The sequence below is a fragment of the Lutra lutra genome, chromosome X (assembly GCF_902655055.1).
Source record: "Lutra lutra chromosome X, mLutLut1.2, whole genome shotgun sequence".
Taxonomy (NCBI): domain Eukaryota; kingdom Metazoa; phylum Chordata; class Mammalia; order Carnivora; family Mustelidae; genus Lutra; species Lutra lutra.
In genome coordinates, this window is record NC_062296.1 from 42895833 (window position 1) to 42967921 (window position 72089).

The 72089-nt window shown below is 36.7% G+C and overlaps 1 protein-coding gene across 1 annotated transcript; it reads left to right on the forward strand.

Annotated features, from left to right (window-relative positions):
- Positions 1-19285: 19285 nt before the first annotated feature.
- On the forward strand, positions 19286-57371 carry ZMAT1 (zinc finger matrin-type 1). Its single transcript, XM_047715589.1, is given in 13 exon segments — positions 19286-19606; positions 35720-35826; positions 42494-42595; positions 42673-42847; positions 44954-45035; positions 45037-45236; positions 53309-53408; positions 54863-54885; positions 54888-54974; positions 54977-55186; positions 55189-55429; positions 55431-55683; positions 55685-57371. Coding segments are annotated over 13 exon segments (2355 nt in total). The 5' UTR covers positions 19286-19326; the 3' UTR covers positions 56180-57371.
- Positions 57372-72089: the final 14718 nt, after the last annotated feature.

The window sequence follows — 72089 nt, forward strand, 5'->3', positions numbered from 1 at the left end:
GTTGAAATTAACAACAGAAAAATCAACAGGTGTTGGTGAGAGTGTGGAGCAAAAGGAACAGTCATGCACTGTTGGTGGAAATATGAATTGGTACAGCCACTCTGGAAAACAGTATGGAGGTTCCTCAAAAAGTTAAAAATAGAAACATCTTATGATCTAGCAATTGCACTCCTGAGTACTTACCCAAAGAATACAAGAATACTAATCCAAAGGGACACATGCTCCCTAATGTCTATAGCACCATTACTTACAATAGCCAATATATGGGAACAGCCCAAGTGTCCTTTGACTGATGAATGGATAAATATGTGGTTTATATATACAATGGAATATTATTCAGCCATAAAAAAGAAGGAAATCTTGCCATTTGCAACATGGATGGAGTTAGAGAGCATAATGCTAAGTGAAATAAGTCAGAGAAAGTCAAATACCATAGAATTTCACTCATATGTGGAATTTAGGAAACAAAACAAACAACAAAAGGGAAAAAATGAGAGAGAGAGAGACAAGCCAAGAAACAGACTCTTAATTATAGAGAACAATCTGATGGTAACCAGAAGAGAGGAGAGAGGGGGATGGGTTAAGTAGGTAATGAGGATTAAGGAGTGCACCAGTCCAGATGAACACTGGGTGTTGTATGGAAGTATTGAATCACTATATTGTACACCCAAAACTAACATAACACTGTATGTTAACTAACAAATTAAAATAAAAACTTAAAAAAAATCATTTGGCTCTTTGTTGAGAAAAAAAAGCATCATCTGGTTATTTCTTGAGACTAGACTGAAAGATGCAAGTATAAAAGACGGGAAGTTATAAAGCTATCAGAATAATATAGACAAAAGACTCAGGTCTCTCATGTCAGCATGGTAGCATTAGAGGCCATGATAAATGAATGAATGCTGAGCAACCTAGCATTTAAACAGATTTAAATCATACCAAGAGCATTCTCTGACCACAATGTAATGAAATTAGAAATCAGTAACCAAAAGATATCTGAAAACTCTCTAAATATTTGGAAACTCAGTGACAAATTTAAAAATAACCCATAGATTGAAGAAGAAATTTAGAAAAGTGAAACTATAAAGCTTTTAGAATAGAATTAGAATAAAAACAGAATATACCAAACATGTGGCATGCAGCTAAAGCTAAAGGGGGGGAAAAGAAGGAAAACAGAAACAAACTCATAAATACAGACAAGAAACTGATGGTAGTTGGAAGGGAAAGAAATAGAAGGATGAGAAAACTAGAAGAATAGCATTAAGAGGAAACAACTTCCAGTTATAAAATAAGTAAGTGTCAAGGATGAAAATTGTAGCACAGGGAATACAGTTAATGATATTATAATATTGCTTATCATGACAAATGTTAATTACACTTATCATGGTTAACACTGAGTAATGAACTGTCTAATCACTAATCTTCTACACCTAAAGCTAACACTGTACATCAACTATAATTCAATAATAAAACTTTAAATATATATAGCAATAGGTGCTTATATTAAAGAAAAAGAATGACCTCAGGAGATGGGTGAATAAGTGGAGATTAAGAAAAAAAATGGATATCTTTCAGGACTACCTCTGAAAGAGACTTATTGAAGCAGCATTACATTTTCAACTTACACATACCATCCATGAATCCATGAATCAGGGTCAGGCATTTCTTTCTCAATCAGCTACTCATAAAGGATCTCTCATGGCCATAAATGTGAGTTGAGACCTGAGGCTGTGATGTAAAAGTTCTCTTTTTTCTTTCTTGAGGATTTTATTTATTTATTTGTCAGAGAGAAAGGAAGGGAGAGTGAAAGAGAGTGCATGTGGGTGCACAAGCTGGAGGAGCTGCAGGCAGAGGGAGAAGCAGGCTCCCCACTGAGCAAGGAGCCTGATATGGGACTCCATCCCAGGACCCTGGGATCATGACATAAGCCCAAGGCAGATGCTTAATCACCTGAGCCACCCAGGGTCACTTAAAATTTAATAATTGAGCACTACCCACTCCAGTAGTTTAATTATGTTCTCTGGATATGCCCATGCCAAAACTCAGCCATGTTGTTTGTTTATTTATTTATTTATTTATTTATTTATTTATTTATTATGTTCTTCTAATTTACAATGAATTGTTGCTGGGTCCAATCAAACTCAAGATTTGTTGGGTCTGACAGTATCCAGCTCATGATGGGAAACTCTGGCTATATGTTCACTTGGTGTTGCAGGATCAGGTGTTCTGTCTCTATCATGGCCCAATAACATGCCACAGGCTCTTTTTTGAATGGTGTCTAATTTCCGTTGTCAATGGTATGGTCTTCATCCAGAACACCATAGAGTATGTTGTAAATCTCCTATTGATGCTTGCTATTTTAATTCTATCTGTAATCTATTCTTCTACATATACCTCTGATACCATAAGCTCTGTTCAGTCATAAGGCCCAAGCAGAGGTTTGCTTATACCCCAACTGGACCTGCTACAGGGCATTTTCCTACTAGACTCCTAAAAATTTCACTGGTATGAATTTGTGATGGTTTTATCTCCCACTCTCTGGTCCATAAATGTTTTACTAAAGACTCAAATGTATCTTTGAGTTCTATCTCATCTAATCCAATTAACATGATGTAATCTATATAGCAAACCAAAAGGACGTTCTGCAGAATGTCCACGTGTTCCACATCTCTTGAGACTATATCATAACAGAATTTTAGTATTAACATATCCCTGAGACAAAGCCATAAATTAGTAAGTTGTTTAAATCATGTGAATGTAAACTGCACTTGAACATTCTTCATGGTTAGGATGAAAAAGAACATATTTGTTAGATTAGTGGCCACATAGCTGTACTTGAAGCCATGTTAATCTGCTCTAGCAAAGATACCACATTCAACACAGGAGATGGAACTGGAGCTAATACTTGTTTGAGTTTGTGATAGTTTACCCTCTTCTTTCATAATCTTCTGGTCCAGACTGATGAATTAAATGAGAAAATGATGGCATCATTATTTAAGTCCTGCATCCTTTTAGTATTTAAGGGTCTCAACAAATTTCTGCCACTCCCCATAGGATTGTGTATTTTTTGTGTGTGTCTTGACTGAAGTGTAAAGCTTTGGAGGATTCCACTTGGATTTCCCCAGAATGATAACTTTTTCCTCACAGGCTAAGGAACCAGTGTGGATGTTCTGTCGCCTATCATGTATATCCATTCTAATCATATTATTTGTGGATCAGGGAGATGACAAGCAGATTATTTCATAGACTCATTAGAACAACAATGAACCAGACATTGACAGACTCATTAGAATCACAGTGAGTCAGCCTGGGCTAATTCATATGCTCCCTCACCAACAAAAGACCACAAATATGCTTCATGTCTTCAAACATCAATATCAACTAGAGTCCTACATCCAAAAGCTAAAAATGCCCTCAGTGTACAATTAGCTAAGGTTATGGATGGTCCCTTTGGAAAAAGACTAAGAACCATTAACATATACATTAATATATAAACTTGGTATACAATTGCAACATCCTTCTTTCTGTGTACCTGATATCTGTGTTATCTCTTTAGGCTGACAAGACAATATACTCTGGGGAATAGGTCTGTTGGATTAAGTGCTAAAGTGTCAGTCAGCAAATATGTGTCCCATAATCTGACGCATCAGTCTTTATAGCATATGAGGTAGAGCCCATCCTCTCACCATGTTCAGTGACCAATAAATGCCAGCTCTTATTTAATAATGAACTAAATGTCTTGTGGTGCTTTTGAGTAATTTTAGAATATTAAGGCCCTACAAAAACATTCAGACTTCATCCAAACATTCTAGAATGGAGTTTTTTATTTTATTTTTTACAAAAATGTTTCTTTTAATGTTAATTCCAGTATAGTTAACATACAGTATATTAGTTTCAGATGTACAGTACAATGGTTCAACAATTCCATACATGACCCAGTGCTGATCACAAGGTAATCCCCATCACCTATTTCACCCATCCCTCCATGCACTTCCCCTCCAGTAAACATCAGTTTATTCTCCATAGTCAAGAGTACATTTCTTGGTTTGTCTTTTTTTTCCTTTGTTCATTTGTTTTGTGTCTTAAATTCCACATATGAACAAAATTATGTGGTTTTTGTCTTTCTCTGACTGAGTTATTTCACTTAGCATTATACTCTATAGTTCCATGTATGTTGTTGCAAATGGCTAGATTTCATTCTTTTTATGGCTTGAAAATTTTCCATTATATAGATATAGATGATATGGAGATATAGATGAGATATAGATAGATATAGATATAGATATATCTATCACCTTTTCTTTACCCATTCATCTATCAATAGACACATGAGCTGTTTCTGTAATTTAGCTATTATATGTAATGCTGCTATGAACATCTGGATTCATATATCCCATTGAATTACTATTTTTGTATTCTTTGCATAAATATCTACTAGTGTAATTGCTGGATCATAGGGTAGTTCTATTTTTAAACTTTGAGGAACCCCTAGACCGTTTTCCACAGTGGCTGCACCAGCTTGCATTCCCACCAACAGTGCATGAGGCTTTCTTTTCCTCCATATCCTTGACGACACTTACTGTTTCTTGTGTTTTTGATTTTAGCCATTCTCAGGTGTAAGGTAGTATCTCATTGTAGCTTTGGTTTGCGTTTCCCTGATGCTGAGGGATGTCAAGCACCTTTAATGTGTCTGTTGAACATCTGGATGTCTCCTTTTGAGAAATGCCCATTCAAGCCTTCTACCCACTTTTAACTAGATTATTTGTTTTTTGGGTGTTGAGTTGTATACGGTTTTTTTAAATATTTTGAATACTAACCCTTTATTGGATATGTCATTTGCAAATATATTCACCCATTCTGTAGGTTGCTTTTTAGTTTTGTTGATTGTTTCCTTTGCTCTGCAGAAGCTTTTTATTTTGATGTAGTCCAGAGGTTTATTTTTGCTTTTTATTCCCCTTGCCTCAAGAGACATATGCAGAAAAATGAAGCTACAGCCGATATAAGAGACATTACTGCCTGTGCTCTCTTCTAGGATTTTTATGGTTTCAAGTCTCACATTTAGGTCTTTCTTCCATTTTGAATTTATTTTTATGTATGGTGTAAGAAACTGATCTGGTTTCATTCTTTTGCATGTAGCTGACCAGTTTCCCTAATGCCATTTTTAAAAGAGACTGGCTTTTTCCTATTGGATATTCTTTCCTGCTTTGTCAAAAATTAATTGGCCATGTAATTGTGAGTTTATTTTTGAGTTTTTATTTTGTTCCATTGATCTGTGTGTCTATTTTAATGCCAGTACCATACTGTTTTGATTACTATAACTTTGAAATGTAACTTGAAGTCTGGAATTGTAATAACTCCAACTTTGTTTTTCTTTTTCAACATTGCCTTGTGTATTCAGGGTCTTTTGTGTTTTCATTTAAATTTGAGATTGTTTGCTTTAGATGTGTGAAAAATCCTATTGTTATTTTGATAGAATTGCATTGAATGTGTAGATTGCTTTGGGCGATACAGGCATTTTAATATTTGTTCTTCTAATCCATGAGCATGGAATGCCTTTTCATTTCTTTGTGTCATTTTCGATCTCTTTGATAATCATTCTATATTTTCACTGTACAGATCATTCACCTCTTTGGTTAAGTTAGTTCTTAGGTACCCTATTATTTTTGATGCAATTACAAATGGGATTGTTTTCTTAATTTCTCTTTCTACTGTCTCACTTTTAGTGTATAGGAATGCAACAGATTTCTGAACATTTATTTTGTATCCTATGACTTTACTGAATTCATTTATCAGTTCCAGTAGTCTTTTGGTGGAATAGCTCAGGTTTTCTGTATATAGTATCATGTCATCTGCAAATAGTGAGAGTTTGATTCCTTCCTTATCATTTGGGATGCCTTTTCTTCCTTTTTGGTTTTTTTTTTTTTGAATTGTATATTATGTTTTATTATTCATTTTCCAGGTTTATCAAGATGTAATTGCCAAATAACATGGCATAAGTTTAAGGTGTACTATGTATTGATTGGATACACTTATATATTATGAAATGATGATTGCCTTAGCATTAGCTAACACCTCTATCACCTCATGTAAATACTCTGTTTTTTTTGTGGTGAGAACATTTAAGATCTACTCTCCTAGCAACTTTCAAGTATATAATACAGTATTGGGTTTTTTTGTGTTTTTTTTTAATTTAATTTTTTTTCTGTGTTCCAAAAATTATTCTTTTTTGTTGTCTGATTGCTGTAGGTAGGACTTCTGGTACCATGTTGAATAAAAGTGGTGAGAGTGGACAACCTTGTGTTTTTCTGACCTTAGAAGTAAAGGTCTCAATTTTTCCCCATTGAATATGACATTCACTGTTGATTTTTCATATATGGCCTTTATTATGTTGAGGTATGTTCCCTCTAAACCTACTTTCTTAAGGATTTTTATCATGAATGGATGTTGTACTTTTTCAAATACATTTTCTGCATCTATTGAAATGATTATATCTTTTTTGTCCTTTCTCTTATTGATGTGATGTATCATGTTGATTGATTTGTGAATATTGAACCACCCTTGCATAGTGGGAGTAAATGCTGCTTGAGCACGGTGAATGCTTTTTTTAAAGTAATGTTTAATTCAGTTCACTAGTATTCTGTTGAGACTTTTTTTTATTAATTTTTTATTTTTTCAGCATAACAGTATTCATTATTTTTGCACCACACCCAGTGCTCCATGCAATCCGTGCCCTCTACAATACCCACCACCTGGTGCCCCCAACCTCCCACCCCCCACCCCTTCAAAATTCTCAGATCGTTTTTCAGAGTCCATAGTCTCTCATGGTTCACCTCCCCTTCCAATTTCCCTCAACTCCCTTCTCCTCTCCATCTCCCCTTGTCTCCATGCTATTTGTTATGCTCCACAAATAAGTGAAACCATATGATAATTGACTCTCTCTGCTTGACTTATTTCACTCAGCATAATCTCTTCCAGTCCCGTCCATGTTGCTACAAAACTTGGGTATTCATCCTTTCTTTTTTCTTTTTCTTTTTTTTTTTTTTTTACAGCTTTATAAACATATATTCTGTTGAGACTTTTTGCATCTACATTCATCAGAGATACTGGCCTATAGTTCTCTTTTCTTGTGGCATCTTTAACTGCTTTTGGTATCAGGTTAATTAATACCAGCCTCATAGAATGAATCTGAAAGTTTTCCTTATTCTTCTATTTTTTTGAATAGTTTGAGAAGATTAGCTATTAACTCTCCTTGAAGTGTTTGGTAGAATTCCCCTGTGCAACTGACTGGTCCTGGGCCTTTGCTTATTGGAATTTTTTTTTTATTACTGATTCAATCTCCTTGCTGATAATCAATCTGTTCAAATTTTCTATTTCTTCCTGTTTCAGTTTTGGTAGGATGTATCTTTCTAGAAATTTATTCACTTCTTCTAGGTTATCTAATTTGTTGGCATAGTTTTTCATATTCTCTTACAATTGTTTGTATTCCTGTGGTGTTAATTACTATTTCTCCTCTTTCATTTGTAATTTTACTATTTGAGTCTTCTCTCTCTCTCTCTGATGATTCTGATTAGAGTTTTATCAATTTTGTTATCTTTTCAAAGAAACTGCTCCTTGTCTCATTGATCTGTTCTACTGCCTTTTAATTTCCTATACCATTTATTTCTGCTCTAATCTTTATTATTTCTTTCCTTCTGCTTGTTTTAGGTTTTTGCTCTTTTCCTAGCTCCTTTAGGTGTACATTTAGGTTATTTATTTGGAATTTTTCTTTCTTCTTGAAGTAGGCCTGTATTGCTATAAACATCTCTCTTAGAACCACTTTTGTCTCCTCCCAAAGGTTTTGGACTGTTGTGTTTTCATATTTGTTTTTGTGTACCTTTTGACTTCTTTGATTTCTTGGCTGGCCAATTCATTGTTTAGTAACATGCTGTTTAACCTCCATGTGTTTATGGCCTTCCCAGATTTTTTTCTTGTGGTTGATTTCTAGTTTCATGGTATTGTAGCCACAAATGATGCATGGTATGACTTTGTTCTTTTTTAATTTGTTGAGATTTGTTTTGTGGTCTCATATGTGAGCTCTTCTGGAGAATGTTCCATATGCACCTGAAAAGAATGTGTTGTCTGCTGTTTTAGAATAGAATGTTCTGAATATATCAGTTAAGTCCATCTTATTCAGTGTGCTGTATAAAGCAACTGTTTCCTCATTGATTTTCTGTGTGCACGATCTGTCCATTAACGTAAGTGGGGTGTTAATGTCCCCTAGTAGTCTTGTATTACTATTGATTAATTTCTTTTTCTTTGTTATTAACGGTTTTACATATTTGGGTGCTCCTATTTTAGGTGCATAAATATTTACAGTTGTTATATCTTCTTGTTGGATGTCCCTTTAATTATCATATAGTGTCTTTCTTTGTGTCTTTTTACAGTCTTTGTTTTAAAGTCTATTTTGGCTGATATAAACATTACTACTCTGGCTTTATTTTGACATACATTTGCATTATAAATATTTCTCCATCCCCTCACTTTCAATCTGCAGGTGTCTTTAGGACCATAATGCATCTATTGTGGGCTGCATATAGGTGGGTCTTTTTTTTTTAAAGATTTATTTATTTGAGAGAGAGAGAGCATGAGTGAGGGAAGGAGCAGAAGGAGAGGATCTTCAAACAGACTCCCCACTGAGTGCAGAGCCCAAGAGTCAGACCCTTAACTGACTGAGCTATGTAGGCACCCCTGGGTCTTGCTTTTTTTACCCACTCTTTCACCTTATGTGTTTTGATTGGAGCATTTAATGTATTTACATTCAAAGTAATTATTGATAGATATGTATTTATTGCCATTTTGTTACTTGTTTTGTTTTTTTTGTAGTTTTTCTCTGATTCTTTATTCTCTTTCTCCCATGATTGTTGGTTTTCTTTAGTGATATATTTGTTTTCCTTTTTCGTTATTCTTTGCATATCTACTAATGGTTTTTTTATAGTTACCATTGTTTGTGTATAACATCTTCTGCGTATATCAGTCTATATTAAGTTGATGATTGCTTAAGTTCAAATCCATCCTTTACTCCTCTCCACCACCCACATTTTAGTTAGTTATATGGTTTCATATTTCACAATCTTTTATTTTGTGAATCTATTGAGTTGTTTTTACAGGAATACTTATTTTTACTACTTTTGACTTTCTACTGTTCACACTCTCACTTATGGTTTTTCCTCTCCCCTCAAAGTGTCCCCTTTAATATTTCTTGTAGGGGTGGTTTAGTGGTTATGATCTCTATTTGTTGTTTGAGAAATTCTTATCTCCCTTTCTATTCTGGATGATAGCCTTGTTGGATATAGTATTCTTGGCTGCCCATTTTTTTTTTCCTTTCAGCACTTCAAATATACTATTCCACTCCCTTCTTGCCTGCAAAGTTTCTGCTGTATTATCAGCAGAAAGACTTATGGGGTTTTCCTTGTATGTAGCTGTCATCTTTTCTCTTGCTGCTTTTAAAATTGTCTCTTTATCACTAAATTTTAACCACTTTATTATTATGTGTCTTTGTATGGACCTTCTGGGGTTGGTTTTCTTGGGGGATCTCTGTGCCTCCGGGATCTGGATATCTGCACCAGGGCAGCTCAGTCATTTAAGCATCCAACTCTTGGTTTCAGCTTGAGTCATGATCTCAGGGTCATGAGATCAAGGCCCATGTCAGGCTCTGTGCTCAGCAGGGACTCTGCTTGTGATTCTTTCTCCCTCTCTCCCTGACCCTCCCCATGCTCTCTTTCTCTCTCTCTTTCTCTCTCAAATATATAACTTAATTAAAAATTCATTTTCACTTTTGTTTCCTTTGCCTTTGGAGACCTATCTTGAAAGAAGTTGCTGTGGCTGATATCGAAGAGGTTACTGCCTATGTTCTCCTCAATGATTCTGATGGATTCCTGTCTCACATTGAGGTCTTTTACCCATTTCGAGTTTATCTTTGTGTATGGTATAAGAGAATGGTCGAGTTTCATTCTTCTACACATAGCTATCCAATTTTCCCAGCACTACTTATTGAAGAGACACTGTCTTTTTTTCACTGGATATTTTTTCCTGCTTTCTCGAAGATTAGTTGACCATAGAGTTGAGGGTCCATATCTGGGCTCTCTACTCTGTTCCACTGGTCTATGTGTCTGTTTTTATGCCAGTACCATGCTGTCTTGGTGATCACAGCTTTGTAGGAAAGCTTGAAATCAGGTAACGTGATGGCCCCAGTTTTATTTTTGTTTTTCAACATTTCCTTAGTGATTCGGGGTCTCTTCTGATTCCATACAAATTTTAGGATTATTTGTTCCAGCTCTTTGAAAAATACCGGTGGAATTTTGATCAGAATGGCATTAAAAGTATAGATTGCTCTAGGCAGTATAGACATTTTAACAATGTTTATTCTTCCGATCCAAGAGCATGGAATGGTCTTCCATCTTTTTGTGTCTTCTTCAATTTCTTTCATGAGTGTTCTGTAGTTCCTCGAGTACAGATCCTTTACCTCTTTGGTTAGGTTTATTCCCATGTATCTTATGGTTCTTGGTGCTATAGTAAATGGAATCGATTCTCTAATTTCCCTTTCTGTATGTTCATTGTTACTGTATAAGAAAGCCACTGATTTCTGTACATTGACTTTGTATCCTGCCACATTACTGAATTCCTGTATGAGTCTTTTGGGTTTTCCGTATAAAGTATCATGTCATCTGCAAAGAGAGAGAATTTGACTTCTTCATTGCCAATTTGAATACCTTTTATTTCTCTTTGTTGTCTGATTGCTGTTGCTAGGACTTCTAATACTATGTTGAACAAGAGTGGTGAGAATGGGCATCCTTGTCGTGTTCCTGATCTCAAAGAGAAGGCTGTGAGCTTTTTCCCATTGAGGATGATATTTGCTGTGGGTTTTTCATAGATAGATTTTATGAAGTTGAGGAATATTCCCTCTATCCCTATACTTTGAAGCATTTTAATCAGGAACGGATGCTGGATTTTGTCCAATGCTTTTTCTGCATCAATTGAGAGGACCATCTTGTTCTTCTCTCTTCTCTTATTGATTTGTTCTATCACATTGATTGATTTGCAAATGTTGAACCATCCTTGAAACTCAGGGATGAATCCCACCTGGTCATGGTGGATAATCTTTTTAATGTACTGTTGGATCCTATTAGCTAGGATCTTGTTCAGAATCTTAGCATCCACATTCATTGGGGATATTGGTCTGAAATTCTCCTTTTTGGTGGGTTCCTTGTCTGATTTGGGGATCAGGGTAATGCTGGCTTCATAAAAAGAGTCTGGAAGTTTTCCTTCTGCTTCAGTTTTTTGAAACAGCTTCAGTAGAAGATGCTTCTTCTTTGAAAGTTTGGTAGAATTCCCCAGGAAATCCATCAGACCCTGGGCTCTTGTTTTTTGGGAGGTTTTTGATCACTGCTTCAATCTCGTTACTAGATATCGGTCTATTCAGGTTGTCAATTTCTTCCTGGTTCAGTTTTGGAAGTTTATAGTTTTCCGGGAATGCATCCATTTCATCAAGGTTGCTTAACTTATTGGCATATAACTGTTGATAATAATTTCTGGTGATTGTTTCTATTTCCTTGGTGTTAGTCGTGATCTCTCCCTTTTCATTCATAATTTTATTAATTTGCACCTTCTCTCTTTTCTTTTGGATTAGTTTAGCCAGTGGTTTATCGACCTTATTGATTCTTTCAAAACACCAGTTTCTAGTTTCATTGATGTGTTCTACTGTATCTCCAGTTTCTATCTCATTGATATCTGCTCTAATCTTGATTATTTCCCTTCTTGTGTGTGGAGTTGGCTTAATTTTGGGACTTCATCAAGATCAAAAGCTTCTGCACAGCAAAGGAAACGGTCAACAAAACAAAGAGGCAACCCACGGAATGGGAGAAGATACTTGCAAATGACAATATAGATAAAGGGCTGATATCCAGGATCTATAAAGAACCCCTCAAACTCAACACACACATAACAGATAATCATGTGAAAAAATGGACAGAAGATATAAACAGACACTTCTCCAATGAAGACATACAAATGGCTAACAGACACATGAAAAAATGCTCATCATCACTAGCCATCAGGGAGATTCAAATCAAAACCACATTGAGATACCACCTTATACCAGTTAGAATGGCCAAAATTAGCAAGACAGGAAACAGTGTGTGTTGGAGAGGATGTGGAAAAAGGGGAACCCTCTTAGACTGTTGGCGGGAATGCAAGTTGGTACAGCCACTTTGGAAAACAGTGTGGAGGTTCCTTAAGAAATTAAAAATGGAGCTTCCCTATGACCCTGCAATTGCACTACTGGGTATAACTGTTGATATACTGCAAATGCAATACAGATGTAGTGAAAAGAAGGGCCATCTGTACCCCAATGTTCATAGCAGCAATGGCCACAGTCACCAAACTGTGGAAAAAACAATGACGCCCTTCAACAGATGAATGGATAAGGAAGATGTGGTCCATATACACTATGGAGTTTTATGCCTCCATCGGAAAGAATGAATACCCAACTTTTGTAGCAACATGGACGGGACTGGATGAGATTATGCTGAGAGAAATAAGTCAAGCAGGAAGAGTCAATTATCATATGGTTTCACTTATTTGTGGAGCATAAGAAATAACACAGAGGACATAGGGAGATGGAGAGGAGAAGGGAGTTGGGGGAAATTGGAGGGGGAGATGAACCATGAGAGACTTTGGACTCTGACAAACAATCTGAGGGTTTTGGAGGGGCTGGTGGTGGGAGGTTGGGTGAGTCTGGTGGTGGGTATTATGGAGAGCATGTATTGCATGGAGCACTGGGTGTGGTGCATAAACAATGAATTCTGGAACACTGAAAAGAAATTTAAAAAAATAAATAAAAATGTTAAAAAACTTAAATTTCTTTTAAAAACACACACACTCAGTACACACACACATACACACACATCCATGCACATATACACCCCAGATATTGAAATAAATTCTCAGACCCTTCTTGTAGCAAAAAAATCTTGTGTTCTGTGATCATGCTAAGTTTTTTTAAATGCTCATGTGAAGTAATACTCTTTAGTGGGTAAAAAAAAATTGGCTAAAGTGCCATTTACTCTCACATTCCTTACATCCAGAAAATAATTATTAGCTGGGTGGTAAAATTAGTTCTAAAACTTGAAAATCTTCTAATGGACACTGTTACTTTTGCAATACATGTATTTAACTTCATTGTCACTTAAATGCACAGAACAGTCTCTAGCTGAAAGAACAAATCTAGACAAGACCTAAGCTGGTGTTTCCTAAAGCAAGACCTGCATGGTGGTGTAAAGAGAATGGACAGCACAGCATATAAAAATCAGGGTCAGCAGAGAAGATGAAACAAGACAGAATGAGGGGCTGAAACCGTTGCATGACTCTAAACTCCATTGAGTGTTTAAATAACAAATACCTAAACATATTCTTCACTTAACCAATCATAGAAAATAAACGTATTATGGAAAACTCTTCCCTATAGTTCTCAAGCAATAAGAACTTTCTGGAACTTTCTAGTATTTATGTAGCATAGGAATCATTAAAGTGATTTTGGTAGAAGTCTAGATGCTAAATCACATCTAGGATGTTCCCTTCAGACTTTCTCTAGACTAACAAGAAAGTTATTTGTGTGTTTGCAATGGAGGTGGGGAGCAGAGAATGTGAAAGAGAATATATGAAAATGTATACAGAGATAAATACATTAGTCATACACAGATATATTTTCTGTAAAAGCTCTACATACTCTCCTTTTCACATATATGTATGTTATGTCAATAAATATATTCTTATTGACAACCTTTCATGTCAATAAAGATATACTTCCGTAACATCGATTACCAATCAGATACACCCTATGCTATCTTAGTTTTATCTATAACTATTTCTACTTAAATAATGGAGAAATATGTAAATTATTTTGTATTTTCCTCATAACCCTGATTTGCCATGTGCTCTCTATTCTTAGTATTTTTATATATTCTCCAGATATATTTTATGTATATTTGTATATAACTCAAATGCTATATATTCATTCATAAATATGTTTATTTAAAACCAGGTAACATTAGGGGGACGCGGGTGGCTCAGTTGGTTAAGCATGCAACTCTTCGTTTTTTTTTTTGCTCAGGTCATGATCTCAGGGTCATGAGCTTGAGCCCTGTGTCAGGCTCCAGACTCAGTGAGGAATCTGCTTCTGTTTCTCTTTCTCTCCCTCTCCCTCTGCCCTGCCCACCACTTGTGCATCCTCTCTAAATCTTTTTTAAAAAATAAATAAAACTAAATAACATTATATGTACGATTTTATGCATTTCTTATTTGTGTGTCTCAATCTGTGTATTTGCTTTTCTTTAATTTCATTGTTGTTGAACAACTGTGGATGTTTGCCATTGTTTTTCACCTTTGATTTGTTTGTTAATAAAATTGTTAATAAAACATCACTGTTTTACTTAGATTTGTTTTTATGTCAGTTATATTATTTATATGCCACTAAATTATGTTTTGATTATTTCTTTCATTTTCTTTTTCTAAGATTTTATTTATTTGACAGACAGAGATTACAAGTAGACAGAGAGGCAGACAGAGAGGAAGGGAAGCAGGCTCTCTGCTGAGCAGAGAGCTAGATCCCAGGACCCTGGGATCATGACCCAAGTTTTGTTTTTTTTTTTTTTTTACTGGTTTCTCAAATATGCAGATATATTCCTTCATTTATTTTGGTATCTCTGACTTCCACCTTAAACCTTTTACACATGCCTCCACCTGCCTTTTCTTTCTATGATATGGGGAGTTGGTAGTTAAATCTTAGTTGAGGCAATACAGTGTCCTCCCTGTAGCCCAGTGATGTAAACAAACCATTTCAATCACTAAATTAAAAACCACAGAATAGTTAATTACATTAACAAGGTTCAGTTCACATTCCTTAAGTGGGATTAATGAGCCCAATATAACATCACTGCTATAAGAAGACAAAATTATGGAAAACGTCTAGCCCATGGCAGGGTTTTGTCAATTTTTACATTCTGCAACATCCCACTTCCTCTCTCTCCTGTTAAAGAAATTAATTTGGCATTCACTTAGTAGCATTACTGTCAGAGAGAGCAGTGATAAGTGTAAAAGGAAGAAAGGAAAGTAAATGCTCATTGTCATAATGTATGACTGATATTTGGCGGCATTTTTTTGTATTATGACACATCACCAAATGGAACTAGGGAATGCGGAGAAAATTAACTAACTACTTTGTTTTATTTCATGCATTATACTCTCCCCCCTTTTTACTGTTTGATTGAACAGCAGGCACATAATTTTCTATGGAGCTTAAGAGGGCATTATTAATTCCATAATTTAATAAATATTTGTTGGTGCACTATTGTGGAGGGGAATGCAAACTGGTGCATACACTGTGGAAAACAGTATGGAGTTTCCCCAGAAAGTTAAAAATGGAGCTACCTTATGATCCAGCAGTAGCACTACTGGATATTTACCCAAAGAATATAAGACTACTAATTTAAAGGGATACATGCACCCCTATGTTTATAGCACCATTATTCACTATAACCAAATATGGAAGGACCCCCAAGCTTCCATTGATGGAATGGATAAAGAGCATGTAATATATATACAGTATATTTTTTATCATAAAAATAATGAAATCTTGCCATTTGCAATGACATGGATAGAGCTAAAGAGTATAATGCTAAGCAAAATAAGTCCTTCAGAGAAAGACAAATACCATATGAATTCACTCATATGTGGAATTTAAGACACAAAACAAAATAAATGAAGAGAAAAAATAAGAAAGACAGAGAGAGGAAAATCAAGAAAAAGACTCTTAACTATAGAGAAGAAACTGATGATTACCAAAGGGGAGGTGGGGAGGAGATGGATTAAATAGGTGATGGGGATTAAGGAGTAGACTTGTGATGAGCACAGGAAGTGTTGAATCACCATATTGCACACCTAAAACTAATATAACACTATATGATAACTAACTAGGATAACAATAGAAACTTAATAAGTATTTATTGAAAGCTATAGTCCAAAGATAGGAAATTATAACTACCACACAGAGGTCAGAGGACTGCAGAAAACTATTGTTAATTTTACATGTCCTCCAGAGACTTTGGGTGCAAGAGTTGTGTAAGAATGCTAAAGCCACCACAAAAATTCATGTTTTATATCTTTCGGAATCCATATAAAGAACGACTTTCATCCCCATTCCATTTTAAAATGTCATACAAATGTGTATCATCGGTAAGACTTAAACCATATTCAGAATCCTGCCGGCCAAGAAATCTGAGAAATATAATTTATAGGCTTCCAATTTTTGCAACACATGGGAGTGCATAGAAAGAGGTAGAAAGGCTTCCCAGTGTTACATGACAATATCAAAAAGGTCCTCTGAGTTTTATTCCTCTAACACTTCTAATGATTTTTTAACATACTAGATTTCCTATATTAAATCTTTTCTGTTTAAAAAACCTAGTACAGGGCACCTGGGTGACTCAGTGGGTTAAACCTCTGCCTTCAGCTCAGGTCGTGATCTCAAGGTCCTGGGATCAAGCCCCGAGTTGGGCTCTCTGCTCAGCGGGGAGCCTGCTTCCTCCTCTCTCTCTGACTGCCTCTCTGCCTACTTGTGATCTCTGTCTGTCAAATAAATAAATAAAAATATTATTTAAAAACCTTATAAAATACCTAGTGCAGTTTCTCTTTTGCTGACTAAGTCCTGAGTGATATATACTCCCCAAAGATTTTGATTGGATAGTTTTTATACAAGTGGATGGTGATTGATATTTTGAGAAGCAATATTTTTAAGGGCCCATTCAATATTTTATTTAATATAAAACACATACATTATGTATACATATATTATGCATATCATATATAACTTGGAATACTATCTAATGAACATGAACCTTGAATAAATCAGATTCCCATCTCCTTCTCTCTTTAGCCTTGTCCACCTCTTCTTCTTTAATGAAAAAGATGAAAATCATCATGGATTTTTTAAAATTCCAGGATAAAGTCTAAAGTGGTAGTTTTGGGGCTCCATATAGTGGGTTCAAGGAAAGTGCTGATGAGAGTGAGGGCAGGACAGCCAGCAAGGACATGAATGGAACTAAAGGGTATTATGCTAAGCAAAATAAGTCAATCAGAGAAAGACAATTCTCATATGATCTCTCTGATATGAGGAATTTGAGAGATAGGGCAGGGGGTCGTGGGGGGAAGGGAGGGAAAAAAATGAAACAAGATGGGACCGGGGAGGGAGACAAACTATGAAGACTCTTAATCTCAGGAAACAAACTGAGGGTTGCTGGCGGGGGGGGGGGGGGGGGGGGGGGAGGGATAGGGTGGCTAGGTTATGGACATTGGGGACGGTATGTGTTATGGTGAGTGCTGTGAATTGTGTAAGACTGATGATTCACAGACCTGTACCCGAGAAGCAATGTTTGTGAGGGATTTCCTCCACCTACGCACAATATTGGAAGGGATAAAATTGCATTCCCTCTCTAGGCTTTCCTTGTCCTATTGGCTATTTCAGTGGAATATTTCTTGTGTGTGATCTATCCAGTAGATCTATCATTGCTTTGATGAGTAAACATTGCACTAACTTCCAGAAAGACAGGATAGAAAGTTAGAGAAACCATTCAGTACCTCAGATAATCGTGGGTAAATTACTGAACCACAAAACAACAAAGACATGTTCCTGAGAGCCCAGTATTCCAAGTCTTCAGATTTGCTAATCAGAAATGCACAGTCAATACTGCCAAATTTTCAAATGCTTTTAGGAAACTTTTTCTTGGCATGAAATGACCATTTCAAATATTGACAAGGAAGTAATAAACAACTTTACAGTTAAACAAAACATTTCTGTGGGACAGACCTAGGGATTTAGTGACATAGCCTTAGGAACCACTGGTTCAAGACCTTGACTCTAGGACTCTACTGTGCTGGAGCACAAGTATTCAAAAATAAAACAAACTGTCTTTTGTATCAGAATGTTCCCAGGCTATGGAGAAAGAAGGAGCACAATACAAATATTCATGGGATATAGGGGCAGCACAGAAGAGGGTGGAATTAAGTCTAAGTAGGACAGAACAGGTTACTGGAGGAATGTATTATCTGGGTTTCAAGGGATATATAAGGGCTCATGAGACATGTGCTTAATGTGGGGAAAGTGCATTTCAGGAAGAAGGAACAATATATACAACATTGCATAATGAAATGACAGTCTTCATAGTAATCTGTAATTAATATTGCAGAATCATAAAGTAAGAGTGGTGAGGTGGGAGCGAATGGATAAAGAACATGTAATATATATACAGCATGAAGGAATTGAAGGAATTGAAATCAGAGGAAAGGAGACCAGTAAGACAGAAGCCATAGTTCTGACAAGAGATGGTGACTTGAAATAGGGTAATGGAAATAAGACTGGAAGGGAGAATACCCAAGATAAACTTTTGCACACAAGCAGCAGGACACATATCCATCAATAGGGAAATGAATGGGATATTATACAGCATTAAAAGTGAATGAGCTACAGCTACATGAGTGAATCTTAGAAACAAAATGTTTAGCAAAAGAAAAACGTCCCAAAATGCTACTTAGAAAAAGATACAAATAGATCTGAATTTGAAAAGTAAAAAACATTGTTTAGGCATATATGTATGTAATAAGAATATACGTAGCAAGAGCATGGAAATAGTAAATGTAAACCAAGATACTGGTTTCTTTAGGATGGCAGTTGGCAGAAAATGTTGAGAAGTTTTAAATTATCAGTAATATTCCAGCTTTTTGGTTGGGTACCAGATTCACAGGTTTTTACCATAATTTAAAAGGGTAGATGGATCGATAATAGTCATTTACGGCCCCAAGACGAAAATGTCATGACCAAATATTCTGTTTATTTCTGTTCTCTGTACTGAGGGCTACAAGAAAGACATATTTTGGAGGTGAAATCGGTTGGTTTCCAGACGTTTTTTAAACCTTAAATTGGTTTTAGATCAGCTCCTCCAAAGGAAGAGGCCTCACTGTGTGAGGCCCACGTGCTTTTACATCCCGCGCTTTTTGCCCTTTGCCCTTGGCCATCATCGCTTCCCCTCCAAAGGGAAACGGGTGACGCCAAGCGGTGGGGAAGGGGGAGGGGCAGCCCGCCGGTCTAAAGAGTTCCTATTGGTGGGGAGAAGGAGCGAGAACGAGGCTCGAGCTGAAGCGTGGAAAAGAGGGGTGAAGGGGGAGGGGCTAAACGGAAGGCGGGGCTAAAAGAGCTTAACGGGAGTGAGGCGCAAGTGCAATTGTCCGCGCGTCGCTGCGATGGCGGCGGCGCCGAGCACAGTCACACCGCTGGCGGCAGAGTCTTCCCCTCAGGAAGCTACCGTCTCTGCCGCCTCCTCCTCCTCCTCCACCGCCTGCGCGGCGGCGGCGGTGGCGGCGGCAGTGATTGTGCCTGCCTCCTCCGCCACCTCCACCCCTGCCAGCCCGCCTGCCGGTGGCTGTGGCGACGGCGGCGGCGGCTTTGGCGGCTCCACTATGGCGGCGGCGGGGAGGGGGGGCAGTAGTTTTAAAGTAGACACCCGCCCTTGCCTCAGAGAAGGTGAGTTCCCGTCCTGGGCTGTGGGAGCGGCCCCATCTCCTTCGCTGCCTCTCTTCAGCCTGTCCGAGATCGGACTGGGCGCGGTTAGCCATCGCCCCACCCCCCACCTGCTGTGGCGCAGTAAAGGCCAAGCTCGCCCCGCCCCGCCATAGTAGCCCCGAGTGTGCAAGACGGACCGAAGCAGAGAGGGGCTTCCCTACTTCGCCCCCACAAAGGATGGAGGGGATCCCCAGGAAAAGGAACTGCAGGTATTAACAAGGCAGGAGTTTGAAGGGAAGAGAAATACCACATAGTTTTTCTCCCAGCGAGGGTACCTCAGTATGGTCTACGAAGCTGAGGTGCGATTTGGTTAAAAAAAAAAAAAAAAAAAAAAGAGAGAGAGGAGGCAAGGTAGAAGTGCTGTGGAACTGGACGGTCAGGAAAAGGGAAGGAGGACTGATGGAGAAAGGGGGCAGAGATTTTTTTAAAAGGCTGAAGAAATAAGTAAGAGGGAGGAAAGCCCATGTGGTGAAATTCATCCTGCAGTGTAGAAACTTGGAGTAGGGTATTTAAAGAGAAAGGAGGTTAGGAATCTGGGAAGGTTAGAGTGTGTATACTTGAGCTTTAAAGTAGGAGCTATTAGATTTTAGGATCATAGGGTCTGGTGGAGGGCGTTGTACTAAGAAAAGATAAAGGAATAGTGTGGTAGAAGCACAGGTTTCAGAAATCACTTTGGAGAGTTTTCTTTGGCTATTTGAGAGTGTTACCTTGTAGAGCAAGGTTTAGGGGCCCATCTTTGAGATGATTTTGATTTTAAGAAGTGCTGTTTTACGTACCAACACATACTACTCCTAACATAAAAAGATATTTCTTGGCGATTTCAGTAATAAGTGGTTTCTAGTTCACACAAAATACTATATACTAGTAAACAGTCTACTAATAGCAAACTGTAAATTTTGCCATTGAAATGTGTTTTAAAGCAGTGCTTGAAAATGCTTCTTAGATTATTGAGACCGATTCCACTACAGAAGAGCTCAGTAAAGCATTTAGCCATCGTCAATTTCGTAATTAATTTCCAGTATTTGTGTGTTACCTTATGTTGCTAACTGGCCTCCAAAGTGAAAGATGTGGACAACAAAATGAAATAGAATAATTTAAGTTCCTTTTTCTTTGGACACCCCATTAAAATTACCCCATAAAAATTATTTTCTCTTCACATTTTTAAATGTTACATCCCTCTGTGCTATTTCATAACCTTTCACACCTTTCACTTTGGAGGAATGGCAAAGCAGTAAAAGAAAATCCTTTATAATATTGGTCATAGGCACATTACATAAATGCCACTTACTTAATATGGAAGTCAGAAATACACTGTGATAATGGTGATGTCTTTTTATTTATTAACTCTTTTATTGAAGGCAACTGTTGAAAGACTGTAGTGTCTTTAGTCAGCCTGGATTTGTACAGTTGTTTCAGGATGAAAATAGGAAATCTGGATTTTTTTTTTTGTTTTTATACCAAACTATGTATAACTAGAAAGAAGGAAAGAACAATTTTTAGAGGTGGTTGAGATCACAATTCAATCTGGCTGTCATGGCCTTTCCACAGTATCTCCAGTATATCCAGTGGATATCTCAAGGAGCAAATGGCTTTTTGCCTGCCTCTGTGACTGGCTTGATTATAGTATCTTTGTATTTATGTAGGTATTGATGGCTTTAAGAGATAGAAATTCATAAAGTAGCAGCAATACCCTGTAAATACTATTACTAGCTGGCAAAATGAAGAGAGCTCTAGCATAGGTGTCTGGTGCAGAGAACTTAGATTCTGTTGTTCATATACTAGATTTTGTGACTCTGAACAGATCACAAACTTCCTGAATTTGGGTTTTGAAATTTCTGAAATAGAGGTTTTAGACCAGCCAAACTCCAAGGTTGATTTCAGATCTGAAAATATGAACCATGATTTTGCAGTTCTGCATTGATACTCTCGATGGCATTTCATGGCTGTGCAGTAGGACAGTAATTCATAAGCCCTGAGAAACTTTGGCCATAGTTCCCATTTGACATTCAGTGAGTAATGAAATCTGTGTTGTTAGTGTCGAGACCATTTACTAGGATGTGAAAAACCAAATATAATTGCTACCTAAAAATTATCTCTTACCATTTCATTTTAGGTAAATATCCTTCATTAACGTTTCTCTCCAAACCAAAACTCTCTTACCTTTCCACTTAACAAAAGATAAATATGTGATATAGTACACTATCGAAGACATTGTTAGGTCTCAAAAATATTTTTGTTTAGGTATATATAGAGACTATAAATGGTTGCCAGTAGTACAATAATAGGTAAAGGAGAAGAAAGAAAAATGTTGCTTAATGGTGTATCTTTTGCTTGTTTGTTTTTTGAGCCTTAGTTAGGAAATTGGTCTAAACAGTGACAAAGAATTGTCAAGATTCCAGTTATTATAGGTCCACTCCAGATAGAACCATTAAAAGTGGTTTGATCAGGAGTTTGCTAAACTATTTTCAACTATAGCCAACATCTTTCTTGGGGTTGATAATGAGCAAATGTCTGTGGAGATTAGAAATTGCCAAGCAGAGGAGATGAAAAGCTTTCAATGTTACAAATGGGAAATTCGGTAATAAAAACAAAACAAAAGAAATGCCAAGTAAATGGGCATATGACAAAACACATACCTACCCAGAATTCGTGGTAAGAGGAGTCATGAGATTTTATAGGACACTTCATTTTTCATTCAATTCATTCAATTTCATTTAATTTTGAAAGTGTTAAAAAATATTTTCAAAAATGTTTAATGGCTCAAAAATGAACTTTCACCCAGTGTTGATGTCCCAATGTAATCATAGTAAAAATCAAAATGAAAACAAATCCCTTTTATTTACCTCTTCCTTTTAAGAAAAATAATTTTTTTTAAGTGGGTTGTGTTTTAGATTGGAGGACACGCTGGCTTTTTATTTAGTTAATAATCCGTTTGCATAGCAATTACCCAACAATTACCTTTGTCTCCGTATTATTCAGTAAAGTTTCAAATCCACCATAAGAAAACCTAGTTAATGGCCTTTCCTTCATTTATTCAGGAATCATTTATTTAACACTGTATGTGTGTGTGTGTGCCAGGCACTACACTAAGTGATGAGGATATAGGTGGATTAGACGTGGCTATATTAAAGCGCTCAATAGTAATGCTTGATAGTAAAATTATAAAATGAATAAATAACTGGGAAAAGTACAATTTTAAATAACACTTGTCAAACTCTTAAACTATCAGGACTGCCCCATTGTTTATTATAAATCTGTATTCTGCCTGTGGTGTCTTACATACTACAGGCACACTAAAACACATTATATTATAAATGTAGTATCTAGAAAGGAATAATTAGCAAACTGTTAGAATTAATTTTTAATTCTTTACATTTGGCAGGGTGGGGCTGTCTGGAGCGAGGTTAATGACCACTTATTCGTTTTTGACCCCCTGTCTTTAATTAGGTGTCAATATGTGATAATACTGACTAAGCGTGTCCCCTCCTGTATTCATCACATATCTGTTATGTTATGAACTTTGCTTCTTTTCCACCTGAAACTAGTCTTGGAGATCCATTCACATTTACTAATCTGTTGGAATGAATGGCATGGTACTTTTCTGACACCAAGTAGTTGTCATAGGATCAAGTAAATATACACAGGACTTGAATTCATTTTATAACTTTACAAACAGGCAGGATTCCAGAGCTAATGAGCCACAGAGTGCTTATAATTATGAAGGTCAGGGACTTAGTTTAAATAAAGACAGAGTTAATACTGAACATGTAACTAGTACTCCCAGTTATTTCATTAATTACGTTGTATTTTGTAATTCTTAATATGCTATAGGAAAGCCTTCATTATGTTTTTATTGTAACAATCTATGTAAAATAGCTAAACTTGACAAACTTATAGGTCAAGTACTAATCTTATAAACTGAGAAAGTAAGGATACTAGATAACATTATAACTGAGTGTTCATAATGCTCCCAGGTACAAATCTGCATTTCTGGCACAAATAATCTTTCTGAAGACTCCTTAAATGGGTTGTGACATTTAGTGGGGAAAAGAGTTAAAACACCTTGGCAAGGTTAACATGTTCCATTTTCCACTTTAACTTAGTGTTGAGCTCTGTTTATCTTTCCTTTATATGATGGCATTAAAAAATTGTAAAGGTCAAATCAGCTATTAAAAAATCGTTTTAATCAAAATGTTTGAGGGAGGCTGTCTCAAAAGGTGTAATCATGGAGAAAAAGCACATAAGCTCTTTTCAGAATTAAAATGATGATTTCTCTGGTTTATTAATACCTGACTACATCTGAGACTAATAGTAAAATTTATGTTTATATGATTGCAGACAACTCTTCTGAGCTTTGCTCCATTCTTGTCACTTTATTAAAATAGGATGTGAAGACATTTTTTACAATGCTATTTTTTTTTTGCAAGATTAGTTGGACTGTGAAATTCCCACTTCAACAAAGCATTAAAGCAGTTAATAGCTAGTTATTGCCAAAAACATCTGATGAGTTGTCTTGAGGAAGAAATTTAGTGTTTTGTACAACTAAATCTAATTGTCATGCAACAAATGCAAGTAAGATTCCTTTTTTAATTGTAGCCATTTATATATAGAATCATCTAATTTGAATAAGCTTAAATTTACCAAGATAACCAAAGAACATTTCATTGGAGTGAACAGAGAAAGTTCTTATACTTAAAACTGAAGGATGTTACAATCTGCCTTTCCTCGAAGATCCTGTATGGGTTTTTTTTTTTTATTTGTTTGTTTTTGAGAGAGAGAGAGAGAGAGAGCCTGCAGCCATGGTGCCTGGCACGCGGGGGGTGGGGGTGTTGGTGTAAAAGGGAGAGAGAATCTTAAAGAGGCTCCCCGCCCAGTGCAGAGCCCAACAAAAGGTTCGATCTCAGGACTGTCAGATTACGATCTGAGCCAAAATCAAGAGTCAGACACTTAACTGACAGCCACACAGGCACCCCAGATCCTGTATGGTTTTTAATTTCATTAGTGAGAGTGGACCAAATTGTAGGCATAGATTCATTATTTTTTTCTGACTCATGGCCATAAATATTTTTCTTTTATCACAAAAAATCTATTACGTCCTAAATTATTTGGTGTTGTCTAATAGTATTATAAGAAAATTTCAAATAGAATAATTTGGATTTCACACTTAATTGCATTTTTGGATACAGAAGTTAAGGGTATTTTACTTTAGCATAATAATGCAACTATTTGGAGTAGATACAATCCAACAAAGTTCTCTAAAAATGAGTTTCTGGGAAGTGAATCCTCTGCTTTTTGTATCATCAAAGGCAGATAAACAAGCTGAATTGAGTATTTTTGTATCAACATAAGGGATTCTAATCCACAGGATGTTAATTATTGGTACTTACATTTGTATTTCACTTACTTAAAAACATCCCTCAGCTGTTACTAATGCCTCTCCTCAGACTTCTGAAACTTTTTCATAGTTCAAATCCACTTGAATCTGGAATCATATAATTTGACTTCCCCAATCCTTTGTTTCCTATGACCTCTTTGGGCTTTTTAGCTTCTTTACTTTGAAATGAGAACAGTAGACTAAATCAGTTATAAACTAGAACCAGTTTTGCTGCACAAGGGACATGTGTCAATGTCTGGAGATATTTTTGTTTGTCACAGCTGGGGAGTGCTACCAACTTCTACTTGGTAGAGGCTGGGGATGGATGCTGTTAAATGTCTTACCATGCATAGAATAGCCCCTCACAACAATGAATTATGTGGTCCTAAGTGACAATAGTGCTAAGATTCAGAAATGTTGGGCTAGATGATCTCTAAAATTACTCTGATCTGAAAAAAAGTTATTATAAAGATGTTCTTTATTTATTTCACAGAGAAAGAGACAGAGCGAGAGCAGGAACACAAGCAGGGGGAGTGGGAGAGTGAAAGCAGGCTTCCGGCCAAGCAGGGAGCCCGATGTGGGGCTGGATCCAAACCCTGAGATCAGGACCTGAGCCAAGGGCAGACACTTAAGGACTGAGCCACCCAGGCACCCCTGAAATTAAGTTATTATATATAATGTTAAGTAAAACCTTGAGCTACTGAATTAGTAAACAAGCATACTTTATCAAGTGATTATGTGTGTTAAACATTTTTTTTAAATTTTGTTTCATTTAATAATCACCATGTCCTGGGAGAGACATTGTGTTTCTGTACTTTTTAGATAAAAAAAACTGACTCAGAGTGGTGGGTTAAACAATTTGGTCAAGAATATATAGTTAGAAGTAGAGATAGGATTTGAAACTATTTGACCAACTCAAAAGATTATTTTTCTTCCTACTACCCACTGCTATAGGTCATAGTTTTTTTGCCCATTCCAAATTATTATGAAAATTTTGCTTTCTCAAATCATGTAAACATTCCTGTAGGAAAGAAATAAGGAGACTAAACACTTGGGACACCTGGGTGGCTCAGTCAGTTAAGTGTCTGCCTTCGGTTCAGGTCATGATCCCAGGATCCTCCGATTGAGTCCCACGTTGGGTTTCTTGCTCAGTGGAGAGCCTGCTTCTTCCTCTGCCTGCCAATCCCCCTGCTTGTGCTCTCCCTCTCTCTCTCTGAAAAGTAAGTAAAATTTTAAAAAAGACTAAACACTTTCATGAATAGAAAATTAGTTGATTCTTTCTCTCACCAAAGGCTAACACCATACAAAAATATAATCAAATTGTAGGAGTGCCAAATACTTGAACTTTCTTATCAGATCCCATTTATGGTTTGTCACAAAACCACTCTTTCATTTAAAATAACCCTTATGAAAATTAATTAATTAACTCATAATTGTTATTCAAGAGAGGATCACTTAGCTGATAACAGAAAAACAAAGGTTTATTACTTGCTCATGCATTTTCCTCTGAGTGATAGGTTGACTGCAGGGGAACTGCCTGCCCTTTATGCTGTGGTTGAGGGAGGAGAAGGTGCTTTTGTCTTTTATTTAACCTTTTTCAGTATTTTATTACATTTCTTATTGTGGCCAGATAAACATAATATAAAACTGTCATTTTAAGCATTTTTAAGTGTGCAACTCAGTGGCATTAAATACATCCCTGTTGTTAGGCAACCTTCCCCACTATCCATCTCCAAAAATTTTTCATTGTCCCAAACTGGAACTCTGTACTGGTAGGTCAGAGTTTTGCTATATGACCATATTTCTCCAACCTGAAGAATTTTCTGATGTATCTAATTTCTGGAAAATAAAATATTTAAAAGATATTCTTAGTATGTTAACAGTTGACAACCTGAGGAACTGTACTGTTTATTGTGACCACAGAGGACAGCATTGCAAAGCTGTTTTACTCTCTTAATATTCTGAATTTAAACAGGAGTATACATTAAACATTGGTTTTATTTCATCTGTTCCATATCCTTTAAGCTGTAACTCCATTATCAGCCTTAGGTCTCTTTCCATTTTGAACCTAGTTTTGTTTGTTTGTTTGTATTTAAAGATTTTGTTTATTTATTTGACAGAGATCACAAGTAGGCAGAGAGGCAGGCAGAGAGAGAGGGGAAAGCAGGCTCCCTACTGAGCAGAGAGCCCGATGCGGGACTTGATCCCAGGACCCTGGAATCGACCTGAGCCAAAGGCAGAGGCTTTAACCCACTGAGCCACCCAGGCGCCCCTTGAACCTAGTTTTTGATAGTGCTTTCCTACTTCCTATTGCTTTTTTTTTAATGGTAAAATGCAAAGAAGTGCTATCAGCATGAGAAACTCCTATGTTTCAAAGACCGTATATCCCAGTCTTCATTTGAGAGTGCACCATTATATCACTAAGATCTTGCAATCAAGCTACACAAAGATGGGCTTTGATTCTGAGTATAAAATCTTTCTCCCCTATCCATATCTCTTTTCCAAATTTATTTTTTTTCTTTTCCAAATTTATGAGGGCATATAAAATTCATATATGTCAGAGAATGAAGAACAGTTGAGAAGTACTATTTTAGGAATATTAAAGCAACATTGGGAGATATTTATCTTCCCATGTTCAAAGAACTTTACTTGCTGCAGATGAGGAATGAAGTCACACTTCACAGCATTTATTGTTTTGTCATTTGATATTCTAAAGTGTAATCTACTTACATTTTTAACCCTAGCTCTCCTAACTTCTAACTAAATTAGATTGGAAGATACAGGACCCTCTGCCATGAATTTGATGTATTCATTGTCAGAAAAGAAAACTGATCCACTTATACCTAAATTATACCAAAATAATACCCTAATTTGCTAAAAAAAATTTATTGACACTAACTATAATGACCAAAACATTATATTTAGTAATAGAAGTGCTGTATGTGTTTTTGCAAAGACATGCCTTGGAGAGAATCAATTTTAGGGTTGGGGCATTGATAAGAAAATGCAGATAATAGAGGAATAGGGGAAGAAATATTGGGACCTTTTGAATTTTTAGGCCCTAAAGTCTGTACGACTTTTGCTGCTTAAAATTTCAAATCATCTTTTGTGTTTCCTGATAGACTTATTATTTGGAAGGAGCTAAGATATTTGGATCCTTCTATGAGTGCCCTACCAAAATTTTGCTTCTCTTTGTATTTCTATCTAAAATACAACATTTTCTTATTGATAACTATCAACCCGTATATGGTCAGGTACAAAGAAACTTTACAAATGGGTATCTAGAAGATTGTGTTATGTTCTTAGTCATATAGCTAGTTAATAGGGTAAAGGCTAATGCAGTCTCTCATTCTAGTGCTTTTTACAACTCTTACTGCTTTGGGAACTAAGAATCTCTATAAGCCGTATTTAACAACCAACCAATAAAACTACATTTGTTTCAAATTCTGACCAGTATATAAAGAGAAAAGATGTAAAGAGAGTGTAAAGAAGAAAAGGAAAAAGAGGAAGAAACAAATTGTCAAGTTTCTTCAGCTATTCGTTCCTACCAGAACCAGTTCCAAAGCCCTGGTGAGAACACTTACTTTGTGAGAACACTTATTTTAGTTCGTGGCATATAGTGAGTCCACAACAAACATTAGCTTCTGTTCCAGCCATCTTCCTCACAGCCAACATCATTTATTCACATGACCCCTCACTTAACATCTGTTCCCTGAATTTGGCCTGTCCTTTAGGTCTTCCCCCTGAGACAGGCTGGGAATATCACCAATTTCCTCTCCCACTTTCAGAATTGGCTATATAGGTCATTCATTTCTGGGAGTCTAAAAATCATGTCTCAAATGGTGGGGATGGGGGTATAGCAGGGTCTAAAGGAACATTTTTTAGCATCTCTTGTGAATTGGACATGTATTTCTTATATATGCCAAACCTAGAGAGGAAGTTTCTCATTCAAGACTTTGGCTTTTTTTTTTTTTTTAATTTAATTTAATTTTTTTTTTCAGTGTTCCAAGATTCATTAAGAACTAGCTCTCAGGGAGGCACCTGGGTGACTCAGTGGGTTAATAAGCCTCTGCCTTCAGCTCAGATCATGATCTCAGGGTCCTGGAATCGAGCCACACGTCAGGCTCTCTGCTCAAGGGGGAGTCTGCTTCCCCCTCTCTCTCTCTGCCTGTCCCTCTGCCTACTTGTGATCTCTCTCTCTGTCAAATAAGTAAATAAAATCTTTATTAAAAAACAACTAGCTTTCAGAGAAATCTTGGGCAGAATTAGGCACTTACTATGTAACTTTGGAGAAATTGCTTGACATTTCCAATCTTAAGGTATAACCTTAGAAAGTAGCAATCATTACATTCATGTCAAATTTAGGGGAAATGCAGTTTGAAGAAAATTTGGCAGTGTGGGGTGCCCTCTGAAAAAGCAATACCTCATCATGTATGATTGTTCTCAGCAAAAAGCCAGCTTCTACAAGCTTCCTGTCTAAAAATTCAGGATCTAAAAAGATCTTGAAAGGCCAGAATTATTGGTAGAATCTACCAAAGGAGAACTTAAATGAGACAAATATAAGTGTATTGGGTCTTCTAGGGAGCCATAAAATTTCTTTCCATATAACTATGTCCTGGAGTGCAGACTTTAACTAGCTCAAGGTGAAAGAGAAGGTTGTATTTTAGTCAAAAGTTAGCCTAGCATGAGCCAATAGTATGATATGCCCACCAAAAAAAAAAAAAAAAAAAAAAAAAAAAAAGGCGAAGCTATCTTAGGCTATATTAATAGAAGAGAAATATTCAAAACAAAGGTGAATACACTTAACCCTAAGGAACTGTACACTTAAAAATGGTTAAGGTAGTAAATTTTATATTATGCATTCTCATTACAATAAAAAAATGAGGTGATGATCTCATTTTACTAGTTTGTAGTTATTTTGACCCCATTAGGGTGATTGTGCTTAAGTTACACTTTATGAATGGCTGGTATTTAGGTAAACTAGTAAGAGGACTAGAAATCATGCTTCATGACAGAACTGGGATCAATTCACAAAAAGCTAGGGTGGGCGGGAATAAAGATGTAATGATTCTCTTAAAATATTTGAAGATTGCAATTTTAGGAGAGAGATTATACTTAAAATGACTTTAAGGAATAGAACTAGGACCAGTGGAAGCTCTGAGACAGTATGAGGCTCAACAGTGATGCATGAGCATCACCAAGGAACTTGTTAAAAGAAACAAACAACTGTATGTTCTTGGTCCCCCACCCCAGAACTATGAATAAGAAGTTCCGGGAATGGGACCCAATAATTAATTAATCTTTTAACAAGTTTCCAGGTGATTCTGATGAACGCTAAAGTTTGAGACCTACCTCCCCCCCAAGGAAAACAGATTTTTCAGTTCAACAGATTCAGCAACAGAATCACCTGGAAAGCTTTAAGAAACGGAAAAAAAAAAAGGCCAAGAGACTATGATGGGGAACCACTCTCAGAGATTCTGGTTAATTGGTCTGGATGGAGTCTGGGTATTGGTATATTTTAAAAATAACCTGGAGACTTCAATGTGCAGCCAGGGTTGGAACTACCTTTGTGAAAAGTTGAACTGGCATCACTAGGTAGGCTGTTTAAGAGATTACTTGGGGGACCGTATTTAACAACACAAATTCTTGGGCTTCAACTCCAGAGATTTATATAGATTTGAGGTCGTGCCAAGGAATACTTTTTTTCTTTCCTTTTTGTTCTTTTTTTTTTTTTCAAAAATCATTTCAGGTTAGACTAAAGCACAGTTAGTTTGATAAGTATCATAGATGACAAAACCTGTATATCAATCAGCTTAGTCACCAAATAGATATTGGACAGCTGTTATTTGTAAGGATCTGAGCCTGTCCTGTAGGGCAGTGATTCCCAACATGGTTGATTATCAGAATCACTTGTGGTTGGATTGAACCACCCACAGAGATTTTTAGTTCAGCACGTATGATTTTGGAAAAACTGCATGTGAATTTGATGTGATACCCTGATTGAGAATAATTTTTACATGAAGATGTGTACCTGAAAATTTGAACGTAGATTTAATCATATTTGAATTGATTAGGAAAGCATGCTATTTAAAGAAAATTAGGGTCAGTCCTCCTAAGTACATTTTAATCTGCATCATCACTCCAGTATCTTCTTGTTAAATTACAGATTTTTGTATATTTTAGTTTTTGATTCACTGAAGTCAGAACATCAGCACATTCTTTATATTACAGTCACAAAGAACACCCACTGACAAGTAATTGTAGGTGAATTTATTTGATTTAAGGTCAAAGTTCTGCTTCTTGCATCAGGAACATTTTGTAAGCTTAAATGTGATAGATCTAAAAGCTTATCATATTCATAGCAAGTTCTAAGCTCAGGATTTAATGCCCCTTGGTTTTGATAGTTACGTCTCTTATGTCCATTTCTTCCTCCCTGTGCCTGCTGCCCCTCCTCTGGTTCAAGCGTCAATGACCTCTTGCCTGCTACTGATTCCTAACTCTCATCCGCATTTTGAACTACTTCTTTTCCTTTTTTGAATGCAGAATTCAATCCAAATGCCCTGGTGAAGACAACTATGATTTGGCCTCATTCCAACCTTCCAATTATTGTCCTTTATATATTTGCCTCTCCCCAAATCTGTTTATTCCACTTTTTTATCTGAATTTTACACATCTTTTAAATCTTAGTTCAAAACTCGTTCTCTAGAAAGCTTTTCTCAAACTCCTCATCAGGAACACACTGTACCTTGTGTCCTTTATCACATATGACATTTAATCTTGGGATCATAGTTTTTTCTATATGCTAACTATACACTTACTAAATTTACTAAATTGTAAATTCCTTGAGATTAGGGATTCGTCATTTCTAACGTGGGATAGTTATGTAAAAATGGGGAAAGTAGAGGTAAACAAAGTTTAGGTTTAACTTCACCAAATAACACAACGTGACAAGTAATTTTGATTGTACTGAATCCCTATTTTCTAATCTTCAGAATATGTGAAATGCCACTTATTTTGCAGATTTGCTTTAAGGACTAAAGGGATAGGCTGTTGTTTTGTTTGACACATAGAAGGCCTTCAATAGATGCTCATTCTTTTTTAATCTCTCCAAAATGTCTACCATAGTACTTTGAGACTAACATCAGATCATAAAGGTAAATGATCATGAAACTAAATGATGTCTAAAGGCACTGATAGCCTGAACTAGAGTAGTATTATGGGAAGTGAAAAGGAAGAGATGAATATGAAATGACATTATAAGCTAGAATGGATATGAAATAGTGATTTGCTGGGGACAAGAATGGCTGAGATTTTGAGCCTGAAAGATTGTGCCATTTAATAAAGAAAAACATACAAAGTACTTGATTGAGGAAATGAGTCAAAGGCATTAAGTCTAGGCAATACCATTCTAAAGAAAAAGTTATAGGGGTGCCATAACTTCATGGGCTTCATGGAAATGATGTGGGGTACCAGTAATGAAAGGCTGGGTTAAAATATTTGGCCTTGATATTTCCCAGCTTGAGTTGGGAAACACTGAGTTTCAAACATTGAGTATTTAACCTGGGGAAATCTGGAATTTTAAATATTGATCTAAGAGAGAATGAATGTTAGATTTTAGGAATTATTGAACCTCTAAACTAGTAGTTTCCTTTTGTCTTCTTAAGGAAACTGTCCTTTGATAATAAGTTATATTGCCAACAAATTATAATATTTACTAATTAAAGGTTTTAAAGGGAAATTCAAAATCTTACCAGTATGTTCCATTGCATATAATAGTTAATTCTGAAACAAGGGAAGTCCTAAAATATATTGTAACCTCTTACCTTGCTGATTTTAGAGTCAAAGATAAATCATATATTCTAAAACAATCTAAAAAAGTAATTCATGGGCACCTGTGTGGCTCAGTGGGCTAAGCCTCTGCCGTTGGCTCAGGTCATGGTGGTCCTGGGATCAAGCCCCGTGTCCTGCTCTCTGCTCAGCAGGGAACCTGCTTCCCCCTCTCCCTCTGCCTGCCTTTCTGCCTACTTGTGATCTCTGTCTATCAAATAATAAAATCTTTTAAAAAAAAGTAATTCAGAGGGGATTCTGTCGATACATTATAGGGATACATTTTTAAATGTTTGTCAAGGCATTTCTGACATGTTCCTAACTAAAGTTATTCTTTCTTTTTATTAAATTATAATTAACATACAGCATTATATTAGTTCAATTCTGTATGTTTTTCAGTGTTCATCAGGATAAGTGTACCCTTAATGCTTTTATCTGTTTCGCCACTTCACCCACCCATTTCCTCTCTGGAAACCACCAGTTTTGATCTGTATTTAAGAATCTGCTTTTTGGGGTTGCCTCTTTTTACTTTGTTCATTTGTTTTGTTTCTTAAATCCCATGTATGAGTGAAATGGTATGGTATTTGTCATTTTTCTGACTGATTTAAGTTAGCATTCTGCTCTCTAGATCCATCCATGTTGTAGCAAATGTCAAGATTTCATTTAGCTGAGTAATATTCCATTTGTATATATACATTGCATCTTCTTTATCTGCTCATCTATGGATAGATACTTGGATTGCTTCTACATCTTGGCTATTGTAAATAAGGCTGCAATAAACATAGGGGTGTGTTATCTTTTCAAATTAGTGTTTTTGTTTTTTGAGGGTAAATACCCAGTAGTGGAATTACTAGGTCATACAATAATTCTATTTTTAATTTTTTTAAAGATTTTTTCTATTTTATTTAATTTTATTTCTTTTCAGTGTTCCAGCATTCATTGTTTATGCTCCACACCCAGTACTCCATGCAATACGTGCCCTCCATAATACCCACCACCAGGCTCACCCAACCCCCACCCTCCTCCCCTCCAAAACCCTCAGTTTGTTTTCCAGAGTTTACAGTCTCTCATGGTTTGTCACCCCCTCCAATTTCCCCAAATCACTTCTCCACTCCATCTCCCAATGTCCTCCATATTTTTTAATTTTTGAGGACAGCTCCATACTGGTTTCCACAGTGGCTGCACCAATGTTGCATTCCCAACAGTGTATGAGGGTTCCTTTTTCTCCACATCTTACCAACTCTTGTTAATTTTTGTGTTTTTTATTTAGCCATTCTCACAGGTGTAAAGAGATATGTCATTGTGGTTTTAATTTGCATTTCCCTGATAATTAATGATGTTAATTATAGTTATTCTTATCTTGGACAAGCAATTTTTTAAGGAAAGCCTTTTAGTTCATATAGCAATACTGAAATTAAGCTTATTTGAAGATATCTGACATAACTTTTAAAATAAAAATCTTTACGTGTGCCTGGGTGGCTTAGTTAAGTGGTTGGCTCTTGATTTTTGGCGCAAGTCATGATCTCAGGGTCCTGGGATTGAGCCCCTACATTGGGCTCTGCACTCAGTGGGAGTTCTGCTTGAGGATTCCTTTCTCTCCCCCTCTCCCTGTGCCCCTTCCCCTGCTCATACACTCACTCCCTCTAAAATAAATAAATCTTAAAAATAAAATTAATATATTTAAAGTTTTTAAATAGAAAGTTTTACATGTGTTTTGTAAAAATTAAAACAAGATAAGAATAAAAAATATTTGAGTTTCTCCCTTTGTTCCTTTTCTAGCCCCATTTCCCAGAGTTAACCACTTTTAAATTAATTTATATCTTGGCATATTTTTTTCTGTGTGGTGTATAATTAATTTTTGTTAGTGTTGGGAACTAGATGTGTTATATTTTTTCTTCTACAATGGGAAATTTCCTTTGGTAATAAGTTATATTTGTAGTTAAGTTATATCTTAATGTAAGTTATAGTTATAGTTATATAAATATAGTTATACTTATATTTATAGTTTGCCAACAATTATAATATTTACTAGTTAAAGATTTTAAAGAGAAATTCAAAATCTTACCAGTATGCTTGGTTTATCAATTTAATGTATCTTTGGCATTTCTCTATGAATATGTGGTATCAACTTATTCATTTAAATAGCCAAATGGTGAGCAAAATTTTTATGCTTTGTGATTTATACCCTTATAGATAAATAATAAACTTTGGCAGAATACATTGTAGCTATTAAGAAACTTAGAACTGTAGACCTCAAGCGTAAATGCAGAAAGGTTTCAGTATGTGTTATTACTACAGTGAGAAAACTATAGCATAATTTCTAGATGTTCTTACATGAACCTTACTTTGAGGGGCTTATGTGAGACATGTTTTGCCAGATGGGTATGCAGTCTTTTTACAACAATGGAGGATGGTCTGCCCACCATGACCAAAGTTTCTTGCGGTTCCAACCACAAAGAAGATAAACACTGGAGCCATAGCTTGTCACATAGCCATAGTGACAGTCCTTAACGCTTTATTAGGATTATCTCTTGTAAAACAAAAGTCCAAGGCTAGGTTTTTTAATCCTGCCTTTCATTATGGGTACTCTAGATCATCCATGAAGCTCATGAAGTTATTAATAACCCCATAACTTTTCCTTTGGAATGATATTGCCTAGACTTATCATACCAACTAACTCTTCCTGTATCAGAGATTAGAAATTTACTTAATATACCCATATTGAATTGTATCCTCAATAAGCAAAAAGCTATTACTGTAGTCTCATAAGCACTCAGATTTGTGACATAAGAAATAAGATAGTGAATGAAAAATTATACTTCCAATATCATTAATGTGATATACAGTCTCACTTCCCTTTATTTTACTCATAGATATGATTTGGAATGAACAGGAAAAGACTGAACTTTATACAGATAACTTTTGTAATATATGTGGAGTGGTGCTACAGTTTGAATCACAAAGGATTTCACATTATGAGGTAGGTTAAAAATAATGGGAATAGAGTCCAAAGGAGGTTTTTATTTTATTTTTTATGGTTTAATGTATACATGTATTTATATATTTGTTTATCCTCTACACTCATTAAAGGAGGTTTTTAAATGTAGCCAATAAACTTCCTATTTTATTGTTTTTGATTGTTATGAAAATCCTGCAAAGTAGGTGATATTATTTCCCTTTGATGGATGAGGAGACTGGCTCAGAGAGGGTCAGTAACTTACTAGCTTAAGTTTGGGGATTTGGGGTTTAAAATCAGTTCTTTTTATTCCAAAGCTTCTTCCTTTTCTTCACACCATTCTGCCTCCCTTTGTAGTCATCAAGCCACTATCCTTCATGTCCTTGTAGTAAATATAAGGGAGGCATTATAAAGCTTGAGTAGAAGGGATATTATAGAACTCGAGTCTTCCTTTATAGTAAATAAGGGCTATAAAAACAAAATGAACCAGTCTTGCACTTGACTTAGCATTTTTTTAAGCAGAACCATAGGATTCTAAAGCTAGGAGAGGGAATATTTAAGGTTCTTACTCCTTTGGTTTATTGATTTAAAAACTGAGACTCAGAGGGGTCATGATTCTTCATAGCATCATTGGTGTGACCAAGCTTAAAAATGATTTCTTCTGATTTCAAGTCCAGTGTTCTTTTCTTTCATTTGGTGTTGCCCTCCCCCACCCCATTTCTATATCATAGGATGAGCTTTTGGATTTCTTTCATATCTAGTGTCTGGGTTACCAAAGGTACTAAATAAATTTACTTTAAAAAATACAAAGCCAGCTTTACTTTTTAAAACGCACTTCATCTTGTCCATTGCAAATGTTACTGGCAGCTATATTTCAGTTCTTATGTTGACTGGGATTCAATTACTATAATTACAGATAGGGAAATTTTGTTGGCTATGGATTGAGAGGACCTACATTCAGGCTTTAACCCCATCATTGTTGTGTAACCCTGGGCAAGTCACTTTGCTTCTCTGAGCATGTTTCTTGAACCTGCAAAATTGGGGTGGTAAAATCTCACTTACTAGGCTCATGAGAATTAAGTGAAATCAAATATGTGACAGTGCCGAGTACATCCTCAGCCCCCATAGTTCAAAGATTTGGAGTTAGTAAAGAGATACACAAAATCAAGGGGCTCTGTGATAACTGTGATTCAAACCATTTGAATTTAAATTTGAGAAAATAGCTTTTTGTGAGCTTATGAAGTAATAGTATAGAAAATAACAAAATATGAGAAATTGCATCCAGTTATAATTCTGTCACTTGTAGGTAACTATCATTTAACTTCTCTTTTGCTGATATGATTCCACTATGCTTCTGCACGCACAATGGGCACAGACACACACTTTAACAAAATATAATTTTTATATGTTGTTTTTACTTCTTTCATTCATGTAAGAGCATGTTCTGGACACCTGTCCTATTGCTACATCTTTTTATTTTTTGTAATGTTTTAAGGCAATAAAGCATTATGTAATGTTATAGCATTTTTTATTAATAAATATTTATAAGAACTACCAATACTTCAGAACTTGGATGGTTATAAGGATTAAATTGTAAATAATACAATGTTCTTATCTTCAGAGAACTCTGCAATAATGCAGGCAATAAAAATAGGATTGCAAAATAAAATTTATGATATTAAAAACCAAACAAAAATAAGTTTACACATTGTATAATTACAAAATATTTGCTACTAGCCTATAGTTAAAAAGTTGGCACGTTATAAAATGAAATTGATATTTAAAGTATTGCCAGTTCTAGTACTTTGAAAGGTTATACATTTTCAGAAAGGCTGGGTTTTAAAAATATTTTATAGAATTCTGAACCTTTGAAAAGCTCTTCTGCTCTGGGAAAATATGGAGAGAGCAAAGCTAGACTTCCTGAGAGCCAAGTTTATTATATTATGAAATAAGTACTTTTAAACTGAATTGTTTAGATTCCAAAGTACATTTTTGAAAAGCAATATGGTTTTTTTTCTGTCTAACTACAGTGAAAGACTGTACACTGCCAAAGCAGGCGAAATGGTAGACTACTTAAGTTGACATACACAAAAGCAGTAAAGATGACAGAATCTACATTCCCCACTGGAATTTCTCATCTAAATTTTAAAAAGCTAGAGTGAGAATATTTTAAAATACAGTTTCTCTACAAGATGGGATTTGGAGGGAGACAAACCATAAGTGACTCTTAATCTCACAAAACAAACTGAGAGTTGCTGGGGGGAGGGGGGTTGGGAGAAAGGGGGTGGGGTTGTGGACATTGGGGAGGATATGTGCTATGGTGAGTGCTGTGAAGTGTGTAAAACCTGGCGATTCATAGACCTGTACCCCTGGGGATAAAAATATATTATAGTTTTGTAAAAAATTTTAAAAAAATACAGTTCTCTTGGCCCTAGGAGTTAGGTATTGATTTATTTTCCTGAGATTTATAGCCCTCATACTTGAAAAGAAAAGCAATATGGTTTTAATAAGAAGAGAAAATGAGCTGTACATGTTTCTTAAAATTTCATTTGTTAAGGATTTTATTATAGATTTTATAGGTTACCAATTTTTTCTTTTTTTCAAATTTTTATATAATTCCAATTAGTTAACATACAGTGCAATACTACTTTTAGGTGAACAACACGTCATACAACAGCTGGTGCTTATCATAAGTGCATTCCTCGTCCCCATTACCAATTTAACCCACCCACCTACCTCTCCTCTGTTAACCATCACTTTGTTTTCTGTAGTTGAGTTTATTTCTTGGTTCATCCTCTCTCTCCTCTCTTTTTTCCCACTGTACTCGTTTGTTTTGTTTCTTAAATTCCACATGCGAGTAAAATTGTATGGTATTTGTCTTCTCTGATTGACTTATTTCATTAGCATTTATACTCTCTAGCTCTAGCCATGTCATTGCACATGGCAAGATTTCATTCTTTCCTATGGCTGAGTAACATCCATTGTGTGTATGTGTGGTGTGTGTGTGTGTATACACACTACATCTTATCCATTCATCAGTTGATGGACATTTGGGCGCATTCCCTATTTGGCTATTGTTGAGAATGTAGTCCTATTTTTTAATTTAAATTTCAGTGCCATCTGTTAGTTTGGTGCTTATGATTATTAAATCATCAATCAAAATTATACATAACCTTCCATATATTTGAAAGCAGTTCCATACACATCTCTACTTGAAAAGATGATTTTTTTCCTCTTTGGTATACAGCTTGGTTAATACTATCAGACTATCTCAGTGTATAGTATTTATTGCACATGTAAATAGAATAGTACTGTTGAAGTTTTGAATGTTTCTTGTTATTTAAATCCAGTTAGTTAACATAGAGCATAATATTAGTTTCAGGTGTACAAAAAATAGTGATTCAGCACGTCCATACAACACCTGGTGCTCATCACAAGTGCACTCCTTAATCCCCATCACCTATTTAACCATTTCCCCACTAACCTCCCCTATGGTAAACATCAGTTTTTTCTCTATAGTTAAGAATCTGTTTCTTGGTTTGCTTCTATCTCTCTTTTTTCCCCTTTGTTAGTTTCTTTTATTCTTAAATTCCACGTATGAGTAAAATCATATGGTAATTGTCTTTCTCTGACTTAACTTCCTTAGCATTATACTCTCCCTCTCCTGCTCCATACATGTCATTGCAACTGGCAAGATTTCACTCTTTTTTTTAAGATTTTGTTTTTTTGTCTGAGAGAGAAAAAGAGAGAGAGGAAGGAGGGAGAGGACAAGCACAAGCAGGGGGAGTGACAGGCAGAGCAGACAGAAGGAAAAGCAGGCTCCCCACTGAGCAAGAAGCCTTATTCAGGACTGGATTCCAGGACCCTGGGATCATGACCTGAGTTGAAAGCAGACCTTTAACCAGCTGAGCCACCCAGGCATCCCAGATTTCATTCTTTTTGATGGCTAAGCAATATTCCATTGTATATATATACCACTTCTTTATCCATTCATCAGTCAATGGACACTTGGGCTGTTTCCATAATTTGGCTATTGTAGATAATGCTGCTATAAACATAAGTGTTCATGCATCCCTTTGAATCAGTATTTTTGTATTCTTTGGGTAAATACCTACTAGTGCAATTGCTGGATCATAAGGTAGTTTTACTTTTAACTTTCTGAAAAATCTCCATACTGTTTTCCAGAGTGGCTGTACCAGTTTGTATTCCCACCAACAGTGCAAGAGTGTTCCCCTTTCTCTACACTCTTGCCAATACCTATTGTTTCTTGTCTTGTTGATTTTAGCCATTCTGAGAGATATAAGGTGATACCACATTGTAGTTTTGATTTGTATTTCCCTGATGATGATGATGTTGAGCATCTTTTCATGTGTCTATTGGCCATCTGGGTGTCATCTTTGGAACAATGTCTATTCATGTCTTCTGCCCATTTTTTAACTGAATTATTCATTTTTTGAGTGTTGGATTTGGTAAGTTCTTTATATATTTTGGATACTAACCCTTTATCAGGTATGTCATTTGCAGATATCTTCTCCCATTCCGTAGGTTGCCTTTTTGTTGTTTTTTCCTTCACTATGCAGAAGCTTTTTATTTTGATGAAGTCCCAATAGTGTATTTTTGTTTCCCTTGTCTCAGGAGACATATCTAGAAAGAAGTTGCTACGGCCGATGTCAAAGAGAAGGTTACTGCCTGTGTTCTCCTCTGGAATTTTTATGGTTTCAGTTCTCACATTTAGCTCTTTAATCCATTTGAACTTATTTTGTGGATGGTGTAAGAAAGTAGTCCAGTTTCATTCTTTTCCATGTTGCTGTCCAGTGTTCCCAAATGACTCCAACAAAAACGCTAGAGCTGATAAACGAATTCAGTAAAGTCTCAGGACACATAATCAACATACAGAAATCTGTTACATTTCTATACACCAATAACGAAGCAGCAGAGAGAAGTTAAGGAATCAATCCCATTTATAGTTGCACCAAAACCAGTAAGATAGCTAGGAATAAACCTAACCAAAGCAAGGAAAGATCTATAGTCTGAAAACTATAAAAGGCTGATGAAAGGAACTAAAGAGGACACAAAGAAATGGAAATGAAGCCACAGCTGTAGGGGCAATTAATCTTTGACAAAGAAGTTTTGAGTTTTAAGGATGTTGCGCTTATTAAAATTTCCCTTTGTATTTATATTTAGATGTTTAAACAACCATTTTTTGCACTTATATAGATATGTCCCTTCATTTTCTTCGAATACCTTTAAAAGTTCTATTTCTCATGTTAAAATATTTACTCATCTAGTATTAATTTTGCATATGGAGGTGTTTATGACAATTTTTCATACAGATAGCCAGATGTCCCAGCACTGTTTATTTCACAGTCCATTCTTTCTGCATTGGTTTGTGTGGTACTTCTGTCATATACTAAATTTCATATATATTTCTTGAGGTTATTATTCTGTAGCATTGTATTGCTTTGTTTGCCTTTCTGTACAGTAGTTTCACCTCATTACTATAGCTTTAAAATAAAGATATGTGGTGGCGAAATTTTACATGAAAAAAATCATCATAGGGGCGCCTGGGTGGCTCATTGGTTTAAAGCCTCTGCCTTCGGCTCAGGTCATGATCCCAGGGTCCTGGGATCGAGCCCCACATCGGGCTCTCTGCTCCGCAGGGAGCCTGCTTCCTCCCCTCTCTCTCTCTGCCTGCCTCTCTGCCTACTTGTGATCTCTCTCTGTCAAATAAATAAAATTAAAAAAAAATAAAATTAAAAAAATCATCATAAAGTTAAAAGACAAACCGCATATTGAGTGGTATTTATAACAAGATATAGGACTATATATATAATTTTGTCTCTTTTAAAAAGGAGATCTGAAAGGAAGATAACAAAATGTTAACATCTGTTAAAACAGAGTGGTGGGTATGGGCTTCAACTGTATTATTTCCTGGCTTTTCTGCAAGATGGATATATTTCATAATTTAAAATTCTATAGATAGTGATTATATCACAGCATGTGCTCAGGAATACTAGTTTCCCTTCTACCTACACCAACATTTTTGTTATTCTTATTTATTTTGTTACACATTTTTTAGAGATTTTTCTAATATGCTTAACTTAGAAGGTTTAAAATTTTCACAAAAAAGAATTTTGAGAGGTAAGCAGCACAGAACCTAGGCATTTTCTGGCTTTCTATTCTGCTAAACTAGCTTTTGTCCTCAGATCCCCTAAAGTCCCAGATGACTGCTGGAACCATGATCTTAATTCCAGAAACAGAAGGGAAGAAGGTTGGAAGGGCTCATCCCTCAGCATGTTAAAGAGATTTCTCAGAACTTTCACCCAGTGGTTCAGATTATATCTTATTGGCCAGAATCTAGTCACATGGTTACATTTTGTGGAAAGGGAGGCTGAAACATGCAGTCTTTTAGCTGGGTATATTGCCCAAGCCATGTAACTAAGAAGAAGAAATTTGATATTGGGAAGCAACCAGGAGTCTCTGTCAACAACATAAAAGTTATTGATCTCTAATTATAGCATTTTCATTATGAGATTCAGAGATTTGAAAAAAGCATGTGAAGCTCCTTCATAAACATGGTACAATACCACGTATATTACAACTCACAAGTGCTATCCTCAAATCCAAAGAGGTGTAAACTCAGGGTGCTTCTGTTATTGCATAAACGAAGTCATATTGTATCTTTTTTCAGAGTGAAAAACATGCTCAAAATGTTAGGTTTTATTTTCAAATGCATGGGGAACAAAATGAAGTGCCTGGTAAGAAAATGAAGATGGATGTTAGGAATTTTCAGGTAAGTGGCCTACATTGATGTCGTAATTCTAAACTTTGAGTTATCAAATCATTTTAACAAGATTGTGCTTATTTCAGGTCCACAGAAATGAAGTAGCAGACAGAAATAAATTTTGTGATCTCTGCAACATGATATTTAGCTCCCCAATTGTTGCTCAGTCTCACTATGTGGGAAAAGTCCATGCTAAAAAACTGAAGCAATTAATGGAGGAGCATGATCAGGCATCTCCATCAGGATTTCAGCCAGAAATGGGTAAGATTACATTCACCTCTTTCGCTTCAGTACAGGGTCTCCTGATCATTTTTTTTCCAACTTCACTATCCATTTTTTTATTGGAGAGACTTTCACTCTGGAGTAATAACTTGATTCTTCTTCTTCTGCCCAGTTAACTCTTTCTGTGTCTTTGTCATTTAATATGGAGATTATAATTGCTAGCTGAATTTTAAGAAATGTTATGACCTTTACCTTTTAGTTTATTAAATACAAATGAAAGCAGGTGATTTGCTATGCTGCTATGAAGAAACAACAAAAAGCAGCCTGGGCTCTCCATTTTCTAATCAGATCATAAAATCTCACTTAGCTTCTTCTTCTTTTCCTTGCCATCAATCTCATTTTTTCTTCTTTAGTTCTTCCTAGAACATTATCTCACTATATGTTCACACCAGTATTTTCACTATAATATAGTTATGGTGTAGTGTTTTCTGACTATAACTATAAGCAAAAAAATAAGTTACAGAACCTCCTTCTACCCTGATAGTTCATTTCATTCCTCTTATAAATATAAAGTGCCACCAACATCATCAATCAGTAATGGGTACTTATTTTATGCTAGATCACAAAGACACACAGAACTATAAAACATTGCTTCTTTCCTCCTTCCAGTGATGTTGAGTCATCAGCCCATGAGATATCTAACCTAAAGATCTCGCTTCTGGCCTAAGGTGGCAGAGTACACCCTGGAAAACTGAACTTGTATTTTGAAAAATTTGTGTGCTAGAATAAAAAATTAGATGATTAACCCTCTGTAAAAATAATACTACATTCTCACTAGTTTCAACACTTTAGGAATAAGGCATGCGTAGTATGGAAAATTTACCAACATAAATTTCCAACTCATATGGGAGGCCTCACCCTACCTTAAAACATACTGTTTTCTATAATGATGAGCACTGGGTGTTGTAAACATCTAATGAATCATTGAACACTACATCAAAACTAATGATGTACTATGCAGTGGCTAACTGAAATAATAAAAATAAATAAATAGGGGCGCCTGGGTGGCTCAGTGGGTTAAGCCGCTGCCTTCGGCTCAGGTCATGATCCCAGGTCCTGGGTTCAAGCCCCCACATCGGGCTGTCTGCTCAGTGGGGAGCCTGCTTCCTCCTCTCTCTCTGCCTGCCTCTCTGCCTACTTGTTTTCTCTCTGTCAAATAAAAAAAAATTGTATAAAAATAAATAAATAAATAAATAAAAGAATACTGTGAATAATAATATAAAAAATTAAACCAGAATTATTTTTAAACTTATTCTAGTGTCTCTAATTTTGTGTATTTGTTTGTCTTCCTATCTTCTAAAGAGGGTTGGAATCAGTATGCCCTACAATAGAAAGCATCTTGTAAAGTCTTGTTTTCAGTCCCCCAAATTCATCAATTTAAGCTCATGTGGGATACTAAATGTAAGAACTCTGAAGTAACTACAATTGTAGAAACATAATTTTATAGACTTAAACAACTGCATAAATTTTATTTTGACACAAATACCACAAATCTGGACTGGATAGACTTACTGGGGTACTCAAGAAAGACACCAGCTCAGAAGTTGGTACCATCTGTTTTACCCTCACTAATTTTAAGAACCATCCTAAGCTCTCATGCTTTCATTGATTATTCCAATAAATATAATTAGCCAATGCCTGATGTTGAATATTCCTTCTTGTACTTATGTTGAAGAAACCTGGTGACAGACTTGTATTCAAATTTCTATTCCCTTGGGGCGCCTGGGTGGCTCAGTGGGTTAAGCCTCTGCCTTCGGCTCAGGTCATGATCCCAGGGTCCTGGGATCAAGCCTGCATCGGGCTCTCTGCTCAGCAGGGATCCTGCTTCCTCCTCTCTCTCTGCCTGCCTCTCTGCCTACTTGTGATCTTTGTCTGTCAAATAAATAAAATCTTTTTAAAAAAAATTCTATTCCCACAGAAAAGTAAATTCTTTTTAACCTGAGTACCTTTATCCAACAGCCCTGTGTGGAAAAAAGCCCAGAGATAGCAATTTTCAAAGAATTCTGAATTCCCCTAATACTTTGTAATGAATGTAGCTCTAATAACTGAATATATGTTGATTACTTCTCATTACAACTATTTCAGCAGGTGTGCCTCTTACTACTTCTGCAGAATCAACTTTTCTGAAGCCCCTTGCTGTCAAGCCTCCTCCAGGTGGGATTAAAGACAACTATGCCTTCCTCTTCCAGCAGTGCTTTGGATTTGAATAATCCAAACAAGTATTGCAAGCTCTGTCCTGCTTCCTTTAATAGTCCATTAATGGCCCAACAGCATTATGTTGGGAAAAAACACAAAAGAAATGAAGCTAGAAAGAAGTTTGTAGACAACATAAGAGAGAAACCTCTTCCAGCAAAATCAGATGCAAATGGTAAACAGTAAAAATATCCCAAAACTCTTTCATAGGAAGTTTATATTTTATAAAACATACCGACTTATGTATATATCAATTTGCTGTAGGTTGCTAGTACTGATGGTATTATACAATTTTAGATGAGTAAGGACTTCAGAGTCCATCTAGTTCTGTCTGTTGGTTTTCTAGAAAATGAGACTCAAAAAGTTTAGATGACATTTATTAATTGTAGGATCAAATATAGGTATCCCCATGGTTCCACGTTATGTCATAGGTACATAAGGAAGTATTTTTAATTAGTGTTGTGTGCTTATATTATTCAGTCACTAAGTATGGCTTAAGTGTCTCTAGGGTGCTAGGCTAGTCATTGTTGGGAATACAAATGAGGATATACCATTTTCCCTGAAGGAGCAAGTGTATAAACTTGTTGGGTTTATAACACTTCATTGCAAGAGGCTACAGGCATGAATTTTTGTGTACATATTTTTGGTAACTAGAGGAGTGAAATACCATGGTTCAGAAAACCTTCATTGAGGAAGTATATGATTTAGAGTGGTAGAAGTGGGAAGGAGAATTAACAGAAGAGCTAGAAAGAGTAGCAAGAATTCAGGCACAATAAAGATTCTGATCCTGACTGGAATAATCCACTTGCTCTTCTAACCATATATTTTTTTCATTTTTCCCCCCACAGGCACCTTCTCACTACTAGTGTATTTTATTCCTTTTTCATATTCTCCCTTCCATCCACTTCTTTTCCTCCACTTGCTGTTATTTTCAATTCTTTTCTTACTAGAACTTTCTGCTTCATGTGAAAATGTTCATTTCTCCCACCTTGAAGCCCTATTCTTTGTCATATGTAATTCCTTATGTTCTGGTTCTTCTGTGTGTCTGTTTCTTTTCTGTTTTCTTTGGGGGATGTTTTTTAATGCATTACCTAAATGTAGGTGTTCTTGTGGCTCCATTCTTGACCTTATTCTACAAACATGATCTAAGCTGTTCCCCTGATTTCATCTCTTGTCTGTATGCTTACGACCTTTCTGTCAAGCTTTGGATTCATATCTCCAACTGGCAGCTACTGCTTTACCTGGATACCTCATATCCATTTCAATTCCACTCAGTCACTCGGAATAGAAACCTGTAGTTAACTGTGAATTCCCCAACACTACCTTCTTCACTTTTTATATCTAATGAAACACCAAGCCGTGACTGTTTTACCTGTTCCCTTATCTCCAGCTCTACTCTTCCCATACTAGCTCAGGCCCTCCGCATCTTTCCTAGAGCTTTGCTACTCAAAGTGTGGTTTGTGGCCAGCATCATCAGCATCACTTGGGAGCTTGTTAGAAAAAAGAATTTGAGGCCTCACTGCAGACCTACTAAATCAGAAACTGCATTTTGACAAGATCACTAGGTGATTTGTTCTCACGATAAATTTTGAGAAGCATTGTTCTAGAATATTGCCACAGCCTCCTAACCACTCTCCCTATCATCAGTTTTGTCTTTCCAAATCTACCCTCAATTTAACCATGAGAGTGTTTCACCTAAAGTGCACATCTTTCCATGTCACTCCCTACTTTAAAATCCTCACTTGATTCTCCTTTTTCTGGGGATAAAAATCTAAGCTTCACAGCTCTTTATCATCTTTCCCTGCATACGTTCTCCAGGCTTATCCCCTGCTACTTCCTGCCATATCTGTATAGGTCAGAACCAACAAACTGCTTATGGTTTCCAGAAACCATTACCCTATTTCATGTTTCTGTGCCCTTTTTCATGCTGCCATTTTACCTGAAACATCTCCATGTTCCTCTTCTTTATCTAATTCCTACTCATTCTTTAACATACTACTTCCTGGGAAGCCTTTTCTGTTCCTTCAAGACTTATCTGCTGTGCTTCCTTAACCTGCATGTATAATTTTCTCTCCATGTGTCTTTCTCCTACTAGAATGTGTAAGGTCTTTGAGGGAAGGGATTTCACCTAACTCTAATGTATTTCCAGTGCTAGCGATAGAAACTGGCACAGAGTAGGCCTCCCTCAATAGCAATTAGTTTAATATAGAATGAGTGAACTACTAATCTTGATATATGAATGCTAACCCTGTGTTTATACTATTTAAGTTTCCTAATTAACGTGATTCAACATATCCCAAAAAGTTACATAGAGATCCATGTTTTTATCTAGGAATTTGAAGAATGTTGATTTAGGCAAAAGTAGTAATATAAGGTAGAGTTTCGGAACACTGAAAAGAAATAAAATGAAAAAAAAAGTGGTAGAGCTTCTAAAAGTAGTAGATGTTTGGAGAAATGACAAGCTTTAACTAATTGTTAGGGTATTTTTCCTATTGCTAGGGTGAAGATATCTGAAATAAGTACCTTCTAGTTTAAAGGCCAGCATTAGGTAAAATTAGAACTGAGTCAGCTATGAGAAGTGTATATAGCCTGGTCACTTCTAAAGGGAGAGTCATGTTAGCATTTGAAGTTTCAAGGTTATTAGAGTAAGGGAAGGATATTGGTGAAATTTTCATCTGGCCAGGGAGGAAGGCTGACCATTAGTATAATAGAGCTCAAAGAACAAATTTCCAGCCCTGCTTTTGACTGTTCCATTTTAAGAACAGTAAACATTTGAGGATTAAAAAATAGCTGGAGAATTTAAATTAGCTAATGAGAATTTCAAAGAACAGAACAGCAGAAGCCCATATATAAGCAAGCAAGTGGTAAGACAGAAACAGTTTAATATATGACACTTTGACTATTTCATTCATCAACCCATCTTCTCCCTTCTTTCTGTCTCTGCCTTTTTTTCCATCTGTTTTGTTTATATGTTCCTACTATACCTAATCTCTGTCTGTCTTTATCATTCTCACTGCTTTCTTCATGTCCCTCATCCAGCCCAGATCTTATTAGCACAGGAATGGCTACCATAACGATATGGAACTAAAGTATGTATGTATTTTTTATTTATTGTATTTGTTTTGTTTATCTTACTAATTTCTAGCTTCATTATTGTACTTAGATATCTCACCTTCACCTGTAACTCAACATACTTAAAATTGAATTAATAATCTTCTCTAAAACCAACTTAAATTTCCCAAGATTCCTGTCTTTGCCTGTCATACCATTTCTTAGTTACCTACATTTGAATCTTTGAGGGCATCTTCAACTACTTTATTTTCCTCTATCTTGTCCATCAACAAGTCTTATCAAATCTTATTAGAACTACTTTTCCTTTCCATTACATTTCCACTATCATTATTTCACACTTCAATCCTGTAACAACCTCCTGGAGGGCCTTACATATACCTCATTGTTACTCCTTGTTCTTCAGTAGCAAGATTTCAACCCTGGATCAGTTCCACAGTCCCCATTTTCTACTTTTACATTCTGGATACTGAGTGACGCTGTGGAAAATTATGTAAAGCTAGAGATTGGGTACCTTGATAGAGTCTTGGAATCCAATATCTGTAAACTTGTCGTCCTGTTTAATCCTTTACCTTTTCCTTCACTTTCCTCTCAGCAATGATTTTAAAACCCACACCACTGTCCAGGACGCTCTTCCACTCTTCTATGCTTCCCCCTCTCACACCTTTCAGATAAACTTATCTCCCACATTCAATCAGTCACCAAGTTTTGCCAGTTTTTTCTTTTTAGTTTTTCCAGTTTTGATGGTATATTTCACCAATCTCCCTGCTCCTGCCTATCCCTACTGTGTTCTACCTCATCATGCCCTCCTTATCTCTTGCCTTGTCTAGTTTTTACATACATGTGGTCTCCTTACTTTGAGGCTTGTTCCTCTCAAATTTATCCTACATATTGCAGCTACAGGAGAGACTTCTCTAAAACACACAGCTGACCATGTCACTTACTACTTAAAGCATTTCAAGGTTTCCCAATACACAGGATAAAAAGTCTAGGCTCCTTAGCATAACACTTACATCTCTCTGACCTGACACCCTTTTGCCTCTCCCATATTGTCCTGTTATATTTTATTCTACAACATTTCCAAATTTTAAGAAGTTCTTTTAAACACTTCTATGTTTCTATCATGCTAGTCCATCTCCATACAATACCATTCTCAACTCTTTTCAACAAGATAACTACTGTTCATCCTTCCAAGTTAACTAAGGCATCATCTCTTCCAGTAGCCTTCACAGACCCCCATACTGTGCTAAGTGCCTCTGCTTCTTTGAGCTCCCATACCCCTTAAGCATACCTCTTACCTTTTACCAAATGAGATTGAAATCCTTTATTTATATGTTTCTCACTTGCATTTGTGAGCAACCTGCCCATTTTATTCATCCTGTACCCATAGAATCTAGCGTGATGTTTGGTGCCACATAGGTGCTTAGTGTTTTTTGAACAGATTATTTGAAGTCAACACATCATGCTCATTTCTGTCTCTCCCATATCTGATACTGTTTTCATCCCCTGGAATGCCCTTATATGCCTTCCTTACAATCCAAATCCTTCTTATCCTCCCAGATCCATCATAACTTCCCTCACTTGTCTGGCTGCTGATATTCTCCCCCTCCTCTGATTCCTCATAGACTTCACTGTTCATTGAGAGTTGTGCTAATTATAGTCCCTTAAATGAATTAGCCTCCTTGAGACAAAAGATTATATTTTATTCTGCAATATCCATCTTAGCACTTTATATGGTAATAAGTACATAATTTTTTTTCATTATTGCTAATTGTTTATTGAAAGGCAGGTCATATAGAAGGATAAACATAGATTGAGAGATATGTTTCAAGTCACTTACCCAGTTGTACCTCAGATTCCTCAGGTGTAAAGTGAAAATAAGGCTACTTCACAGGATTTTCAAAGGATGAAATGAAACAGCACAGTACCCATCACAGAATAGGTGCTTAACAAATGTTACCTTTTTTTGAAATGTTTGTTCTCCTGTTGTAATTTAAAAACGGTAAATTAGACTTTTTCTATTTTTCTTCATAAAGTAAATTCACATTAAGCTGTACTTTTCTTTATACGAGGCTCTCAATTGGTTATTTTCCATTTAAGCTATTAGACCAATGGTTCTCACCTTGACTACATGTTAGAATTATGCAAGGAACTTTTAGAAATCTCAGTGCTCAGGCCATCCCACAAATCAATTAAATTAGAATCCCTAGGACCTACACATTAGTGTTTTGTTTTCTGTTTTTTAACTCCCTAACTGATTAGGATATAGAGCTAAGATTGAGAACCACAACAGTAGACTATAGAGATACGTACTCCCCCAATCTGTGCTTTGAAAACAAAGATCTCAGTCTGGGGAGTTATAAGTTAGAGCTGTGATTAGGAAAAAAATGGGCACCACAGGTGTTTGGTTATGGAAAATTCTGAAAGGTATGAGATTTGAAGAAGCTTGAGTTTGTGAATGAAGTCAGAAATAAGGAATCCTAGCTGAGCTGAGGGCAGCAGAGCTGGACAGGGACAAGGAGCAGACCAAGATGGAAGAATAGAAGATAAGAAACAGAATAGATTAAAGAGATTTAGAGTATACTTACCTTGGTGAGCATTAAGTAATGTATAAATTGTTGAATCATTATATTGTTTACCTGGAACTAATGTAACACTATATATTAATTATATTTCAATTAAAAAGGAAAAGATAAACATAGTGGAGGCAGGTTACAGAAGGATTAGACCAGGAATTTGATCTTGGAGCCAATAAATAGGCTTCATATCTTCACAGAAAGTGTTTACACCATTTTATATATTATTTTCTGAGATGTTTATATCTAGAAAAAGATAAAGAATATCAGTATATGAAAAAGACAAGAGCTAAGGTTATAGTAATCAGACCACAGAGTTTTCAGAACTGCCTCTGGACCTTTATATGTGACCAGCAGCTTCTCTAAACCCATATATTTACCTATATTATAATCTTCTGATATAATTTGTAAAAAAAAACAAAAGAGGAAACTGAGGAGAAGATTATGTATACTGTATACTTTATAAGCACTAAACAAATATGTAAAAACCCCCTAAAATCTAATCTGAGTTTATAATCATAATGAAGACATTGGCCTCAATATTAAGGCAGTGGTGCTCAATGGCTATATAAAAATCATCTAAGAATGCTTTCAAGGGGCGCCTGGGTGGCTCAGTGGGTTAAAGCCTCTGCCTTCAGCTCAGGTCATGATCTCAGAGTCCTGGGATCGAGCCCCGCATTGAGCTCTCTGCTCAAGCAGGGAGCCTGCTTCCTCCTCTCTCTCTCTGTCGCCTCTCTGCCTACTTGTGATCTCTGTCTGTCAAATATATTTAAAAAAAAAAGAATGCTTCAAAAAGTAAGAAAGCCTGGTTCCACCCTAGAGATTCTGATTTAAATGGTCCTGATGTGGAGCTGTAACATGAATATTTTTAGTTTTCCACATGGTTCTAATATGTAGCTAGCATTGAGAACCACTAACCTAGAGGAAATCAGGATTCCTGCTTATCTTGCATAATTTCGGTGCTCTCAAATGTATGGTGTTGGCCAAGCAAATCTGAATGTTAATTTTTGCACTTGTTAAATAAGGATATTAATAATTTTTTGAAAAGTTTGTTGTGAGCATCCATAGTCCTGGCTTTAGACCTTGGCTTTGCAGGAAGTCCAGCATCTTCATGGTAGATAAACCTCAATCAGAATGACTGGACCACAAACAAACTTGGCAAACACTGATAAATAACCAAAGAACAAGAAAGGCATTCCTTTAATGTATTTCCCACACATTCTCTAAGAATAATTACCTGATTTGTTAAAATACAAATTCCCTCTCATAGAGACAGTGGATCATGTTCTCCATGGAGGGAACTGGGGGTCTATATTTAAGTAATACTCCAAGTAATTCTTAGCAGAGAAGTCTGGGAAACACTGTCATTTAAGTAATACACTGTCATTCTGGTATTGATTATGGTAGGAGGAGATAATATTTTTTCAGTCCTCAAGGTTTTTAAAAACTTGGATCTATCACCCAGTATCCCTTTTTTAGGATCAAACAATATGGGAAACCAAATTAAATCTGTAATTGACTTGGAGAGCATGAAATCAGAGCATTGGCAGGAGGATAGTTATGAGGAATCATTCATTCAGTCTTTGGCATAAACTGCTGAGTTCTCCTGGGCCCACTAGAGTATGCTGTCATTGTAAGCAGACTCCTCATGTTCTTCCAAATTATTGATTTCTTTCCCCTTGACAATATTCTCTTGTTTCTAGGAATGATCTTTGCTTGGACAAAGCCAGTATACTTGATAATGATTATTTAGCATCCTTTGGATGATTAAATGGCTCTTGATTTAAAAGATGACCTTACTCTTGACCCATAAAATTACTGCAGCCACCAATTTGTTGCCTCTTCTTTAGGTGGGATTATTTCATATTAGCTTATGAAATTTATTAATTTGCTACTTCTGACCAAAGAGGAAGTGGAAGAATAATGAAGTTAAGAAAATAAAGATTAATTTATCCCCTGCTTTCAATTCTACCTAAGAAGCAGAATAGAAAGGTAGCTGGTAATCTATAGTTCTTGACTCTTTTGAAGTGGTAACTAGTAGTTTTGTTTTAGAATCTTGCTTTCAGCTTTATCCTGAGAGTGGGGCTCACTGAACCTCTCTCCTTTCTAAAATCTGTCTGTGGAAATTACTTTCGGTAAACAATGCACTACAGTGATTTCAGGTAAGAGAGTAAAAATTTGCTTTTGTTTAATCTTTTGGGACCTTTCAGGTTTTTGTTGGGCAGAAAAAGAATTAGGAGCAAGCAGAAAGGTTGGTTAAGGGATTAAGAGGTTGGGCGTACTAAATTTGAAGTGCCTGCTGCACTTTGATGTAGAAAACAATAGGCAGGCAGATAGCAGTTTCTTAAGAAAGAGTCCAAGCCTAGAGAAGCAATGTGATGTAGTGTAAAGAATTCTGGGCTCTAAATTAAGAAGTATGAGCGCCGAGAGGTTATCTCTATTACTAACTGGCTCTTTGACTTTGACCAAGTCATTTGACCTCTCTGGACCTTATCTTCAAATTGGGAAAGTTCAGTAGATAATCTCAGTAAATTCCTGTCCAGTTCTGTGATTCTAATGTGTCCACAGTGACCTGCTTAACTTGGACTCTCTATTTTTTCAGCATTTAGTATGAGAACCTACGTTTGTCATATTTGTAATATCACCTTTACATCTTTAGAAATGTTCCGGTCCCATAAGCAAGGAAGCGAACACCAAATTAAGTAAGTATTTTTTTTTTTTTACCAAAATGCTCCTGTGACACCAAAGAGCAGGGCTTCTGTCAAGTACCCTTGCATGTATTTATAAACTTTCTAGGCATTCATTTCCCTATGAGCTGATACTGCTGTAGGTGATGGCATTTGTAGGTGATAGTATTTGATACTGCTAAAAGTGATGGTATTTAAATCCCCTAGGGGACTTTCCTAGCCATGATAGTATTGGCAGAACTGGATAATTGGCACCCCTGCTGACCAGACAGAAATACTAAAGGATCATTCTCATTGAGCCATATAAACTCAAATAAGTCTTGGAAGGTTGCTTAGTTTCAGGAGATACAGTGATCTGTTCATCATCCTTCTAGCAAGGTACAGTGGTTAGGAACAAAGGTCTTGCTGTTGGACAGATCTGGATTGGAATATCAGATCTGTGTTTCTAACAAGTATATAACTTTGGACAGCTCCAATATGAAGTGGTTATAATGAAATGTTAAAAAATATTTGTAAGGTGCCTGGCCTGACATATAATAGGAGCTCAATAAATATTTATTCCATTCTATTTGATTGTTTTAAGAGAGGATTAAGTGGACATTAAGGATTGGATAAGTCAGGTAGCAGGACAGAGGGGCACTTAACTATTGTATTTTGGTTTGTTGCTTTAAAAAATCAAACCATAGTGTTTCTGTTACATTATTTATTCTGGTAGAAAATATTTCTACTTTGAGTCTGAATACTTAGGAGCTAAATTGTCCTGATTAATCTTCATTTAGACTCTTTTTTAAATCTCAGAGTTCCAGAATAAATAGCCACTACATTTGTAGATCTATACAAGAAGCTAATTAAAACTTCTAAAACAATGTGACATTCAGATCAGACCATTTGGGGGCATTAAATATTATTGATCCTTTTCCACATATCCCAACATGCCTTACATTTTAAGTACTAAGACAATAGCAGCTATGTGTACATCTTTGTACCCATCTTCCCTTTTATCTCAGCCCTGAAAATTTTTTGTGTATAAAAAATCATGAGGTGGGGCGCCTGGGTGGCTCAGTGGGTTAAGCCGCTGCCTTCGGCTTCAGGTCATGATCTCAGGGTCCTGGGATCGAGTCCCACATCGGGCTCTCTGCTCAGCAAGAAGCCTGCTTCCCTCTCTCTCTCTCTCTCTGCCTGCCTCTCCGTCTACTTGTGATCTCTCTCTGTCAATAAATAAATAAAATCTTTAAAAAAAAAAAAAGAAAAAAAAATCATGAGGTACATGAGAAGTATCTGACTGTCCCTGCTTGCTGCTTCTTTTTGGTGTAAAAAGTGATGATTTATAGCTTTATATTGCAGTAGGTTTTTTTAAATTTGCTTGGGCTTTTGTTGTTTTTGTTTTTCCAAACTAATCTTTTGAAAGCAAAGAAAATATTCAGAATAAATAACCTAGTAACAAGAACTTTCTGCTGTCTTCTTTGCAGAGAATCCATTGTTACCAATCTAGTGAGAATTCAAAGACACAAGACTCTTCCCAAGATGAATGTGCAGATTACATCCAAGTGCAGAAATCCAGAGGACTGGAATTCAAGACTTGTTCAGAAAGATGGAAGGGGGTTCTTTGGAAACCCGTGGGTACAGGGAAGTATTTGATTCCAGATCCAGACATAGAATGTTTGAACAAAGACTCCCATGTGAGTCTTTCCGCACATACCCAGGATCATACAGTATTTCACAAACAGGAGAAAACCAGTTACCTCATTGTTCACCAGCTCATTCAAAGAAGACCTATGACTCTTTCCAAGATGAACTGAAGATTACATCAGAGTGCAGAAAGCCAGAGGACTAGATCCAAAGATTTGTTTCAGAAAGAAAAGAGAGAACTCTGTGGAAACCCGTAGGTACAGAGAAGTTGATTCTGGACCCAGACAAAGAATGTTTGAGCCAAGATTTTCACTTGAGACTTCCCAGACCTACCAACAACCATATAATATTTCACCAGTAGAAAGCCAATTACATCACCGGTTACCAGCTCATTCAAAGAGGACTTATATCTTTCCAAGATGAACTTGAAGATTACATCAAAGTGCAGAAAGCCAGAGGATTAGAGCCAAAGACTTGTTTTAGAAAGATTAGTGATAGCTCTACAGAAACCCATAAGTTCAAAGAAATGGTTGATTCCAGACCCAAACATAGAATGTTTGAGCAAAAACTCCCATTTGAGGCTTCCCAGACCTATACAGGATCATACAGTATTTCACAAGCAGTAGAAAACCAGTTACTTCATTGCTTACCAACTAATGACAAGCAAACAGAGACTAGACTCCATGACCTCTTGTCAGCCCATCAGAGACTATTTCTCAGAAAAACCAGTACCCCTTAGCCTTAGTCAGCAAGAAAATAACTCTGGCCCATACAGTGTAGAATCTGAAGTTTACAAGCACCTCTCTTCAGAAAACAGTACCAGTGACCATCAAGCAGGTCATAAACGGAGACATCAGAAGAGAAGAAGGCACCTGGAGGAAGGCGAAGAAAGGCCAGAGAAAGAGCAGTCCAAGCATAAAAGGAAAAAGAGTTGTGAGGATACTGATCTAGACAAGGACAAGAGCATCCGACAAAGGAAAAGAGAGGGAGATAAAGTCAGTGTCAGTTCAGGAAAGCTTAAACATCGAAAAAAGAAAAAAAGCCATGGTGTACCTACTGAGAAAGAAGAACGTAAGCACAAGAAAGAGAAAAAGAAATCTGTTGAAGAAAAGACAGAAGAGGAAATGCTTTGGGATGAATCTATTCTTGGATTTTGAGCTTTAGTTTTGTTTACCCAAAGATGAATTGAAGAAATATTTAAGAATATGGATTTAGACAAACAGGAACATCTAGTAAAGAGAAGGAGTAGTGGATACAGTCAGTGTCAGTTAGGAAAGCTTAGGTTTTGTGTGTGTAAATTGGAATTGAATTGAAAGAAGAAACAAGCTTAAACCTACCCTCTGAGAAAGAACATAAGAAAAACATAAAAAACACAACAAGAACAAGAGAAAAGGAAACCTGTTGAAGAAAAGACCAGAGTCAATGTTTTTGGAGGAGTCTGTTTTAGCAATTTGAACATTTATTTGCCTAAGGATGAATTGAAGGAATCAGTTTAGAAAATGGATTTAGACAAAAAACAAAAACATCCAAAGAAGAAGAGAAGAGGTGAATATGGTCATTGTCAATTCAGGAAAGCTTAGTTTGGGGGCAGGGTGTAAAAACTGAAAATGAATTGAAAGAAGAAACAAGCATAAACCTAGCCTCTGAGAAAGAACAACATACCAACACAAGAATAGAAAAGAAAAGGATACCTGTTGAAGAAAGATAGTGCTTTGGGATGAGTCTACTCTTGGATTTGAACTGTTTTTAGTTTTTTCCCTTAAGGTTGAGTTGAAGAAATAAGTTGAAGAGCTTGGTTTCATGAAATTGTTATTTGAATTTTCTTAAGTGAACAGTTAACTTTAACCTCTAACAAAAGCCAAGTGAAGTAAAAGTATTCAATATGCCTTGTCCTCAAGTTACTTTTCCTCATTTCTTAAAAGAAAAATTACGTTTTCTTACATATAATGTATTTTTGTTTAATGAGGTTGTCCCTACTTCTGTTCATCAAATTGCTGTGGTGGTGAATTATTTACCCATGGGAGATCATTTATTTTAAATGAGAGAACTACCAGGCATTACAGAATCCATTCCTTGTTTAGGTTTGTGTTAGTGTTGTTGATATTTATTGTTGTTGTTGTGTGTTTATTTGTTTCTTGGTTTTCTTCAAGAAAAATGTATGAAGCGACTTAGACCGATTTTTTTTGTTGTTAAATCTAATTTGCAGTGTATTTTTGTATTTTCTAAATCTGGAAGTGAAAATGGAAGTCTATAGTAAGTTTAGATGATATATAGTTTTAAAAAGCTCTCAAAAAGTACTGATACAAAATCAGTCTATATTCTGCAAAAGTTTATATTATAATAAAGTGTTTTAATTTCTACATATTGTTTTGTGGAACCAATCATTTGCCAGCCAAAGATGATTTTATTTGGGGAATGAGAGGAGAAACAATTATGCAGTTTGCACCTATTAGGAGATCACAATGTGAGATTGTAATAATTTCATTTATTTCACATCTTGCTTAGTAGAAGCAGACTTGAGTTCAGTTTTAAGTTAAAAAATTCGAGCAACTAAATAACTTGAAACTGAAGAAGGAATAATTTCCCAAGTGGGAGAGGGCCGTGAGAGTACATTACCTTTAAATTGTTTCATCTTGATTTTTTTTACACTGGTGCTCCCTTTTTTTATGATTAGCACCTCCTGTAAATATTGAACATCACCATGGTACAGTAGAAAGAGTAATACTGGGAGTCCAAATCCCAGGATTCTGGTCTCAGTTGTACCATCAAGTTGCCATGTGACTTTATGGGAATATTATCAAAATCCAACATGGAGTCATTAGGAATAGGAAAAACAGGCTATAGTATTCCCTTGGTGTGTTAATCTTATCAAAAAGGTAAATAAATTTAGATGGTAATGTATCTGCATGTAGCCAACATTAATAGTCCTTTTTCCTTGAGATTTTGTTGAAATGGTAAATGTGAGCCGAAGCATAATATGATTGATTGGGTTTATACCAGGTTGGTATAGTCTGAAAGGGAGTTAGATAGTTCTCAAATTAACGTTTCTTCCACAAGACTTTGGTTGGTATAAGATTATTTGGTGCTACACTACTACTTCTCTTTTTAACACATCTGGTATAGTGGTGAAAGGAGAGGGGAAAGAACCAGAGCAGAGCAAATAGACTGTGAATTAGCTGCACGAATGGCAAGATCTTTTTCTGAATTTGGCAAAAAATGCAGCTCTTTTCCACAGAAAACGCAAGACAAGATTATTGAATTGTAAGCATTTTTAGAATTGGTGAATTATTTTGCAGAAGTCCATTTTTTATAGAAGGGTGGAGGGTAGAAATTCAAAACTATACATCATCAGAATATTCACTAAGACACCAAATTGCTATGATCTTTTCCAAATAACTTAAATAGATCAATGATTTATTAAAATTAGAAGCACACAATTTCATCAACATTGTGTAAATCATACAAAATGTTAACATTAAAATAATTTAAATTAGGTGGGGTGGCAAGTTGGGAGAGGGAAAAGTGTGTGCTGTTGACTACATTCTTGGGAAAGTTACCAGGGACTTGCTCTAGAAATTGGTTTCAAAAATTTCTAGGACAAAAACCGTTTTGACAAAAATAAAGTTTAGGGGCACCTGGGTGGCTCAGTCGTTGGACTTCTGCCTTTGCTCAGGTCATGATCCCAGGGTTCTGGGATTGGGCTCCCTGCTCAGTGGAGAGCCTGCTTCTCCCTCTCCCTCTGCCTACTGCTTCCCCTACTTGTGCACTCGCTCATGCTCCCTCTCCATCAAATAAAATAAAATCTTTAAAAAAAAAACCTTTATGTTAACTCTATCATAAAATTAGTTTTCTATTAACCAAAAAGTATTTTCTGGTTGAAGCTGGGGACAAAGACCTGGAGCCTGACTTTGGCAAATTTGTCCTGCTCTTAACTTCTGCCTCTCAGCACTGGGAGGTGACAATATAAATCAAGATATTTAAATATATATGCAGGTCCCAAAATCATCTCTACTTCTGGAGTTGAGGCTGAATCTAGCAAGATGAAATTTAATAGTGTTACTATTAATGCTTTTGGCTGTAGAAGACAATACAAAAATATATTTGAGGGGGCATAGTTTTAAGACATGACATGTGAAAATGTTGAGATTTTTATTACATGCTTAGTTTGAAAGACTAATATGCTCATCTAGACATAAGATCACTTATGATTTAAGACAAATAGTGTTCAGGGGCGCCTGGGTGGCTCAGCGGATTAAAGCCTCTGCCTTCGGCTCAGGTCATGATCTCAGGGTCCTGGGATCGAGCCCCACATCAGGCTCTCTGCTCAGCAGGGAGCCTGCTTCCCTTCCTCTCTCTGCCTGCCTCTCTGCCTGCCTGTGATCTCTGTCTGTCAAATAAATAAATCTTTAAAAAAAAAGACAAATAGTGTTCAGACAAGTAAATTAATAACACCTAGCTTCATAGGTATATACTCAATAGAAGATGGGGGGCAAATTTGGGCTGAATTTGGAAAATAGTTTTCAAAAATTGCAGCTTTAGGGGAAAAATGGAATTTACCATCTTGTCATATGCATGCCTTAAACAATTATAAGAGCTGACTGTCAGCATTGATCCAGGAAGGAACCTGGGGAAAAAAATGAAGAGCATAGGTTCTATTCCACAAAGAGCTCACACTCTAACAGGGTAAATGGACCAATAAATAGGAAATTGCAGTATAAATTTGATAAAGTCTACAATAGGAGCACTGAAGGATGCTGTGGATAGAAAGGTAACAAGCTTAATGGAATGGGAAGTGGGCATTCAGGAAAGACTTCCCAAAGGAAGTAATACCTAAGCAAAACTTTTCCTCTTGGTCAAAGTCATTTCTTTGCTACATCCACTTGGCTATCTAATAGGTAATTCAAACAATATAGGTAGCTACACAGAGTGCCTCCTTCTGCCATTACCAACCATTCACCTCTCGGTTTCCCCCATTTCTGTAAAACTGTCCAATTGTTCAAGCCAAAAACTATTTTTGAGAACCTCTTCACTTTTACATTAGTCCGTAAACAATTCTCCTTGATCATATCACCAAAATATCTCTCTTGATGTTCAATTCTCTTCATCCTCACTGCCACCACTCCAAACTGATATCTCTTGATCGAACTAGAAAAGTAGGTTTGAGAGCAACTGAAACATTCAAAGAAGCCATCAGAGGTTCTGAATTACAGATGAGTGGGGAAAAGCTACACAGAATCAGTGAGCGATCAAAGAGTGCTGTGGTGAACTAGGCCCTTGAGGATTTCAGAACTATTCATCATAGTATTTCCTACAGAACAAACCCACACACAAAAAGAAAACTGCTAGTTTCAGAAATCAAATGGAACAAGACAGAAACGCCATGGGTAAGGAGAAAGGAAATTCAAATAGTAGTGGATAAGGAAAGAATCCAGAGAAAGAAGATCCCAGGACGTATTATGAACAGCAAAATAAACTTCTGAAGGTTAGAAAGCCAGATCTAGTAGAAAATGAACACACCAGAAAATGCAGACACAAATTAAATGAAAACTAACCTAACCCAGTATTTTAAAATGAGCTGAAATAAAGAAACATTTATGAGCTTTGATACAGAACATAAATTCAGAAATAGAACCCAGAAATAGATAACAGAAAGATGTAAAACAAAACCTGACAGAACTAAGTAAATAAATGGAAAACCAATTGGAAATTATACTGCCAAGAATACAAGAGAGAAGAGACACTATGTTAAAGATAGGGAAAGAAAGAATAGAAAAAGGAAAATAAAGGCAAGTTTTTGAAATTATATAGATTGATAGAACAAATAAAGGACTGCCAATAGGAGACAAATTTGTTGCAATGGAACTGTGCTTGTGCTGCCCCAAACCACCCCTGCCCCCTGTCCCACCATCTCAGGACAAAGACACTCATTTCCCCAACTTTTAGAGGATTGGCCTTGTCTGAAGGGAACAGTGTCTTTTAAGATCATGCCCTCTTCTGGGAACAGCCTGCATCCTTTAGTGAGATAATGTAGATGTATACGAAGGCCAGGATCTCCTGTTTCAAATTCAAAATTCAAAGTCATCTCTAAAAGGCCATCTTGGTTCCAGAACTCCCTATGGGATCAGCCAAAACCTTTGTTGTAACTATACCACAGTTCAATTTCTCTGCTAATTCTGCTTCCCTTACTACCTCACAGCATTTTTCTTTTGAACATGCCCCTATAAACTATCTACAAACAAATCTCTGTTTCGTCATTATTTCCCCCCAAAACCTTACCTAAGACAGGTGGTATCAGGAATAGTCCTAGGAAACAGACTCCAAAAATGGGATTTGCAGAGCAGGAAGTGAGGATCCTGTCAATCATGGCAGTTGGTAAAATACTGGTAGAAAGTAGTCCACAGTGTGCTACAGCAGTACAATTGTTAAAATTTTCACCAGGTATACTAGTGAAAAGGAAGGTATGTGCAAATATGCAAGCAGTTGAGAGGATCGGGACAAACAGCAATTATATAGAATCCACTGGCTCTTGCTGAGTGCCATTCACGTATTGGAGAGAGAAAATGAAAGGCTTAGAGAATTAATTACCAATTTAAAACGAAATATTAAAGTCAGAAGACATCTTTGATAGCATATAAAGGGATTTCCAGCTCTATCTTGAAATCTCATCTCCCATGGGTCTTCTATCTTGAAAAGGTGGACCAATTCTAAGATTGCCAGAAAATAAACAGAATGCCCAGTTGAATTTGAATTTCAGAAAAAGAGCTATTTTTGAGTATAATATGTCCAATGCAGTATTTGGGACACAATTACACTAAAACAAAATTTCACCATTAATCTGAACTTCAAATATAATGGGATTTTTAATATTTTTTTATTAAATCTGACAACCCTACCCATTTCTTCCAATTGGTTGTTAGCATTCCCATTGCCTGAAGATGCTATTTAGCCCTCTGCCTTGCCAAACTTGTCCCCTCCCCTAGCATCTATCCCCAGATTCCTGCTGGCCACCAGACTGATAACTATAATCAAACTACAACCTAACCTGGCTTGAGAAGTGTTGATCTGATCAGGGTAAAAAGGGTCTATGTGCACTCTAAAGGAAGAAAAGTACTAGGAGGAAGCTTTCTGGGACTGAGCTCAGAGGCCAGAAAAATTTGTGAACAGACTGTAAGAGGGCTAGGTATTTTCCAGGAAGAGCCCCATAATACAGGGAGGTTAGAAATAAAGATAGAGAAAGCAGCCTACTGAGGGTATGTAAGAGAGAATATGCACAGGGAGAGTAGGATAGACCTGAAAAGTTTTGACAGAGAGAGTTACGTTTTTTGCCTGTTAAATAACAGGGGTCACTGAAGATTTCCAAGCAGAAAATAAGGATTTGGACTGGATTGATTTTAAATGAGTCTAATGTGTTCATTTAAAAAATTGTTAGTGTGAAGCTGGGAGGGTGGACAGGGAAACAAGACACAGAATCTGTATGGTAATCCAAATGTAATCTCAAGGACTAGGGTGATGTCAGAGAAAACTGGGAGTAAGAGACAGAAAAAAGACTATGACGTTCTCTTGAAAGTTCTCTGAAAGACTAGGGTTGGGTCATAGGTGTCCAAGAGAAATGCAAAACTTAATTTCAGATAGGCTAATTTCACAATGATTGATACCAAGAAAGTCAATCTAATGTCATGATGCCATGAAAGGAAAGAGATAGCCTTCAGACTGAAAGAAGCCCAATAATATAATTATAATTATTATAATTACAAGCTCACGTTCCTTGGAACTTTTTAATCAAGTCCAGGGAGGATTAAAAAATTTAGTATATAACAATTGACCCATGGATTTGTCAGTGTAACTTCACTGTGTACCTCAATTTAAGATACGTACTCAGAAAACAAATGTTTGGGAGTAGCGATAATAAATCTGGAATCTGGAAAGTTAGAAAAGGATTTTCCACAGGTTTACTAGTCTAAAAACAAAATAAAATTATTAGTGTAAACTTGCTAAAGATTTATCTATGTTTCCTTCCTTTTGCTTTTTTTTTAAAGATTTATTTATTTATTTGACAGAGAGAGACACAGCGAGAGAGGGAACACAAGCAGAAGTGAGAGAAGGAGGAGAAGCAGGCTTCCCACAGAGCAGGGAGCCCAATGCGGGGCTCAATCCCAGGATCCTGGGATCATGCCCTGAGTCAAGGCAGACACTTAATGACTGAGCCACACAGGCGCCCCCTTCCTTTTGCTTTTATATAACTTTTCCTTTTTTAAATTTGAAAAAAAATTTTATTATGTTATGTTAGTCACCTTACAGTACATCATTAGTTTTATGTAGTCTTCCATGATTCGTTGTTTGCATATAACATCCACTGCTCCATGTAATATGTACCCTCCTTAATACCCATCACCGGGCTAACACATCACACCACCTCTCTCCCCTCTGAAACCCTCAGTTTGCTTCCTGGAGTCAATAGTCTATCAGGGTTCATCTCTACTTCTGATTTCCCCCCTTCAGTTTTACCTTCCTTCTCCTAATGTCCTCCATGCTACCCCTTATGTTCCACAAATAAGTGAAAACATATGATAATTATCTTTCTCTGCTTGAATTATTTCACTTAGCCTAGTCTCCTCCTTGATGCAAATGTTAGGTATTCATCCTTTATAATGGCTGAGTAATATTCCATTGTATATATGGACCACATCTTCTTTATCCATTTGTTTGTTGAAGGGCATCTTGGCTCCTTCTAATTTTTAGGTATATTACAGCAAGACTGAAAAGGGAGAATTCATGAAATCTTTAATTGGCTAACTGAGGGTAAACAGTGTATCAGGGAACTGTAACTGTAATTCTTTTCAAAAGATTAGCTGTACATTAAAAAGATTATCCACCATGACCAGGTGGAATTCATCTCTGGGTTACAAGGATGGTTCAACATTCGCAAATCAATCAATGTGATAGAACAAATCAATAAGAGAAGAGAGAAGAACCATATGGTCCTCTCAATTGATGCAGGAAAAGCACTGGACAAAATCCAGCATCCGTTCCTGATTAAAACGCTTCAAAGTATAGGGATAGAGGGAACATTCCTGAGCTTCATAAAATCTATATATGAAAGACCCACAGCAAATATCATCCTCAATGGGAAAAAGCTCACAGCCTTCCCGTTGAGATCAGGAACACGACAAGGATGCCCACTCTCACCACTCTTGTTCAACATAGTATTAAAAGTCCTAGCAACAGCAATCAGACAACAAAGAGAAATAAAAGGTATCCAAATTAGCAATGAAGAAGTCAAACTCTCTCTCTTCACAGATGACATGATCCTTTATATGGAAAAACCAAAAGACTCCACCCCCAAACGACTAGAACTCATACAGCAATTCAGTAATGTGGCAGGATACAAAGTCAATGTACAGAAATCAGTTGCTTTCTTATACAGTAACAATGAAAATACAGGAAGGGAAATTAGAGAATCGATTCCATTTACTATAGCACCAAGAACCATAAGATACCTGGGAATAAACCTAAGCAAAGAGGTAAAGGATCTGTACTCGAGGAACTACAGAACACTCATGAAAGAAATTGAAGAAGACACAAAAAGATGGAAGACCATTCCATGCTCTTGGATCAGAAGAATAAACATTGTTAAAATGTCTATACTGCCTAGAGCAATCTATACTTTTAATGCCATTCTGATCAAAATTCCACCGGCATTTTTCAAAGAGCTGGAACAAATAACCCTAAAATTGTATGGAATCAGAAGAGACACCGAATTGCTAAGGAAATGTTGAAAAACAAAAATAAAACTGGCGGCATCATGTTACCTGATTTCAAGCTTTCCTACAAAGCTGTGATCAACAAGACAGCATGGTACTGGCATAAAAACAGACACATAGACCAGTGGAACAGAGTAGAGAACCCAGACAGGGACCCAAAACTCTATGGTCAAATAATCTTCAAGAAAGCAGGAAAAAATATCCAGTGGAAAAAAGACAGTCTCTTCAATAAATGGTGTTGGGAAAATCGGACAGGTATGTGTAGAAGAATGAAACTTGGCCATTCTCTTACAGCATACTAAAAGATAATCTCGAAATGGGTAAAAGACCTCAACGTGAGACAGGAATCCATCAGAATCCTAGAGGAGAACATAGGCAGTAACCTCTTCGATATCAACCACAGCAACTTCTTTCAAGATATGTCTCCAAAGGCAAAGGAAACAAAAGCAAAAATGAACTTTTGGGACTTCATCAAGATCAAAAGCTTCTGCACAGCAAAGGAAACAGTCAAGAAAACAAAGAGGCAACCCACAGAATGGGAGAAGATATTCACAAATGACAGTACAGACTAAAGGTTGATATCTAGGATCTATACAGAACTTCTCAAACTCAACACACACAAAACAGATAATCATGTCAAAAAATGGGCAGAAGACATGAACAGACACTTCAATGAAGACATACAAATGGCTATCAGACACATGAAAAAATGTTCATCATCACTAGCCATCAGGGAGATTCAAATTAAAACCACATTGAGAAACCACCTTACACCACTTAGAATGGACAAAATTAGCAAGACAGGAAACAACATGTGTTGGAGAGGATGTGGAGAAAGGGGAACCCTCTTACACTGTTGGTGGGAATGCAAGTTGGTGCAGCCACTTTGGAGAACAGTGTGGAGATTCCTTAAGAAATTAAAAATAGAGTTCCCCATGACCCTGCAATTGCACTACTGGGTATTTACCCCCAAAGATACAGATGTAGTGAAAACAAGGGCCATCTGTACCCCCAATGTTTACAGCAGCAATGTCCACGGTCTCCAATCTGTGGAAAGAACCAAGATACCCTTCAACGGATGAATGGATAAGGAAGATGTGGTCCATATACACTATGGAGTATTATGCCTCCATCAGAAAGGATGAATACTCAATTTTTGTATCAACATGGACGGGACTGGAAGAGATTATGCTGAGTGAAATAAGTCAAGCAGAGAGAGCCAATTATCATATGGTTTCACTTATTTGTGGAGCATAACAAATAACATGGAGGACATGGGGAGATGGAGAGAAGGGAGTTGAGGGAAATTGGAGGGGGAGATGAACCATGAGAGACTATGGACTCTGAAAAACAATCTGAGGGTTTTGAAGGGGTGGGGGGTGGGAGGTTGGGGGAGCCAGGTGGTGGGTATTATGGAGGGCACGTATTGCATGGAGCACTGGGTGTGGTGCATAAACAATGATTTCTGTTACACTGAAAAGTAATAAATAAAAAAATAAATTTTAAAAAAAGATTAGCTGTCATCTATCTTACTGCACCTGTTATATATACAGGTCAAGGAAGTTTGTTAGAAAAAAGGAAGTGTTGGGGTGCCTGGGTGGCTCAGTGGGTTAAGCCTCTGCCTTCTGCTCGAGTCATGATCTCGGGGTCCTGGGATCCAGCCCTGCATCGGGCTCTCTGCTCGGCGGGGAGTCTGCTTCCTCCTCTCTCTCTGCCTGCCTCTCGGCCTGCTTGTGATCTCTCTCTCTGTCAAATCAATAAATAAAATATTTAAAAAAAAAAGAAAGAGAAAAGGAAGTGTATCTGGCACTCCTCAAAGAGACAGAAAAACAGGAAGTATGTAGTACTCTTCCCCTTTAGTTTAAGAAATGCTCTAAGCAAGAGGTTTATTTGGATCCTTAAATTTTCAACCACCACACATATTTGCTTTAAGGCAACTGGAAACAGCTCATTTAGCCTCTTGCAACCTTATTTTCCTCATCTATAAAATGGAGATTAAAAGAAACTCATCTCACGAAGTTATTTGAGGATAAAATTGAAATAAGATAATGTGTCAATGCTTGTTTGACAGATACTGAACTCTCAATACATATGGATTAAATTAGAATATCAAGTAGAGAGTAACAGTTGGGAGATCATTACTAAATGCTACATTACAAGGTGGCGACCCCAAGAAAAAGTCCTTTCCAGTGGTCATAGCTGTCCAAAAGCAAACTGGCTTGTCTCAAGAGATAATGAATACTGGCAGTGTTCAAAGGCAGACTAATTATTAGAGTAGGTTGTGTGGGGAGCTCTAAAGAATTACATGTACGGTTCAATACAAAACTTACTCTCATTATCCCTCAAAACTTCAGTCTTATTTTTTCTACCTTACTTTCCCTTATCTTACAATTTCATCTCTTAAAAAAATCCTGTCATCAAGCCTATATCCTTTTAAGCTGCCTTGACATTTTTAAAATAAAGCTTGAGATAAAAAATAACAAATTTCACAAAAATTATAAATGCAATTGAATCTAAGAATTAACATTTTTGTGGTTTCATTTTTGTCCTAGGAGAGATTTTGTAGGGAAAGTGTGCCTTCAGGGAAAGTGAGAAGTAAATATAAATCACAAATTCCTTCCATTGTCACAGTTTTTAGGCTATTGCCTTGTGGGTAGGCATTTTGCCATCAGCTATGACTTTATAATAACGGACTTATAAATTAATAATTATATTGTCACCCATTGGTTAAGTTCAAGTTTATAAATGCTTTCACATTCCACCTTTATTATCCCAAGTTCACAGATGAGCAAAGTAAGGTTTTTAGTGATGTGCCTCAAATCACACAACTCCCTACCTGTAGGCAGTTAATATCTGTAAATCCACTGTAGTGTGTCTAATTTGTGAAACATCATATCCCTTGAAGAAGGCACCACTCTGCAAGAGTAGAATGCCATCATCTACCAGATGTCATCATCTACCAGCATATGCCAATGCCCAAAGTATCTGGAAAGAAGAGAGAAATAGTCTTTTCTAAAGTGTTCTTCTCCCAGAAGGAATAAGACCTTCAATTCCATCAAAAAAGGTTTAGGGGCTCCTGGGTGGCTCAGTTGATTAAGCAACAGCCTTTGGCTCAGGTCATGATCCCAGAGTCCCTGAATCGAGTCCCACATCGGGTTCCCAGCTCCATGAGGAGTCTGCTTCTCCCTCTGATCTTCTCCCCTCTCATGCTTTCTCTCACTCTCTCTCTCTATCAAATAAATAAATAAAATATTTAAAATTTTAAAAGTTTAAATCCTATAGGCTAAGGACTGTCCTTTGTAAGGATGAAAACACCACTCAAGGGGTAATTTATTCAGCCATTACCAGCCACTAATTTCCCCCATGGAAAAGTAGCAAGAGAGAAAATAGAAAGCTCAAGGAAAATTTCAAGATGAGAGAGAACTGGAATGAGATTTGAGTAGCAGTATTGAGCTAGGCACTTTTACATTGTTATCTCTTTGAATTCTTTAATTCTGAAAACCAAGTGGGAAAAAGAGGGAAAGCGAATCTCAGAGAGGTTAAGTCCATTGGCCAAGATCATAGAATTAGGGGCATAGCTGGGAATTGAATCCCCATTTTTCTGACCTTGGAAGCTGATCTGTGCCAGGAAGTTCATTATTTCTGGAGAAATGCTGACCCAGAATGCCCTTTGGGTACAAAGACCCTGGATAGACCCTGGGTGATCTTATCCATTAGGCACAGGAGGCACAATGCCTAAGTATCATGTAATTTTTAGGAGTCCGCGAAAATGGTTTAAGGAGGTGATGCCACTCAAAATGGCAGAGTAGCAAACTCCAGGGCCTGGCCCATCTACAAAAGCAACTATTTTTGGCAAAAACTGTTAGACTCAACTTTCACAGAATTCTGGAATCTAGTCAAAATCTTAGAACAACTAGAGGAAAGCTTAATGAAGAAAGAATCTGCAGCGTTTTAGTAAAAGAGAGTGGTGACATTTTAAATACCTCTCTTACCATTCCCATTCCCCAAATCAGCAGCAGCCATGAAGACTCCTGGTGCAGGTTACTAAGTGCCAGAGAGAACAGTACAGACCTTATTCACAAAGAAGGGTGGTTGTGTGTTTCAGCTCCACTGGCAGCTCCTTGAAAGAACATCTCAAGGGCTTTCCATTGTTTCTTTTGCCTTGGAGAGTTCCCAGGGCTGGAGTGACTGCCCAGGCAGCATTTGCTGACAGCACTTGTAATGTCCATTTTATGTACAAACTTGGCTGAGCCATGGTGCCCAGATATTTGGTCAAACATTATTCTGGATGTTTGGAAATCGGTCAGAGGGGGTGATGAACCATGAGAGACTGTGAACTCTGAGAAACAAACTGAGGGTTTTAGAAGGGAGTGGGGTGTGGGAATGGGTGAGACTGGTGGTGGGTATTAAGGAGGGCACGTATTGCATGGAATACTGGGTGTTACACGCAAACAATGAATCATGGAACACTACATCAAAAACTAATGATGTGGGGCGTCTGGGTGGCTCACTGGGTTAAGCATCTGTCTTCGGCTCAGGTCATGATCTCAGAGTCCTGGGATCGAGCCCCGCATCAGGCTCTCTACTCAGCGGGGAGCCTGCTTCCCCCACCCATGCCTGCCTCTCTGCCTACTTGTGATCTCTGTCTGTCAAGTAAATAAACAAAATCTTTAAAAAAAAAAAAAAAAAACTAATGATGTGATATATGGTGGCTGACATAACACAATAAGTAAATAAATAAATAAATAAATAAATAAATAAATAAATAAATCAGTGAATTTTGAGTAAGGCAAAACCCCCTCTGTACAGGTGGGCTTCATCCAACCAGTTCATGGCTTTAATAGAATAAAGATTAATCACCCAGAGCAAGAAGGAATTCCGCCAGTAAACTGACTTTGTATTCAAACTGGGTCTTCATTCCGAAAGCCTATCCTGAAGATTTTTTACATACCGACTCTCAAAATCATGTGACCTAATTCCTTAAGACAAACAAATAAATAAACATCCTGCTGCTTCTGTTTCTCTGGAGAATCTTAATACAATGTTGGTACTGAGAAGTGAGGTACTACCTTAACAAATGCCTAAAAATATGGAAGTGGCTTTGGAATTGGGAATGGGTAAAGGTTGGAAGAGTTTTGAGATGTGTGCTAGAAAAAATCTGGATTTCCACGAAGAGACTGTTGGTAGAAATGTAGACATTCAAGGTGATTCTGGTGAGATTTTTAAAAAGAAAAGAGGTTTGGAACACTGAAAAAATAAAATAAAATTTAAAAAAGGAAAAAGAAAAGAGTAACATGTTATAGGAAACTGAGGAAAAATGATCCTTGTTACAAAGGGGCAAAGAACTTGGCCAAATTGTGTTCTAGTATTTTGCGGAAAGTAGAAATTGTATGAATTTGGATATTTAGCATAGGAGATGTTAGCAAAATATTCACGGCATTGCCTGGTTTCTCTTTACTGCTTAGGATAAAACATAAGAAGAAAGGGGTAAATTGGAGCAGGAATCATCAAGCAAAAAATATCAGGACATGATGATTGGAAAATTCTGTCTATCCATATAAAATGAGAAAGCATGTTCTGGGGAGAACATGAAAAGTGTGATTGGACAGTCAATCCAGAAAAGAGATGATGGGCATGATTCAGTCTAACCAGCAATCTCAGCAGAAGCCAGGAATAGAGATGGAGTTATACCAGCAGAAACACTGCCAGCTTTGACTGAAGAAGACAAAGAAGAGACAAAATGAAGAAAGGCTATAGGACAGAACCATAGACCTATCCAGCTGTGAATATGTGTTGTCCTTCAAGAAAAAATAAGAATGACCCCAAAATGGGACAGTGTTTTCCTGGGTTTCAGAGAGCAGGGCCACTTCTTTGGTTTCAGAGGGCAAGGCCTAGGGTCTTGGGAGCAGAGCTGCCACCCAGAGACAAGGGGGTAGGGCTGCTACCTCAGTGGGCTCAGATTCTACTGCTGTGGGCCTGGAGGACAGAGCATTGAGCCAAAGAGAACTATTTCTTGGGACTCCAAATCAAATGGAATTTTCCCACTAGGTTTTAGACTTGTTTGTGATCTGTAATTCCTTTCTTCTTTCCGATCTTGACCCTTTTGGAATAAGAATCTGTATCCTATGCATTTCCTACCATTGTATTTTGGAAGCAGTTTAACTTATCTGATTTTGCAGGTTCACAACTGGACAGGAATTTTGCCCCAAGATGAATAATCTCTTAAGTCTCACCCATCCTTGATTTAGATATTTAGGTGAGATTTGGGACCGAGAGTTAATGCTGGAATAGGTTAACACTTGGGCTGTTGAGATGGGGTGAATGTATTTTGCATATGAGAAGGACATGAATTCTGGGTATCCAGAATGTTGATTTTTATGGACTAAATTGTGTGCCCTCAAAATTCATATGTTGAAATCCTAATTCCCAGGACCTCAGATTGTGACTATATTTGGAAATTGCGTCTTTAATGAGGTGATTAAAATAAAAAAATAAAATAAAATAATAAAATAAAATGTATTTGTGGCATAAATAAATAAATAGGTGATTGAATTAAAATGTGACCCTTAAGATGGGCCTGAAACTGATTTGGCTTGTGTCCTTACAAAAAGACGAAATTTGGACACACATAAATACCAGGTATCTGAGCACACAGAGTAAAGAGCATATGAGGACAGAGCAAAAAGGTGGCCATCTGCAAGTCAGGGAAAGAGGCCTCATAAGACACCTTGATCTTGGACTTCTAGGTTCCAGAACTGTGAAAAAAATAAATTCCTCTTATTTAAGGCACCCTGTCTGTAGTATTTTGCTATGGAAGCCCTAGCAAACTAATACACCAGTCTAGAGTGAAGGGCAAGAGTCAGGACAAGCAACAGACAGACTGATAAGCCTGGGAGAAAAAGAGGTTGGGAAAAAATATGTAGGAAAATGAGGGCTTTTAAAAAGCTCCTGTGTGGGGGGCACCTGGGTGGCTCAGATGGTTAAGTGTCTGCATTCAGCTCAGGTCAGATTCCAGGGTCCTGGGACCAAGCCCCACATCAGGCTCCCTGCTCAGCGAGGAGTCTGCTTCTCCCTCTCCCTTTGTCTGCTGTTCCCCACTGCTTATGCTCTCTCTCTCTCTCAAATGAATTTAAAAAAAAAAAAAAGCTCCTGTGTATATCAAGGAATCCAGAAGTTCTCCTACATTAAAGGAAAGACATTTCACATTTCATGCTTTATGTTTGTCTGTTAATTTTTCAGGTAATATACAGTGATGTTTTCATAATTACCTGATAAATTAATCAATTAAGAGGAAAAAGTAACCTTA